Source organism: Ochotona princeps, chromosome 23 (genome assembly GCF_030435755.1).
Source record: "Ochotona princeps isolate mOchPri1 chromosome 23, mOchPri1.hap1, whole genome shotgun sequence".
Taxonomy (NCBI): domain Eukaryota; kingdom Metazoa; phylum Chordata; class Mammalia; order Lagomorpha; family Ochotonidae; genus Ochotona; species Ochotona princeps.
Window position 1 is genome coordinate 20,713,286 of NC_080854.1, and position 72,089 is coordinate 20,785,374.

Genomic DNA, 72,089 nt, shown 5'->3' on the forward strand with positions numbered 1-72,089 from the left:
AGTCTCAAAGGTCACAGAACCGAAGACTCTTGGGGTTGTCCGGGCTGTTCCCAAAGGCTCTGCCTCCACTCCCTTCGGAAATCTACTTCCAGCATCCTTAGCAGGTGGCACCACAGCTGTTTAAACTCCACCTGTGACAGGAGAGTGCCTAGCACCTGCAGCCCAGAATTGTTGGACCGCTCGCTGAGAAGCAAAGTGGTTTCTCACAGCAGACCTCAATCAGCAGTTTGCTACTGTAAACACCTCTCGTGTTGGTCTGCTCTTTTCCACTTAGAAATCACTCTCCCGCATGAAGACATTGGAAATGATCATCATTCATATGATGGCTGGCGTCCCAGATCCTCTAAGTGTGCATCCTAGGCTCTCAGGGAGGTGAAAGGGCCAGATAAATAGTCTCAGCATTCTATGCTTTCCCTTTCTTTCACCAGCTGATAAGATAGTATGCAATCCAAACCTTGTTTTTATGAGTGTGCCTTTTGAGAAATCTGTACAAATTGGCTGTTGCAGATTGTACCACCTTCTTGCGTGTTTTCGACTGTGCCCACCCCACCACCTCATTGCTGGCCCTGCATCTCCCTAACATTTTTGGATTTGAGAAACAGACTTGGTTTCTTCAGCGTTTCCTCTCATTTTTTTTCTTGACGGGCTTTCTTTTATGACACTGTGTGACTTCTCAGGGCCTCCAAACACTGACTGGTCAGGCCATGGAGGTAAGACCTTAGTTCTTAACATCTGCTCCTTATACATCAAGGGCTCCTGTTACGCCACATTTATTCTCTCCCTTTGCAACCCAAACTGTGTTCCCCAAGGTTCCCTCTTTCCAGTTTGACAACCAGCTGAAGACAAATGTCACGACTGCCTTTCATTCTCTTCCTGCCTTCTAGAAGAAGGAAATGAAAGAGGGCAAGGAGACTGAATGTTTCATTTTTTTACAAAAATTCTGTTCAGAATCTCAGGAGTTCTGAACTCAATTAATAAGGTCTCCAGCAGAAGAGTGACCTCCTCACTTTGCTCAATATCATGGAAGAGGAGTCCGACCTTTGTTCCAGCGAATAGATTTGGAAACTGTTGTAAGAAAGCAAAGCTGATCTTAACCAATTACAGAATGTTTACTAAGACCCTAAATAACAGCGAGGAAAAGATAGCAGAAAAGATCCCTCTCTCCATTTAATTAATGTTTTTAACTTAAAATTTATTTTTATTTTATTTGCAAGGCAAGGGGTGGGGGACAGAAAGAGAGACAGACAGGCAGGATGTGCCTTTGTTGGTTCAGTCTCCAAATGCTACCCCAATATCAGAGCTGGACCAGGCCAACACCATAAACTAGGACCTTCATCTGGGTCTCCCACATGGGTGCAGGGGCCCTAACACTGCTTCCCCACGTGCATTAGCAGGGCGCTGGACTAGAGACAGAGCAACCAGAACTAGAACTGGTGGCCATACGTGATGCCTGTCTTGCAAGTGGTAACTACCTGCTATACCACAACACTGGCCCCTAAAATGTTTTTGAAGGTTTCTTTGACAGGTAGATTTACACACACACACACACACACACAGAGAGAGAGAGAGAGAGAGAGAGAATCTAGCTACTGATTTATTTCCCAAGTGGTTACAATGACTGGGGCTGGGGCTGGGCCTTGCCAAAGCCAGGAGCCAGGACCTTCATCTGGGTCTCTCATGTGGGTGGCAGGGAGCTGAATACTCGCTGGAATTGGAAGTGGGGCCAGGACTCAAACTCAGGCACTCTGATGTGGGCTGAGAGCATCCCAAACATTGTCTTCTTCACTGTGCCAAAAGCTTGTCCTATAATATATTTTTGAACAATTATATGTTTACTTGAAATTTGACATACTGGGTAGATAGTGAAAATTCATCCTTTTCTCTCTCAGAAACAACCACTATTACCAGTTTATTGGTTACTCTGGAGATACTCTGGAGATATAACTCTATGCATATCAAGCAAATTAATATGCATATGCATATTTATGCAAGGGGTATCTTTTATATACATTTTAACCTAAAGATCCTCCCAGATCAGTAGAAACAGCCCTGATTCCTCATACTAACTGCTGAATAATCTGTTGCAGCATATGCAATTTATTCTGTTGTTTCCAATTTTATTATAAACAACACTGCACAGGGAATAAGTGAGTGTTCAACCATTTGCACATGCTATAATAGACTGTTGGATTCATTCCTGCACTAGCTCTTGCTCAAAGGGTCAATATCCTTTCTTTTTTTTTGATCATCTGGGTCAATTTTCTTCCAAGGAGACTGTACTAATTTAGATCCAAAAAGAAGTATCTGCGAATGACCTTTTCTTACAGACTCTCACCAACATGTTAAAAGAACCACACATGACATACCTATTTCTGAAATGTTTTCATCAGTATATCATACATAGAGATAAATACACAAATAAATATATAGCTGGAGGAATTAAAGTGAATGCATTTGTATACCACCCAGATCAAGAAATTAAACATTACTACCACCACCTTCAATGCCCTTCTTATTTCTTCTATAAAAGTGTTTATGTTTTAGAAGAGAGAAAAAAAGAATCTGAACTTCTTATTCATGTTTCACTAAACTATACAATTTAAAAGAAGGCATATGAAAAATGTGAACCCTTCCCCCTCCTCAATGTGTAATAAGCATAAATTGAGGTTGCAGCCCATTATATGTAAGGTTCTGTGCTAAGGACAGAAAATGTAGAGGAAATACAACAGCGTTTTCTGCACTCAGAATTAGCTTCATTGAGAGGGGACAGTTTCCTGGCCTACTGTTCTATGAAACAGAACAAAGGAGGCCCTTTAGTAGAGTGCAAGCAGGGGCCAGAGTTGTGGCATAGAGTTCAGCAGCTACCTGCAACTCTGGGATTCCATATAGGATGCAGTTTGAGTCCCACCTGCGCCAGTTCAAATTCAGTTCCTTGCTAATGTGCCTAGAAGGGGGGAAAAGGGAAGATGGCTCAAGTTCTTGTGCCCCTGCCAGCAAGCTGGGAGACCCAGAAGCTTCTACCTCCTGGCCTCCTCAGGACCATTTGGGGAGTGAACCACAAAATGGAAGATTCGATCTCTCTCTCTCTCTCTCTCTCTCTCTCTCTCTCTGTCTCTCTCTCTCTCTCTCCCCCTCCCTCACTCCCTCTCTTCTCCAGTAAATTCTGCTTTTCAGATATATTAAATGAATTCTTTTAAAATTGCAAGCAATGTGCTATTGTGTACAAAGACCCTGTCTTGCAAGTGATCACATACATGATACATATGTGATAGTGTAAACACACAGCCATTTACAAAGGACTGACTTGGGTCTCCCAAATGTGTCTGCAAATAGGGTCTTGAAGAGATAATTAAGGTTGAATGAGATTTTAAGGCTAGTATCCTAATCCTATAGAACCATGGATTATAAGAAGGGGAAAAGACAGTTTCTCTCTCCCCTTCCCTTTTCTCTTCCATTCCCCCCCCTCTCTCTCTCTTTCTCCCTCTCTCTTTCTCTCTCTCTCTCTCTCTCTCTCTCTCTCTCTCTCTCACTCACACACACACACACACAAACACACACGCACATCTGAGGGCATAGTTACAAGATGAACATCTGCAAGGCAAGAAAGGGTCTTCCCCAGAACTATGCTGGCACCCTCATCTTGAACTTTCAGCATCCAGAAAAGTGAGAAAATAAATATCAGTAGTTTAAACCACCCACTCTGTGTATTTGTTTTGGCAGCCTGAGTGATGTGTACAGTATGCTTACATAGTAGAATTTACCAGGAATAATACTGAGTTACCAAGACAAACCATCTGGTTTTCCCAACTCTTCCCTCATTTCCTCAGTATATATTTCTGAGAGCTAGGATCACAAATGACTTGGGCAGGGCTGGTGACATGACTTAACTGGCTAATCCTCCACATACAAGTGCCAGCATCCCATATGATGGCTCCATTTCTGATCCATCTCCCCACTTATTGACAGGGAAAGCAGCAGAGGATGGCCCAGAGCCTTGGGACTCGGTAACCATGTAAGGAGCCCCTGGCTTTCTGTAGACTCAGTTCAGTCATTGTGGCTGTTTGGTGAATGAACTAGTGAGTGGAAGATCTTTCTGCTCTCCTTCTACCCTTCCAATAAAAGTAAATAAATCTCTTTTTTAGAAAAAGAAATGGCTTGGGCAATTATAATTAAGTTGGGAAATCAGATGTATCTTTGTTATTTTAACAAACTTTTAAGTGAAATGCTATGTTAATATTATGATTAACTAATGTGGAGCACAACTACAAATGCTGCTGTGAGCATTCCTGTGTGTCTCCTTGATAGACACATGTATGCATTTCTGTTTGTGTACCTATCAGCAGAATTACTGGATTATATGCAAGATACACACACACACACACACATATTTTATATATATGTATTATGTGTGTGTGTTCAGATTTGGAAGGTATTGTCAAGGAATTTAACAAAGTGACTGTACCCATTCATACTCTACCAAAGACTATGAGTTCCAGTAGTTTAAAAATCTCACTAGCACTTGATATTATTTGTTCTTTTCTTTTTAGCCATTGTGGTGAATGTGAATTGTAGCACATTGTAGCTTTAATTTCTGTTTCCTTGTTTTTTGGCTATTGACTCTCCTGTTTTGTCGAGTGTCTATTCTGATCTTTTGCCAAAATTGTCTACCTATTTCTTATTGATTTGTAGGTGTTATTCCTATATTCTTTTTTTTTATTCATTGATTACATTGTATTATGTGATACAGTTTCGTTGGAACTGGGAATCACCCACCCCTCCCCCCGCCCTCCCCCCATGTGGGTTATTCCTATATTCTTGATACAAGCCAGAGAACTTTGTTATTGTGGCTGTGATTGATGCTGTCATATCTTTTAGTTCTCTTAATGCTATTAATGAACTGAATTCCAAGCCTTTGTGTCGAGTGTAGAACAATTGATCCTTTTTAAATTGATGGTTCACCTTTTTTCATGTTCTCTTTAGGAAATCTTTACTTATGCCAAGGTCATGAAGACATTATTCCATTAATGCTTTCTTTTAAAAGCTTCATTGCTTAGTGTCCACGAATTTTTATGTATGCTGCGAGACTGTGATCACTTTACAGTGAGCCTTCACTACTGGACACACCCTTCTGACTTTCAAGGATAAAACTGGATCTACATTTCTTACTAGGGATTAGCTGAGTAAAGAGCCACCATATACTATGTATTTTGGAGGCTACAATAAGTCCATTTGAACCCAAAATTACATTTATTGCTATTTCATTCTTGAAACGTCTACCATTTGAAATATTCCTACCAATTAAAAGCACTATTTTTGTATGGTGTGTAGACCTTCCATTAACAAAGCTGAATAAGGATGTTTTAAGAACTTTTATCCAAGTGGTCCCTCTTAAAATGAGCATATTTTTGCTGACAAGGAAGGAAGATCTAAATACTGTCTGTTCACACAATAGTTTATGAGGTAACTTAGGATAGCAACCCCAGAGTCTATAGGGCATAGAATACATAAAGTCAGAGGTGACTTGAAAGCAGAAATGGGCGGTAGCCGGTGTGGGATATGGATTGTTTGTAGCAGCAAAATCCTGGAAGCAATAAATGTATCCTCCATGGAGGAGAGACTGATAAAACACATTATGTAAAACAATGGAGCACTATGTTGCTATTTAAAAACTAATGGCATTGCAGCATCATGTGCTAACATGACCAAGTGGCCAAAACAAGATTGGAGCAGGGTACAGATGTTAACAGAGGGTGAAAAGGGTGCAGAGGAGCCTGGGCTGATGGGGAGGAAGTCAGCATTGTGATAGGTTTCACATTCACAATGTAAAAGAATGTGGGATAGTCTGGGTGGCATGCTTACAGAAATGAATGATAGGGGACTACGGAGCCAAGAAATGAGATACAGACCCTGGACATCTTAAGAGAAGGAGAAAATGAAGTGCCTGCGACAATCATGCCCAATGGGGAGTCAGGCAGGAAAAGCAGACCTCTGTTAGTTGTACAACCCTGAATGTCCAGGAATGAACAAGGATCTAGTTCTTCCGGAAGATACTGAGTGCCCCTGTCATACGCGTGTACTGAAGAGGTTGGGAATCGCCCAGGGGCACGTGAGCTCCGGTTATCTGCAAACCACACACGACACAACACAACACACAGTGGCCGCATGCAAGTGCAGACCACACTGAAAGACATCAATTTAGAAAGCCAGTGTGTAATTTCAAAGAACAGGGCTTCTTTGGGAAATGACAAAGCAGCAAGAAATCTCAGTGGATGAGAGGTCAGGAGACCTGCACTCTAGTGCCGGCCCCGTTACTAATTATCTCGGGGACTTGGGTGATTCCCTTAACCGCACTAGATTTTTTTTTCTCTTTTGGAAAGGGAGGATGTTAGATTAAATGATGTCTTATTTCATCCTATGGCTCCTGATGTCAGCCTTCATGAAAGCTGCTTTACTTGTCCTAGAACAGACAGATGTCATTTGTTTAGGATCAAAGGAAGGTCTGTAAAAGGATGAGATTGGAAAAACTTTGACATTGGAAAGCAATCATATCTTGTCAAATAAAAGAAAAGTAAAATATAATATTTAACACACATAGGTTAAACAAGGATAGCTGAGCAAACACAATTTCTTGGTCCTGAGAAGGCTGTAGCATGCCAACTCAGAGTTTCAAAACTTGCCATATCCAGCCCATCCAAACAGCAGAAACAAGAAAGTAACAGAGGGCCTGGCGTCACGGCCTAATGACAAAATTCTCACCTTGTATGCGTCGGGATCCCATAAGGGTGCCGGTTCATGTGCTGGCTGCTCCCACCGAGCCCCCTGCTTGTGGCCTGGGATGGCAGTGGAGGATGGCCCAAAGCCTTGGGACTCTATACCCACATGGGAGACCTAGAGAAAGCTTCTGGCTCCTGGCTTTGGATCGCTTAGCTCTGGCTATTGTGGCCATTTGGGGAGTGCATCCACAGAGAGAAGACCTTTCTCTCTCTTCTTCTCTCTGTAAAATCTGCCTTGCCGATACAAAATAAACATTTCTTGTTTAAAAAGAGAAGGTCTGAGAAGGGAGGGGGGAGAGAGGTATCAGGTGGTGTGTGTAGGTAGAAGGGCAATTGTGGCTTCCTCAGAGGTGCTGCAAATAACTAGATTTTATGGACCAAAGGGAAAGCTTGTGACAAAAAGCAACAGTTGCTCCTGGGAACAACGGCTCCATTCATATTTTCCTTCAGTTTTAATGGCTTTTAATTTGTCCAGCATGCTTGATCTTCATGCTCATGGTTCCTGTTGTGCCTGTGTGTTTACTACTTGCTAAACGTTCCTGGGTGAGTCACTTTGCCTCTCTGACATCCATTTCCTGGGCTGAACTGGTGGAACGTGAGATCTTTCCCAGCTGGAACATTCTTGTGTCCATGTTTGGACATGGCAGTCCACATCCTGCTCAATTGATTCCAGACCCCTACCATTTATTCCAGGAAAACGCTATGAAGGCTTTGGTGTCAGAGCTAAAGGAGTACACCAAAGCAGTCACTGAGCCCCATGAATAAAACTCAGAAACTGGGGTCATTGGGTTGCATGTAGTGGGCAGTCCTGAAAGTAATTGCTGATGAGTAGAGAGGGGTGGCTTCAATCACCCAGTGGGTCCATGCTCTTATAGTTCTTTGTTTAATTAAAAATATACTTATGCACAGACATATACACACATAATTTAAACTATACACTTTTACTATTATGAAATCAGATTATGACAACACAATGACATTATTGATAATGTGTAAGAATGAACATGTGCACCTGTATGCTCTCATCCACACAGGCGTATCTGTGCACACTTGGGCACTCCCAAACAGCAGAGAACTGTATGAAAGGAAATCATGACAAAGAAATGACCATGAAGTGAAGAAAAGTGGTTAGTAGTGAAGAAAGCAATGAATCAGAAGCTAGATAGAACCTATTTCACATGCATAGCTTTTTACATAATTTTTACTTTCAATGAACTTCTTGAAGATCCCTTCATAGGCATGGATTTCAATTTTTTTTGCACAAATATAATTATCTCTCTTCATCGTATATTTTCAGAAACTATTGAAGCCCCATGTATATTCTCATGAATCCACAGAATTAGCTCACATACATGGTAGCCTGGTTTCAAATTTTAAGTATTTTAGCATTGTAACGTAAGTAGATAAAGAAAATTACCAGCCCAATATAATGTCTTTTCAAACATATGGCCTTCTTTAAGAAATCTGAGTTGATAAAAAAAAAAAAAAAAAAGATGGAGGCAGGGAATGACTGGGACTTATTTACAAGTTACATATTTATTCAAAGATTTATTTATTTATTTATTGGTAATTCAGTGTCACACAGAGAGAGGGACACACACACACACACACACGTTCTATGTTCTGGTTTATTCTCCAGATAGGCACAAATGCCAGGGCTAGTCCAGCCAAAGCCAGGACCCAGAGGCTTTTCCCAGCTCTCCCACATGGGTGGCAAAGTCCCAAACACTTGGGACACCTCTTGTGCTTCTCCCAGACCATTAGCAGGGAGTTGGATCAGAGTGACTGGGACACGGACAAGCATCCATATCGGATGCCAGTGTTGTGACAGCTGTATCTGATACACCACAATGCTGGTCCCCACAGCTTTTACAGCTAGCAGTCACTATGGAGGATTTTCTCAAGTATTCTATTGTAAAAGTAGAAAAGAGGTTCAAGCTTAAGGCTTACCTTTAATTTCAACTAATATGTAATCAAATGTAAATATTACTGAAATGAAAATGTAAACCTGAGAACAGTGGAATATAGGTACCAACATTGAGATGCAATAAGAATATGAATGTCATGTTGACAAAAGTGAACAATTATACTTAGGGAAGATCACCCCTTCTTACACTGCACTACACGTGTCTCTTCCACATTTTCTTGGGAAGCCAAAGTGAAGGGGAGCAGAAGTGCCCTGCAGCACCCCGTGATCCCTGCAGCATTATCCGCAACAGCCACGGGCTAGGGAGATTCAGAGATCCACTGGCAGATGTGTGGATGAGAAGAAAGGTGGTACTACATACAGTAGAATATTGTCCAGCCTCCTGTTTGGTGAAACATGCCAGCCCACAAAAGATAAGTATCATGCCTTCTCCAATATGTGGTAGTTAATACAGAATACAAAAAAACAAAAAAAAAAATAAGTGCAGCAGGGGCTGACACGGTGGCAAAGCAGGTGAATGCTCCTCCAATCACACCAGCATCCCACATGGGATCCAATCGGTGTTCTAGCTGTTCCACTGGCCCAGGAAGGATGGCCCAAGACCTTAAGTCACTGCACCCGCCTGTGAGACCCCAAAGCTCTCGGTTCCCAGCTTTGGAATTGCCCAGCTCTGACAGTTGTGGCTCTTGGGGAATGAACCAGAGGATGGAAGGTCTCTCACCATTCCACATACGTGAAGCATCTGAATTAATCCAATTCCCTCTTTCTTTGTAATTCTGATTTTCCAGTAAAACAAATAAATCTAAAAATAAAATGTATAGGAATGAAACAGACATCTTGTGATTTGATTTGGTTGCTGTTTTTAGCCATTGTTCATACTCCTGTGCAAGTTTGCTCTTTCTGCTTTTTCCTTGCTGAATATTATGATTAGTGGTGCAGCCTGTGATTACAGGATGGGCTGATACTATGTTTTTGTAAAAATCAAAAATGGAAAGTACGGAATAAGAGGAATTACAGGAAGTAAAGAAGCAGAATAAGAAGTACGGTTATCTTCTTACAACTTTAACAATGAAGTACCTGAAGTCTGTTCTCTCTCTCTCTCTTTCTCTCTCTCTCTCTCTCTCTCTCTCCATATATATATATGTGTGTGTATGTATATGTATGTATATATATATATATATATATACACACTTTTAAAGATTTGCTTATTATTTTTATTGGAAAGTCAGATATACAGAGAGGAAAAGAGACAGAGAGGAAGATCTGTCATCCACTGATTCACTTTCAAAGTGGCTGCAATGGGCCAGTGCTGAGCCGATCTGAAGCCAGGAGCCAGGAGCTCTTCCGGGTCTCCCATGCAGGCGCAGAGTCCCAAGGCTTTGGGCCATCCTCCACTGCCTTCCCAGGCCACAAGCAGGGAGCTGGATGGGAAGCAGGGCTGCCGGGATGAGAACCTGCATCTATATGGGATCATGGCACATGCAAGCTGAGGACCCTAGCCACTAGGCTACCGTGCTAGACCCAGTTCTCTTTATATTAATAAAGAGTTTGTTTGTTTAAGCAGAAAATCTGGTAACATGCAGCATGGGTGAGCTTTGAGGAAGTTATGCTCAGTGAAATAAGCCAGCCTCAGAAGGACAAATAACACACAATTCCACACATGTGAAACATCTGAATTAGTCCAATTCACAGCCACAGGGAGCACAATGATGTTGGCAGAGACTGGGGCAAAGAGAAACATGGAGCTGCTGATCATTGGGTACACAATCTAGTTACACAAGACGCACTAGTTCTAGAGACATGTGGTCAGATTGCACGTATAAATAACAGAACCATATTACTCACTGGCAAATTGGTTGACAGGTTAGATTTCAAGTTAGATGCTGTTTCCATAATAAGAAATTACATTTCTAAAAACATGAAGGAAAAAAATTCTACAACTCTGCCTACTTCTCTAGGAACCTGAAGCACAATCCCTTCTGACAATACTGACTTAAAGAATAAGTGTTACTAGTGAGCTGTCTCCCAAGATGACTGCTTGAACATTTAAAGACCTCAGATCATATTTCATATTATTAAAGCAACTAGAAACCTATCTTCTATGCCAGCTTCATCATTACACATTCCAAAATCTTTTTACACATTTTAAAGAGAAGGATAGCGAGGAATTGAAGGGGAGGAGGTGACAGGATTATCATTAAGTGTCTAAATTAATTAGACTCGTTTCTTTTGAAAAACTACTTAGGTTTGTACAGCAAATATATATATATAAAAGCATAGTTTGTAAGCTGTGGATTCTCTATATTTTAATATGTGAATGACTCATTGGAATCTAACATGCTAGAATATTCAAATTTATTTAATATTCATGGTTTCTTTTCTGTTATTATCAATGTCACATTAATATGATAATGTGACTTATTTGATTTTCTTTTTAAAAGAACATTATCTTTGTAAACTTTAATAATATATTTAGTCTTTTCAGAATTACTGTTAACATGGTTTATATATTCATAAACAATTAATCTAATGCAACACTATCTAAATAAAACTATAAATAACACTAACTAAATAAAACTATGAAAAGCTATTAAAAATGACTTTTCTCTAAATCTTGCAAAAAAAAGAAGTAGCTCACAGAGCTCATTGTATTAAATAGCAATGGCACAAGCAAAAGGGATTGTGACCGAAGAGGGTTACTCAGTTGAGGAAAACAATCAGCAGCTTAGGAAGCCAGCAAGATTAGGACATTGTTAAAATTTCTCTTGGGTGTATTAGGTCAAGGACTTGATTGGAGAACCCATGTTAGGCTGACAGAACTCCAATCCCAACATTCATTAAGGTTCTTACCTCTCCACATTTTCTCACTCCACAGGACCATGCCTGAAGAATCAGCAGGAAGGGCTAGAAACCTGTAGTGACATGGCCAAAGGAGAACATCAGGCTCCTGGATTGGCCTACATCCTTGCTGCCTTAGCTAGCTTAGTTGACCAAGAACTGGCCACCAGCAGGTATTACCTCTGACCCTTAGCATCCTACACGTTCATTCATCATCCTATTCCCAAATCATGGTTTCTCCATTCCAGAATACTCCTGTGTGGAATGGCCAAGTCTACCAGTAAATAATATGATAGAATTCACAGTAAATTATTTATGCTGATAAAAAAAATCCCACTTTCAAGCAAAGTGTAAATGAGAGATAACAGTTTTGCCGTTCTGAGGGCATATTTTCATTTTCACAGGAAATCAAAGCAAGAAGAGAAGTAGATAAAATAAGATGCAAATGGATGGCTCTCACTCGGTAGTTCAAAGCTTGGCTGCACAGCAGAATCACTAGCAGAACTTTGCAAAATCCTGATGCCTGGGCTCCTCTGACAGAGATCCCGATTTAATCAGCCACGGGAGCAATTGCAGCATTAGAATTTTATCAGCTCCTCAGGTAAATTTAATGTGCAATCAAAATTAGTGAACATCTTTCTAGCATGATAGAGAATTCTCTGAATCTGAGAGGCGATGCCCGATGGGCACTGGCGGGTTGGGGAACGAGGGCGTGGCAGCTCTGGTTTCTGTATGTCAGGATGAGCTGCTTTGCACAAGAATTTCTTACATCTTCATGTGCTGCCTCCGCTCTTGGGTCTTGTGAAATGAAGACTTGCATTCAGTAGGTCTTGGTGGAACCCAACATTTTGCATTTCTGACACGTTCCCAGCTGTCTCCCATGTTATTGCTCTGAAAGCCTGAACAACTCCTTCTGACCTGAGAATCTATGGTTCCTTTCACTGACAGCAGCCTTGTTTGGGAACATGTTTTTCCCAGATATTGAGAGCAAGATCTTGAAGTCAGGCGCCTTGAACTTACAAAGTGATGATTTCTTGGCCCTGACATTAGCACATTGGCCCTGACATTGCTGCAGAACATGTAAATCCCTGTATACAGCTGGAGGAATCAGGCTGGTCCTGACCTACAGGAAGCAAATGATCGTACAAAACACTTCTGAGCTCTGAGAGGTTCAGCATAAGGAACCAAGAAGCCTGTTCAAATGCCTCAGTAGACTTGGGATTAGCTTGCAGTTACAGTCAAAAGAGTAAAGTATAAAAATGTAGGGAAGAGGGCCTGGCATGGTAGCCTAGTGACAAAAGTATCACCTTTGACTGGGCGGCGTGGTCTAGCAGCTAAAGTCCTCGCCTTGAACGTGCCAGGATCCCATATGGGCACCGGTTCTAATCCCGACAGCTCCACTTCCCATCCAGCTCCCTGCTTGTGGCCTGGGAAAGCAGTGGAGGACAGCCCAAAGCTTTGGGACCCTGCACCCGCATGGGAGACCCGGAAGAGCTCCTGGTTCCTGGCTTCGGATTGGCTCAGCACTGGCCGTTGCACTCACTTGGGGAGTGAGTCATCGGATGGAAGATCTTCCTCTCTGTCTCTCCTCCTCTCTGTAGATCTGGCTTTCCAATAAAAAAATAAATAAATCTTTATTTTAAAAAATATCACCTTGCAACACTGGGATCCCAATATGGATGCTGGCTTGTGTCCCAACTGCTCCAGCTCCCTTCTTGTGGCCTGGAAAAGCAGTCAAGGATGACTTGAGACTAAAGCCTTGATACCCTGCACTCATGTGGGAGACCTGGAGGAAGCTCCAGGCTCCTGGCTTCAGATCGACTCAGCTCTAGCCATTGTGACCATTTGGGGAGTGAACCAGTGGGTAGAAGATCTGTCTCTCTGTCTCTCCTTCTCCCTTTCCAATAAAGATAAATAAATCTTTAAAAAATGTAGGGAAGAGAAACTGTGATACTAAAATATCTCAAATTAATTCAAACAGCTTAGACAAAACCTTTAAAGATAAATAAGTGTAAAAGAAAATCATATTAGTTTAGGTTAATAAATGTGTTAGGTTGAGATAATCTATTTTAAACCATTATTTTTAAAAATGCTTTAAAACACAATATCATATATAATTGTATATATAACACAATATTAGAATGCAAAATGTTATGTTCATTTTTATAAAATGTTCTGTCCAGGGGAAGTGCCATCTTTTGGGCTGTTAGTTATCTGTGCTGAGAGCCTTGTTTGGAACCATTATGAAATGAAGATGAAATTATGTGAGAGTTCATAGGTGATGCATATTCTTAAAAGACAGGGATGCAAAAGGGTTTCTTTTCTTGCACCAAAATAAACTTTTAATTCATTTTCTACAAATTTTTTTTTGTGCACCCTGGGGGAGAAAAGAAAGATTTGAGATTTGTGCCCATGGTGGCGTTGGTTACAATGCCTCTGGGGATGCTCCATCGCATATCAGAGTGCCTGAGTCGGAGTCCCAGTCCTGTCCTCAGCCCCAGTCTCCCACCAATGCACTCCTGGGACACAACAGATGATGGCTCAAGGGCTTGGGTCCCTGCTGGATGGAGTTCTGAGCTCTTGCTTGGTCTGGCCCATCCCTGGCTGTTGCAGGCATTTAAGATGCAAGCCATGCTTGAGAGATCCCTGTGTTTGCCTCTCAAATGAATAAAAACTAATAAAAATGTAAGAAGAAAACGTAGCCTCACAAAATTTTACAAGTCAGATGTTTTTAAAAGTACCAAAGCCTTAAGTTGAAATAAACTCTACTGTTTGGGTATGCTAAGATTCTGAAGAGTGGTTAGAGCTGTGTGTTCTCAAAATACCCCCAGAGTCCTTGAGTGGGGTTCTTGAGTCTTTCCCTGGGAATCAATATGGTTAAAAGTACTCAAAATAACACTAAGGTATCATTTGCCTTTGGGCTACATGTCGTGCTAAATAGGCAGTCAATAACTAGAGATTTTCAGAAGCTTCATGTCATGTTGCCCCAGAGAAGGTTGAATGAAGAAAGAGATACAAAAATGCTGCTATTTTCTGTTACAATGAATAAACAAATAAACAAAAATAAGAAAGCTTTGACCCCCTCATCTGGAGTCTTGCTTCTTAGTGTGTGACTCATAGACCAGTAAGTATTTCTAAGAAAACTGGGCCAAGAAGGAATCTTCGTTAAGTTCTATTTGGAGACCTGAAATTTAAATTGAAAAATACCACTGAGATCTCAGGAAAGCAGGTAGATATGTTTTAATAAACAGCAAAACCAGAGTCCCAAGCTCTGTTCAGTCCTAAAAAAAAGTTGCCAAAGAGGGTTGCCTGGGCCTATGCCTGCTACTCTTTATGGGGAGTTGTGAATTCCACATGAAAAAACACCTCAGCAAAAGCCTACCCTTGCACACCTTGGAGCCACACCATCCCGCATCCTTCAGAAAATCTAGAAGGGATGAATGTCAGTCCACACAGGAAACTAACAGGCAAACTAACAGATTTGGATAATTAAAGAAAAAAATCCATATTAAAGCAATACTGCAGAGACAGAGAAAAGATGAGTAGTTACCAGGGCCTAGTAGCGGGGGGAAGGAGATGATTCTGAGGGGGTGTAGATTTTTTTGGGTGTGACAGAACTGTTCTATATCTTCAAATATTTCTTCCAATTGTGTGCATATGTATGTGTGCATATATATTTGTCAAAATTTACAGAATTGTATACTATGGGCAAATTGTGCTTCATGAAACCCAACTTCAAGAAATTTCATGGGATGAGTAGCTAGCCTAGCAGTTAAGACGCCTAGATGTTTTGCTGGAGCATCTGTTCAGAGCCCCAACTTCTTCCTAATTCAGTCCCTGGAAGGCAGCCATAATGGCTCAAGTAACTGGGTCATTGCCTCCTACATGGAAGACTTGGATTGGGTTCCCAGCTTGGAGCTTCTGCCCTGGCCTGGCTGTTGTTGTGGGCATCTTAGGAATGAATCAATGGATCAGAGTATTGTCCTTCCCTCTCTTTCATGAGTTAATAAGTACATTTTATAGACTATATATTTTCTAAATTTCTTCCCACTCAACTATATTTCTTTAACATTCTTTTAACAATAAAAAGTATTCTCTGAGTCCTTACTATTTGTCAGACTCAGTACTAAATGTTTACCCATGATATGGTACCATTTCACTTTGCATTTCTGTAGGTCAAAACATGGTTTAATATCATTCATGACTTTAACTTTAGTCTAATATTTACCACTATCTTTTAAAGTAGATACTATTGTTACCTTCATTTTGAGAATACAGGACAAGTCTCAGGGTGATAAAATGTGATTTTCCTTGGGACACACACACAAAAATGAAGGTAGTGTCAAGAGATAGCACGATTAATACGGGTGGGGGCGAATGGATGCAACTCGTAGATTAGCAAAGGAGCAAGAAGACCCAAGACAAGACTCAGGTACTATTATTCTGGTTTATAATCATCAAATATTGTTCTAAGCACCTAATAAAATTATTCTGATGCATGGTTAGTAATTGAAGATGAGAGATAACAGATATTGAACAAATATTGTGAGAGCTATAAATGAAGATTGTGTGTTATTTCTGTTAGTGAGACATTTCATAATTGAAAACCAGTGTAGTGCGACTCTATGCTCTAAAAGTTTTAACTTTTACAATCTATCTCCTTTGCACTTTACTCCCTTCCTCCTAATATCGGAGTCAACTTCAGATGTCTTACGTGACTGTTGGTATTTATCACGGGTTTCCAATGCGATGATAACAAACATGCTCTCAGGGAGAAAGGGCTTGAAAACTCAAGTGTCCATGTAACTAATGAGCACCCTAACTTACCTTCAGGGCCCCCTTGTCTCTATCCCCCTTCCCTGAGTCATTGATAATTTGCCAGCCTCAGATGAATTCATGGTCTCACAGCTAGAGAAGGGGTATTGTAGGGTTAATTCCAGCTGCCAGAGAAGCTCAATAAGCCCCCAAGAAGCTTTTGAAAAATCCAAAAACCCTTAAAAAGATCCTTAAAAGTAGTTTTTCATGTTTGGCCCAACAAAGTAATAATGCTTCTTTAAGTTAGCGGGAGAGCGAGCCGATCAATACACGGTTAAGGCAAGGACAGCACTGAGATAGGATTACATGGCGAAGCAGCTGTGAGACCGCTCACCTGTTCATTGTCAACAAGAAAAACTGAGAGAAGTAGCCTTTTAAAATTTATTTTAACCTAAACAGCTTTAGGCAATACAGTTCTTTCATCCTGGGCTGATAATTTCACCTAAAGGCCATACAAACCAGAAACACAATTATTTTTCATAACGTGACTTTCTCCCCACCCCCAGTCTGGGCCAGGATTTCTGGGGCAAACACATAGATTTACCCAGTAGAGATTCCTTCCAATGATTGCCCTTCTACTACTGATAAAAGCGCTTGTTTGAGAGGCAGGCAGAGTGGGTCAACTAGCTAAGCTGCCACCTGTGAGGTTGGCACCTCATGTAGGAGCACCAGTTCAAGTCCTGGTTGCTCTGTTTCTCATCCAGCTCCCTACCAATGTGTCTGGAAAAGCAGCTGAAGATGGCGCAAATGGTTAGGGCCCCGCGTCCCAGATAGAGCTCTGGATTCCTGGCTTTGGCCTGGTCCCAGCCCCAGCTCATTACCTGGCCTAGCTCCGGCCCATTGCAGCCATTTGAGGATGAATCAGTTTATGGCAGATCTCTGCCTCTCCCTCTCTCTCTGTCAGCTTTTTGTCTTGTTTTGCTTTTAAAGAGTTTAACCAGATTAGCCTAGAGAGTAATTTGGCTGCATTTACTTACTAACCTGAGCTCTAAAATACTTTCCAGATAGAAGTCAGTGGTCTATGAGAGATTCTTAAGGCTGGATGGCTACCGTGTGTCACTAAGAATTTCACACATATTAAAACTGAGATTCTGGCCCAGTGTGGTAGCCTAGTGGCGAAAGTCCTCACTTAGCATGTGCCGGGATTCCATGTAGGCACCGGTTCGTATTTCGACTGCTTCACTTTCTTCCAGCTCCCTGATTATTGCCTGGGAAAGCAGTCGAGGATGACCCAAAGCCTTGGCACCTTGCACCCGCTTGGGAGACCTGGAAGCAGCTCTTGGCTTCTGGCTTTGGATTGGCTCAGCTACGGCTGTTGTGGCAACTTTGGGGAGAACAGAACATCTTTCCATCTCTCCTCTGTAAATCTGCCTTTTCAATAAAAATAAATAAATCTTAAGAAAAAAAAAAACCCTTGAGATACAAAAATCCTAAATTGTCAACTGGAAACACCATCTAGAAGATTCTTAGATGCTCAGAAATGAGAAGCTATTTCTCCCAGCATTTGTAACATTTCCCAGTAGACTCACATTTAAATTCATTTTAAATTGTTTTTTTTTCTACTCTTGAGCTAATGCCTCAAAGTTGTTCAGAATTTAGAAAGTCTCCAACAAACTACTCAATTGCTACTATAACCCCGTTAGGACTTGTGATCCAGTTCGCTGACAGACAGTGACTCCAGGTTCTGAAGTGATCGAACTCTTCCTCCTGGAGCGCTTCTCCCTGAGTACAACATCTCACTCTTTGCCATTGAAGCTCTTCCACCTCCAGCTCTGGATCTGCAGATGCAAGAACAGTTGCCAGCCTCAACTCCGGGCTTAAATGCAGCTGAATAATACCATGGGTTGGAGAACAGATTTTAGGGGGCGGGGTGGAGGTTGAAGGTCAAAGTCACTGAGAAAATTGGTTGAGAAAACACTGAAAAGAGAGCACACAGTTCTGATAGCTCTCGGCTAGTCCATAATGAATGAATCTCGCATGCGGTAAGAGACACAGCTCAGCATTGTCAGGGTGAGGTGGAGTGAACTTGGTGACCCAATAATGAGCTCCTTCCTCTTCTAGCATGGACAATTCTAGTACCAGCCCCAGTGTACAGTAGAGTGCTACAATAAGAAACGTTGAAGCCACATGCTCTAACAAAGACTTCTTTGACTCCATGGGCTCTCATTTTATGTAGTTGAAGAAACAGACTCATGTTTAAGCATTTTCCTTCATTTCTTTTATTCCACTGTCTGGGAAAGTTTTATCCACTCCTAAGTTAGCCAATCCTACAACTCAGTCAAGGCTCAAGGATCAAAAATGTGAAGAAAGGAGGTAATGTTACTTTGAAAAATGCCAGTAAGGCTCTAAGAATGCTGTTTTCTTTTTCGGGAGAGGAAATATTTCTATTGATTGAAGTGGAATTCTGCTAAGTTTGCTTAGCCATATTCATCAATGAGTTGTTGTTATGGGAGATGACCAGAGTGAAGAAGAGACCGGGAAACGAAAAGCTTCAAGTTCAAGTCTCACTATCTTCCTTAACAGTTCTGCAACTCTGGAAATTGGGTGTACTTTCGAGGCATAGTGCTCGAAATCCTGTGAATTGGAATCATAATTTTAAACCATCTTGCCCTTTCTTAACTGTGGCTTTGGGATCCAGTTGGATAACATATTTCTCAAGCTCTAACTTGAATAAAGCTATTGAAATGAGAGTATCTGAAAGACTAATCTAATTAATTAGATAAAATGGATTTTGAGAGGCAATAAAAGGAAGTATTACAGTGCTTGACATTCGCTTTTAAAATTTCAAAACTGACAAAACAGTCTATAAATCTCTGTTGGTTTTAATAAGCATTCTGGGGCTATCACTGCCCCAGTAAAACACAGGCGTTTCTGGGGTGTCATCCAATATTTAACTAGAAACCTGTGTTCCAGGGAAGACTACGATAAACACTAGTGATCTCTAAATGTGGGCCATGTCAGAGGTTTTTCTAACTAGCATAATGTATGTTAAAAGTGGATTTTCACTGATGAAAGTAATCTTACTTAAGAAATATGGATTGGCTGTTGCAGGAGTCAGTAAAGGATCAGATAGTATTTTTGGTTTCATGTGACATAGGCCCCCTGCCACCATCTCTCAGCTCTGTCACATACTGTCAGAACAGACAATATGTGAATGAATCACATTATTGCGTTTCAATAAAATTTTATTTACAAAAGCATATACAGGCTTTCTTTGGCTTATGCATATGCATAAGAGCTCACCAGTCCCCGGTCTATGACAGCACAGAAACGCTCCCTGTCCTAGAATGAGAATGTGAGACTATGGACTCCATTCCTGAAAATGGTTCCCAATGTTGGATTCCAAAGTAATACTAAGTCCACTGCTGGCTTGAAGAATTCTGCTTAGTTGATGGCAGCCACCAGGTTAGATGGACCTGACTCATCTAGCTCAAACCTGACTGCATATGACATCAGAGAATGATTGCACCATCCAAAGGGCAAAGACCTGCAGCCATGGAGGTGCATGCTTGCACGCCTACTTGTCAATAAATGTGTGATGGCATGGGTTCTCTGAATCTTGTCATCGTGGATTAAAGAATAATGGTCCTCCCCTACTTCTGATTATTGATGTGCACTCGAGATTAGTAAAAAGAACCTGGGAACTCTGTGGCTCCAAATGGCTAGGTCGGCTCACAGAGAAGTAGATAATAGGCAGGATTGATAACAAATGGGTTCTAGAGAGGGAGCAAAGCCAAGCAAGAAGCACTACTTCATGACATCATCCCCAGCAGGCTCCCCTGTCCCACTGACCCTGTGCTTTGGAGTCAAAGATGACATTCTCTCTGCATGTTTCTGTGGCTGGAAGACCACCCCCAGACCAACAGCCTTTTCAACTCCCTGGAAGACAGTTCTTTGATTCAGGGCAGCAATTGCACTTACAAAGCCCGTTATTGTTGGCAACTTCACTGCTTTGAATCATGGTGTGTGCTTACAGAGATCTCCTGTTTGCCAGCTGCTGGACACCAGGCAGAACTGCCACGAAGCCTTTTACAAGGCCTGGAAGGATTAAGGGAAACAAGGTACGAAAAGCCTGGGTATTAGTAAACACTCTACAAAGGGAGGTGTTTATTATAATCTCCCAAGTGTATCATGGCCTGTACTCCACAGGAATTCAAGGTTTTTCCCCCAAACCTCTACTCTTTTCTTTGTGCTTTTATTCATAAAAATCCGGCAATTTTAGGGTAGTAAATGGCACTCAAGGCCATCTTACCAAAATTTCTTCATTTAATTTTAAAAGTCTGATATCTGATTAGCGCAAAACTGAAGAATTCTCTTGTCTACATATTTCCTTATTGAAAAATAAATTACATGAGCAATCTGATTGCCCACAACAAACTAGAATGCTTTCCTCTATTCCAACCAAAATATGGGTCAAAAAATTAAATATTATAGAATATAGGTAACATTGCCCACAGTAACAATCAGTGTAATAAAAATATTTCAAATAAAAATACTATTTTCTTCTTCTCCACTAGGGCTTTGGGAAGCTCATTTTCATTAAAAAATAATTTCTGAAAGTGCTTTTAAAAGTTGCATTCATTTGTCAGTTTATTCAATCAACTCTTTTTCATAAAATACCTATATTGTTAAGTTTTCCTTATGATGATTAGGACTATTATTATAAACATAAAAGAACAATTTCCAAAATTATGTCTCCAGCCTTAACTGGCCCCTCTCTTTGTATTTCCATTTTCTTCTCTATACTCATTAGACATCTATTCAGAGTCAACGACAATTCTAATTATAAGGGATATAGTAGTGAACACAGCGGCATACAGCAGTGAACACACTCTAGTAATGGTAGAGGCACAATTCAGACCTGGTCCCTTGTTCTTTCTCTGTCTTACTCTGTTTGCACAATAGGTTAGCCCATGCTTCCCTAATCTGTGCATCTCCTGGCATCTTCAGCATGGCTGGCCTTCATGCTAAACGCCTTTAACCCAACCCTCCCAGACCCTTTTACTCATCCCCCAATCCTTGACATGGAGCCCAGACACTGCTGCATCTTAACATTCTGTTTGTCTTCAATATCTCTAAGTCTACACCGTGGAATCTGCTTGGCCCTCCAGCTGAGATCAAAGAGGCCAGGCCACCGACAGTCTGCTACATCACTGAAATTCTTTAAGGGAATTACTCCCTGGTGGAGGAATCCAACATTGGTCATTGTGAAGATGTCATATGATTGCTATCCTTTATGGTAGCTATCAGATTAAAAATGTTCAGATCTCTTGCTCCTTACTATTTGGTTAGTTGATATCCATTCATAATAGTGCAAAATGACACTATTTGGCAAAGAGATTCATGGAAACACTATAATAACTTGAAATTGGAGACAGTCTAGATATTCATCAGTAAGTTAAACAGAGAGTGGTGCATCCATAACACAAAGGGAGGAAGTTCTTTATGTGTTAACATGGGAAGGTTTCAGAGTACCGTTACGTTAGGAAGGGTCCAAAGAGAATTTATAAAATAGTATCATATGTGTATGAAAAAATGAATATGTGCATGATTATTTATACCTCTACCTATAACTTATGCAAAGATACGTAAGAGATTGGTGACGGTAGCTTTATCCAGAGAAGGAAACAGTTTCTAGAAGCCAAGAGACAAAGTGGGACTTGCTTTTTCACAGGATACTCTTTTCATGTTGTTTGGATATCATGTGCTACAACATCTATTTTTGGACAATATATTTAATTATCTTTTTAAAATTAAAGTTTACTATGCTCTTAAGATATTTGGGGCACACAAGAACAAAGCCAATTTTAAGTTCCTTTAACCTGAATTGTTGGAAGCCTAGAGTGATAATATACAGTACCAAGTCTGCTCACAAGACTATGTAAAAGGCTAAAAGTAGCACCACTACTGACAGGATACTCTTAAAAAGAACTGAAAGGACGGGGATTTGGCCTGATGGTTTGGATGCTAACTGGACTGCCTGAATCCCATGTTGGAGTACCTGGCTTCTACATCTGGCTCCAGCACCAGCTCCAGCACCCTGCCCGTGCAGATCTGGAGAGGCATGGGTGATGACTCAACAGTTGGGCACTGGCTGCCTTTGTTGTAAAGCTGGGTTAGCTTCCCAGCTTCAGCTTTGGCCATGCCTGTCTTGTCATCTGAGGTATGTGGGGAGTTCCATTGAATGGGATTTTTCTTTCTCTGCCTCTAAAATAATAAAGAACTGAATATGTTACAGATGTAATTCGGGTTTGAATTTCTATGATCATTAGCCTAATTAGACTTACAAACCCATTGCTATCCAATAATGAACAAGTGAATACTTACGCCATCATTAGGAGCCCATTAAAATAGGACTATGAGGAAAAATATCCTGTTAAACAAATCAGGAAAGGAAAAGGAAAGAAAAAGCAATTTTCAGCTAAGCTTATAATAAGAAGCACATGCTTAGCCATTGGTAATCACACTCTTCAAACTCATTTAATTACCAAACTTGATGACCACATTGGAATGCTTTTCTAGTTTTAAAACAAATTTAAAAATAAATGCTTTTTTTAAAGGTTTCATGACTTCTGAAATGAAAGAAATGTGAATTTTGAAAGGAAAATGAAGGTGAGCTGTTCAGTTCTGTCTGGAAGAACCATCTACAGGCCATGGAGTACGTAGGCAGGCACTGTTCTTTGCCAGCTTCATGAACAATTAAACATCTTGTCCTGGACCCATACCGGCTTGCTACCCTGCACAGCGCCTTCACAAGCTGAACTTTGGTGAGCCTGTGGCAACACTTGCTCTAAGGGTGTTGGGAGTAAAGCACTCTCCTTCTGCTGAAACTGAAGGGAGCTGTCACCAAGAATGATGGGGTGGAAGCCCAGTAAAGATAGAACTGGGGTCTCAGAAAGTCAGCGTGACCACGTGTGTTAACTTCCCACCTACTTACCTTCCTGTTGGACTGTGACAGTGACAGGCTGACTGCTGAAGTAAATCATTGCAAACCTGGCTTTCTCATTCCCCACTTCATGCGGATTAGTGGTGAAGGGGGAGAGGGAGGAAAGAAGGGAAGAAGTGGTTACTCAGGGCCCTAGGATCCTTCTCTAGTGTGACCCCATCCAAGGAAGGGACTCAGACTTTGCAGTTCCACAGACCCACGTGCAGTCTGGTTAAGCCTTAGAACCACTCGAGCTGGCGTGGATTGGCTCATGCCTTGCTGGGTGGGACACAAAGATTAGTCACTCCTCACCATGGTGTTGAGGATTTTCCTGCACCCCCCCGCAAAAAAAAAAATGTTCTGCACCTTAAATGTTGACAAATATCTTGTTAGAGTTACAAGCCAGTCTAGATTATCCCAAAATCTGCCAAGATCAACAAAATTATACTTCAACACAACAAATGGCTAAATACTAAAATGAAATAGACACAGGACAGCTGAATGGTACCCTATAGCCTTTTCAAGGTATATAGCAGCCGGTCCGGTCCTGTATATAAACTAAAATTGAGATGTCAATGAGCTAATCATAGGTTGTGGTTAGGACTTTTTTTTTTTTTTTTTTTAACATACTGGTTACTCAAAACCATGTCAATTCCATAATATTGCAAATTGCTGTTGATGTTATATTGGGACTCTTAATTGACTGTGATATTATACCAGCTCTGACTTCAGACCAGAAATGGTCTCCCCAAGAAACTGTTCAACCCATCTGGACAATAAGTAGCTGGACTCCATGCTTAATATATGTTTGCAAGGAAAGAATCTTGATTGAATTTGAACTGTAATGCTGCATCAAGGTGGAGGAATCCATCAGGGGGGAGGGGAGGGGGAGGGGTGGGGGGATTCCCAGAGCCTATGAAACTGTCACATAATGCTAAATATTAATAAAAATATATTAAAAAAAAGAACCACTGGTTTATGTGAATAAATGGAATCACGTGGCATTGCAAAACCAAGAACACTGGAATACAGCTACCTGAGTATGTAAGAAACTGCTATGGGGGCTTCCTTATTAGAACAAGACCCTGAGATGACACTAACAACTTCCATGCTGTCCCAGAGGCAGGCCCACACGTCTATGATCTCAGCAACAACTCCAATGCCTCTTATTCCTATAGTTAACAAAATCACAGGGACTGTGAATTCTTGTGTTTATTACTTTTTCGTTTGGCATTGTTCACAATTGAAATTGAAGAACATGGTTCATCTCAGTTCACTAGAAAGCATGCAGTTACCGCTTTTCCCAGTCAAGTCTCTAGATCACCTGATTTTTACTTATAGACTCCTCTGGTACCTGGGGACCTCAGAATAAAGCTCCCTGTTCCCATAGTTTCCTGGCTGTTCTGCTTCCAGCCAGCAACAGCGAAGAGTGGGAGACCTAAGGACTGCAAAAGCGCTTTTTCTGGGCCAAGTCTGGTGATGGCATCAGAGGTGACAATATATATTGCTTCTCAAATTTCGTTGGCTACAACTCAGGTTCATGGCCATACCTATCTACACGGGAAGCCAGGAAATTCAGCCTCCTGTGTGAGCAAGTAGAACAGAGAAATGATTTAGTGAAGAACTATCTAGTCTCTTTCCCAGAAGCCTTCATGACTGAAGAGAGGAGAAATAAGTCCTGCAACGGTGCTCATTAGACAACCCAAAAGGAAACACTCTTCTGTGAATAGCAGACCTACTCCTGGGATGCCCTGAGTCTTCAGAGCAATGAGTTCTAGGAAGCAGCTTGGTTGTCCCTGTCCCCATCAGGCTGCTGGGGTTTTCCTTTGATTCTCTGGTCCTACCTAGGCCACTGGCAGAAGCCAAAGGTTCCAAAGACACAGCAGGGGATGGATCATAGGGAGACTGGGCCAGGGATGTTGAACTATTCTGAAGTCTGAACCTGAAGCTTCCCCTTCACATCCTCATGAGGAGAGAAAACATGTTCATTCTGAGTGTTTAGTCCTTCCCTAGAGTGTTGGGCCCTTCCCTGTGGGAGTTCTATGCATGATCCCCATCTGGGACATAGTTGCGACACACTGCAGGATCGAGCTCTTAGACCCTGATTTCTGCTCAGGATTAGGATTTCAGTCCCCATCTAACCCTGCATCAAAACAATGGTATCTTGTCACATAGCAAAGGTATTTATTCCATTTCAAACAGCCAGAGTATGTGTCCTGCCTAATTCTCAGCTCCCAGTGGTCCACCCTGTACTCATGCAGGCCTGAAGACAAAAGTCTTCTAGCAAATCTAAGCAGACAATGGTTTGGCCAGGTTTAAGGCAGTGAGAGAAGCTAGCAAGGAATGGTGAGCTGGGTTTATAGGAAATCAATCTTCAGCCTTGAGCCACATACCAATGATTCAAGAAAACCACTCCTAGCTTCAATCCCAGCCGAGAGCCACGTTCAAACCTCCAGGGTGATCAGGAAGGTGACAGAGTGGCCTCTGGAAAACCAAATCATGCCCTTCCCAAACTAAGCAGAAAGACTGGTTTGGAAACATATGTGATGGCTGCTGAGCCCATGTATTTCCAGAAAGCATTTAATTCTCCTGCCACGCTCTTCGAAAGCAGTGTTGGCATCTGCCCTGCATTAATGAGCCCCCTAGCATGTAGCTGCCGTTGGAGAATGAAAGAAATCACAACCCCTACATCACACGCATTGATTGATGGGATTATTTATTCTGTTGCTGTAATGTCCAGAACAATACAATCATGGGTGCTTTCTTTAAAAAAAACAAAAAACAAAAAAAAAAAAAACCTTTTTTTTTAACTTATGGGAGTTCAAGGAGCAACTTGAGTGGAATTCAAAGTGCAAAACAAACTCCAGTAAAACATAAATAGATTTCACAAAATATTTATACTATTGCTTGTTTCTAAACCTTTAGGTTAAAAATCATTCCACGGATACTTTTCCAGAAATTCCAGTGGAAGCATTTTCTGAATTCTACTTACGGGTGTATGTGATGTTTGCTGACAGGTAACCCCCAATTTCCCTTCCTTTAGAAAGCATGGCAGATTCTAATTTGATCATGTCTGAAGCATGCTAAACCAGCATGCACACGGGATACTGCAGCAAGTGCGAATCACACTACCTTGGAGCTGGTAGAACTTAGGGTTTAAGAAGTCAGGGTCAGATACTGGTGTCTGTATTGGGGGACTAGTGAGGGTGACAGGTGATGTGGCCCAGTAGGGATCCAATCCAACAGCAGGAAGCAATTCTACAGACTCAGCCGAACCATGCAGGCACTGACTGCTCAGCTTTTGATTTATCCCCAAATCCTATGCTGTGTTCCTTTCCCCTGTCACTAGGACTTTCCCCCAAGAAGGTAATATTGTAATCTGCCATCTTATCTTGTTCTATAAGCTTTGGTGGGGAAGTTATTAGAAACTATATGGGGACAAGGGAGAGAACTTGTTAACTATTTATTGTGATGCTTTTAATTAAAATTAGCCCCATTATAATGAGAAACCCTATGTTTCCCATAAGTACAAAACAACTCTCCAGCCCTCAAAATCCTTCCTCCTCATTTTGTTTTCCCACTTCCTTTCAAAGCAGAGTTGAGCTAAAGCCCACTGAATGTAATGCTTGAATTCTGAAATATATTTTCTGAATACATCCTCACAAGAAGGTCAGAATTCCCTTATTTACTAATAAGGAAATGGAGCATCGCAGAGGCTAAGGAATTTTCCCAAGGCCACACAGCTAATAAACAGTCTTGTGATCCAAATATTGGTTTGGAGACTCAGATTCCTGAACATTGTGTTTGTTAGAACTAGCATTTCTAAAGCAGGATATTCTTTTTTTTTTTTTTTTTTACTGATGCAAAAGTAATAATTTAATGGCCAAGAACAACATTTTGAATGAATGGTCCAAGTAATTTGCAAAACCACAGGCATGATGGTTCTATTCATTAATCATTATATTTTTAAAAGTAATACACTGGAATAAAACACACCAAATGCTTCATAAGATGTGTACTAAACATTTTAAAATACATTTGCAAACCTTTATATCTGATTACACATGTACTGAATGAGTACAGTTAATTTTCTGAGCAGAAATGTAAAGAAACCTTAACATTTTTGCCCTAATAATATTTGAAAGTTTGGCCAATATACACAAAATGTTACTCTGCCTATTTTACTTTGCAGTATCAAATACTAATGCTAATCTGTACACACATTTTGTACAAAAACTAACCACCCCTAGTTTTAGATCTTGGTAATTCCTAGGGTTAAAAAGTTATCTTGGCATACAAATGAAGTTCACCATTTTATTAGGGAAATTCTACAATTGGTGTCAGGATTGTTTTTCATTAAATAATATTTTCAACCAGGGTTCGGGCCTTGGGATTCGGGGGCAAGTGCCGCTCCTCACAGTGTGGCGGCTGTGGGGGGTGCCCCTGCCGGGTCGGACCCAATGCTGGGGGCTCACGCCAAAGACACTGCCGCAAGGCAGTGAACGAGTCCTCGGCCTCCCCCAGGGCCAGGGAGCTCTGGGGTATTGGTTGTCTGAATCGCTGCTTAGGTAGCTAGTTGAGTCAAGGACACTAAGTCACACTGTCTAAGGCAGAGGCCAGGACAAGTGAGGGACTGAGATAAGCTGAGTCACAGCAACCACTGGCAGGCGCATGATCTACGGCTAGGAACAGGCCCAGTTGGGGAGGCATGGGGACACCTTAATTGGGTTGAGGTTCCCACCAAGGGGTGCGTGTGCTGGAATGGGGGCTGCATTCTATCTAGAAAGCAGTTGTAGTCACCCGAGGCACTAGTGTGGGCTGGGACTGGATGCACCAGGCGAGTTCAGATCCTAACACCATCTGGTGTCATGGAGAACCAGAGGGTAGATGTGGGACTGATTAGGCTGGGTCTCAATCCCCTCTTGAGCCATGCGTGAGCTGTATGTGGGTATGGACGAGCCATGGCCGGGCTGAAACATCCAACAACAAGAACCAGAATGGGGCGAAAGCCAGCCAGGAAAAGCCACTGTTCCTGCTAGGACAGGAGGTGAACTGGGTAGAGTTGGCTCAAAGACCCCCTGGCATGCGCAAAATCTGGCATTGGGAGGGGTTCTGATGGAGGAGCCTGGGCAACTCCTCTGGCAGGACACAGTCCCTGCAGGTTAGTGCAAGAAGCATGATAGGAAACAGCCCAGAATAGGCCATGGAAAGTTTCCCACTGGCACACATTCAGCATGGGTCAGGAGCAGACCAGGCTGAATCAGTTCATGTCACCCACTGGCAAATCTAATCACCAGAACAGAGTGTGGGATGAGCCGGGTTTGGTCGCGACAAAACAAGTACACATTATGGAATGCCAGGGCGTGGTTGCCTGTACTGGATATGAATGCAGCATCCAACCAGCACACGTGAGATCCAGGAAGGGAGGGGCAGAACCGACAGGGGGATTAAGGGGCTGGTCCCCTCGCCAGACAGCTACTCCCACCGGAGAGCGTGGGCTGGGATAGAGACAGACCAGACTAAGCAAGGCTACATCACCTGTGCGCTGTATGTGGATTAGACCAGGGAAAAGCCAGGCTGGGCTGATTATTCCTGCTGGTGCAAGCATAAATTAGAGTGGGTGAGGGATGTATGGGCATAGCCGCAGAAGCTGGCACTGGGGACTAATTCTGTCAAGTCAAATCACAGGACCACCTAAAGAGTGCATAAACCGGGACAGAGAGACCTGGGAGGAAAAAGTGGGTTCCCCCTTCTTGGGTCACTATTCCCGTGGGAGGACATGAAAACTAGGGCGGGAGCTGGGATGGCTAGATAGAGAGGCACTCAACAACACCCGTGAGGGCTGGATGGTTGAGTTGGTTAGATAGAACTAAGGTTTAATACCCATTGACAAGTACAAGAGCCAAATGGGATGGGGGACAGACTGGTCTTCTGCTACACGTACTGGCAAACCAGGGTAGGGGGCAGGCCTGGTGGGGGTTATTGTGGGTCGCCCCAACTAGGCTGCAGCTCCCACTGGTTGATGTAAGGGCCGAGTATATGCTGGGCAGAACCAGACTGGACTGCAACACCCATTGGTTCCAGTGCAACTCGGGACCGACAATAGAACCAACCCAGCAATTGAAACCACCAGCTGATCGGGGTGATGGACTGTGCCGGGCCCTGTGCTTGCTAGAACATACAAGAAACTAGTCTGGGAATACCTCAAAGTTTCTTTGGAGATCTCCCCAATCGAACTGCTGGACTCAGAACTCTAATCAAGAAAAGACAGAAGACAGAGCAGATCAATCATTCATCTCAGCTATATGTTGGCAGCGAAATATGGGGCAAACGGAGACTTTATAATGGACCATATCAATCAGTGGACGACCTCATCGAGCGAAACTGGCAGCAATTCGTAACTGGAGAACTATTAACACCACTCGAGCACATATCTCAGAGCATGCCCCACCTCCGGGACTCGGGGTGGGCGGGAAACTGGGTGGGGCTTCTCCCTCAATATCCCCCTTTACCTCAGATACATGATGGAAACAATATGGACATAATAGTATTACCCACTTCCCTATCCCCCTGAACCTTTTTTTTTCTTTTTCTTTCTTTAACTGTAATTAATATGTAAAGATTGTCAACAACAATACAATAAAATAGATTAAAAAAAATGTTTTCAACCTGAATAACTGCTTTAAAATTTTGGTTTATTTCTGACCTTTCAGTAGCTGACAAAATTAAACGCATCTTTTTTCATTCATTTTACAAACATCTGGAGCATAGTCTTATATTGCATTTGTTCTTTGTAATAATACTATTCAGCCTAAATCTTTAGTGTTCATTTCTGGCTGATGGTGAGTTACAAACTTTATGCTGAATGAGAACTTTCTACCTTACTGATAGTTTGACCTATAAACCATTTCCAATCTATAACATTCCACATCAATGGAGAGCATGGGAAAAAATCAGAGGTTAACACAGACAGTAAGTGTTTCAAGTAGACAGGGCACCATTGATATTCAAATAACATAGTAGTTTCAACTTCACCAACCCTGCTGTTCTGGGTCTTGGCAAGTCTGAAGGGCCATAATATTATTTCTGACCTTCCACTATTAGCACGCTCCACAGGTACCCACTTCATAAAATCATAGGCTTAAAAAAACTATGCAAGTGAAATGAGAATAAACAGGATAATACTGATTACCCAACACTATGTTAGGCTCAGAGCAGGTATTCAGTATGATAGCTGTACTACTGTCATTGTTTTCAATGATGTTAGAATTTTCCTTCTTTCTTTTCCCTTCTATGAAATAGCCAAATTATGGTTCTTTACTTTGCTTCTCATACAATACACATAGATGCTTTATCTGAAACTGCACACTTCACTGAACACAAATGCAATGAATAACAATGATAATCAAAGCAACTTTCACACCAAGTACATTCCAACTTGTATTATAAATACAGCCATTGTGTTTTCCAACCAGAGTTGCCTCTAAATATGTACCTGGGTTGTGGGAGGCGTGAGCCCAGAGCCAGCCAGAGTCCAGCAACCAGGCTAAATAATGCATTCTCTTTCCTCTCTCTCCCTTCTTTGTCTTTTTTTTTTTTTTCCGCATTCCCCCTCCTACCCTGCTGCCTTAAGGTGGTCACAGAATGTCAAGATTAAGCATCTTGAAAGACAAAGCAGAAGGCATCTGTGAACAGTGGCCGGATTTTACATGATGGTTTGGCTGATGGTTTTTCTCTCAATCCTGTCATGGCTTCATTATTGTTGTCTCCATTGGGATTTGCAGTTGGGAAGCCATTGCCCCCAAAGCTTCTCCCAGCCTGCACTTCCTCCCCTGAGGACTGGTGCTAGCACAGTCTTTTCTTTTCCCAGGACTCATTATAAAAGCAGATAATTCTGCTAAGGATGAACCACAGCCCTTAGAGTTTGGCAAGGGGGAGTTTATAGACTACTTTATCTCTTGACTTGAGTTGCCAAAGGACTTTCCAGGCATCAAATACACAGGAGAGGAGGTGGAAGAAATGCGAGGGTTGAGTACTTCTAGAGGGAAGCACTGTTAACCTTGCCATTTCATACAGGGCTTGTCTTAGCTCTGAGTTCATGAATTATGCTATGCAAACACCTCCAGGCAAATGCTATATTGAATGTCTGATGCTCCAAACTGAGTTATACAAACAGGTTTTCCAAACGGGCCTTAGGAATAAACAAGTTGAGAAGGAGATTCAAGCCAAATGGCCTGCTCTGCCCACATCAAACCTAGCAACAGGCTGCCTCTGCACATGGATCTTCCGTTTCTCCTCTGGCCACAGAGCTTTCCCTGTGAGCGCCCAGCCCTGCCCTGGGCCAGAGCTCTCCTGGTTTACATTCCCCAGGGCCTGTGGCCCGACAATTTCCTTTTTCTTGCTTTCTTCCTTCTGTTCCCTCACTGTCTGCAGCACACAGACACATTATCCCTTCCTGATTCTTCTGCATCCAGGGTCTTTCTCATCCTGCTTGGGTGATTCTTAGGGCTCAGATCATGCTACTTGAACATATGACCCCCTGGACATGAAGCAAAGGGAAAACAAGGACACTTTCTTTCTCCCTCCGTGCATGAGACCGTGTTCCATAAAGAAACTCTTGGATCTACCTTCCTGATAACAGGTCACAAAACCTTCCTGTGGGGTAGGAGCTGCTGTGCTGTTAGGCTGCCTCTCGAGATGCCGCCATGCTGTAGCAGAGTGCGCAGGAATGGAAGGGATGCAGCTTGGCTCTTCCTTAAGCAGCAGTGGGCCTTCCGCTTCAGAACCACCTGCAGTCTCGACCTCAAGTGCATGTTCCCAGGTTCCAAACTTTCAGGATTGGAATCTTTGGAAGCAGAGTCCAAATATTCACGTTGTAGCAGGCGCTCAGTGTATCTTTATGCACTTCAGCATTTGAAAACTACCAAGAGAGACAATAAAACTAACTCCAGTTGATCCAATGGGTCTGGAGCAGAAACAGGAAACCAGAAGAATGGTCCCAAGTCCTGGGTGTCATCAGAACAACGCTCATTAATCAAAGCAGAAAGATACTATAAAAATTAATTTTTTTTAAAAGTATGTTCCCCTCAAAATGAGAGCATAATTGGAGAGTGACTGAGTCTCAAAGACTGCAGTTTTTACCCTTGAAACACAATGCAGCACTCTATTACAAACGAGTGTCACTGTCGATTTCAAGAAGCCAATCTTATCAAATGAAAGCTTAGAGTTTCACTTGAGAATGTCCCTCCCTCCACTCACTGCCTCACAGGACTCCAGGGGTGAAGGGATGCAGGTCTTTCTGTGGCATTCAGCAGACTTGCACCTGCCAGAACCAGGAGGCATACATTTCTACAGGAGCCTGAAGACGAAAGGCCAGAACACTGCACTGGAGCACTTGATCTGATCCCATTCTGCTTTGCCTCAAAATCCATCCTTTGTTTCCACTAATATCTTCTCTGCCTCATCTCTGAAATTCTTCACCATCAATGCCTTATTGTTACAAACTCTCTCCCTTAGCTTCAGGCCATTGGCTACCAGACAGCTCCATATTTCCCGGCTCCCCCATCGGGGATTCCTTTCTTTGCCCTGACCACCAAAGAATGAACTTCCTGATGATGTGTAAGCATTTCACCCATGTGAGTGAGGCTACATGGTGAGGAAGACTCTCTCACTTGTCTCATAGGCACCCCAAAATGTAACAGTAGTTTTCAGAGAGCTTCGCTGGGGGCAGCTTGCAATCTGCACGGCAACAGTCATCTATCTGCAAAACTGCTAGATATAGTTTCTCTCCCAGGAGGTCATGATGCTAGGAGCTGCGTTGTTACATCACATTTCATTCCTATTCCAAGAATCCTTTTTTTTTTTTTTTAAGAAGCAGCTCTTTAACTTTGTTCTGAAGACAGAGTTGCTGCTTTTGGTTTGTGTGTCCATGCCTTCCTCTCCGCTCCATGCGCCCCCCTATTGGTAGATGGAATGAACTTTGGCGGGCTATTAAACAACTTCTAACACAGCTGCACTTTGTCCGCTCCCCGTCTACGCTCCCAGCTCTCTGAGAGGCAGCATTGTGCTGGAGAGTGCTATTAGCTTGGAGAACTGTTTTGGCTGTGGTGACCAGAACAGTTAAATATGATGCTTTATGGAGTTAAAGCTCCAAGAAAAAGGGAGACATCATTAATGCACAACAAAGGGTAAAAAGGAAAAGTTGGCCTCACGAGGAAGCCTGCGTCATCAAACAAGCCAGGGTCAACTGAAATCTTCATTTCAACTTCATCAAGTTGGAATTTTAGCTTTGAAATGGAATCCAATTGGTAAAGATTTCAGTTTCTGAAGACGTAGGCATGAGAAAAGGGGAGATTTGGTTGGAAATGGCCATGAATACGAATCAGAGGTGCACTAGCAGTTCTCCTTAAAATCCAGAATCTTAAGCTTTCTACAATATATGAATTTATCTAACAAAATGCTGTCATTCTTTCCAATGCTCTTAATACAACTGACAACAATTGGAAGGACACCTACATCTATTAAGGTTTGTGTCAAGGTGGTACTCACTTTCTGAAGCCCATCTTAGTGAGAAAAGTTCTATCAGCTCAAATATTTGATGGAACTAGGAAAAGGTTGTATAGGCTATTGAAGCAAATACTTGACTGGGAGCCAAGAATCCAGAGCTCCAGGCTTGGCCCTTGTACCACCTGAATGGTCTTCATCAAGCCTTCTAGCTCATCTAAGCATGGATTATATCACCTTTAAGTAAACTGCAAGAATTTAAGTCAGTTCTCTTAGATCCATGTTTGGAAGGTACAATCATTTTACACGTAATCACTCTTTTTGTACTTCTGACTCATACAAGAAATGAAATGTGTTTTCCTACATCAGGAGTACAGCAAAGAATCCCTTAGCAGTGTGTCCACAATGTGCTGCGCGTTTCATTTTTCTTTCTGTTGAAAGCATGTCCCTCCTGCCCGAGTATTTACCACTGAGTTATCACTGGATGCATGGCCCCTTCATTTGGATGACATCTTTCGTATACTCCAGGTATTTAGGCAATTGGCCAAGCTCTGTCAGTAACACAGTTACAGAATCCTAGATACGAGAACAAGGAAGATGGGGACCACAGCAGGAAGAAAAGATATGGTCTGTGCCCTTTTTCACATGTATGCTGGTAAAAAGAAATTTTACCCAGCTCCTCCTCACAGACTCAAAGTCCCACCTGTCCAAGTCTTCAGCAGTGGCAGTTTGAGTTCAATCAATGAGGGTGAAAACTGGTTAATTTGAAAGTCCACAGTTTCAAATGGATATAGTGGATATTACAGAGATTTTAGGCTTTGGAAACTGGGTAGCATTAAGACTTCAAACTCTTAAATCACAAAGCCTTCAAATAATGCTGGTAGGTCAGTGAAATGAATTTTTGTAATACAGATCACACATCAAGTCAGAGCTATACTAGCCATCGAGACTGTACTTTCAAGACTGGGTTGGCTATGCCCAGGATAGATGTTGAGAGAACATACCAAAGTCTTGAACACACACAGGCACACGCTGTGATAGTCTGCATGTCAGAAATACCTTTCCCCGCAGACACACATGTGCAGAGATGACGGGGACCTCTGTGGTGGCTGGTGTTCACTTGTTCTTAGAATCATGTAAATAATTTAAGTTAGAATTACAAAGCTGCATACTCAGTGTCATCTCTGTAACTCAATAGAATGGATGGCATATTCATGGTGTTATTTCTTTTTACATCAGATTTGAGCTAATCTCACGAAAAAGAAATACTATTGCATTCTTCTGTTATTATAGACTGAATGTTTGCGTGGCCATTTCTCTGCTTGCTTTCTTCCCAGAATTCATGGGTCAGAATAATAACCTCCAAGTTGATGCATCGGGACGTGGCACTCTGGAGAGGTATTTAGGCTCACCAGGATGCTGTCATGAGTGAGATGAGTGCCCTTATAAGAAGAGTCGGGAGGAAGCTTCTGTCTTCTCTCTGCTGTTCAGCCCATGAGGATACAGGGAGATCATCATGTGTAAGCCAAGAAGTGAGCCTTCGCCAAGATACCAATGATGCCAGCAGCCTGACCCTGCAACTCCCAGTAACAGTAAGAAACCCATTTCTGTTGTCTAAGCTTCTCATTCTACAGCAAGTTGTTAAAACAGACTGAACTAAGACTGTGGTTGTGAAAGCAATATGTTCAAAGTAAAAGAAAATAAAATGAAAGAGCATCATTTAGCACACGAAGCACTACCATTCTGCTGAACTCCTGTAAAGTGTTACCCAGATGTCCTATTTCTTGGGGCACCTTGAAATACATTTTACTGACTCCTGTGACTTTTCTAAGGAGGATACCCTTCTCCTTTGGTTCTGCCAATTGGGGGGAGATGGTTTGACACTTTAAAAACAATCTTTAGTTATTTATTTCTTACATATTGAAAGATGGAAAGACACGGGAATCCCCCATCTACTGATTGACTCTTTAAATGTTCACAATAGCCAGGCTGAGCCAGGTCAAAGCCAGGATCCCAGAATTCTATCCAAGGCTCTCATGTGAGTAGCAGGGACAGGAGTACTTGGGCCATCACCTACTGCTTCTCAGGGTACACATTAGCAGCAAGCTGAAGGTTTGGAGAACCGACTCCTGTTCAGTTCGTAACAGTGGTCCCAGTGCTGGCGTTAGTGCCCTCAGGTCTGGAGCCCAGGGAGATGTTGAACAGTTCTTCTTCTAGCTGCCTATTTATCTAACATCGGGGAGAAGTGGGATGGGAAACGCCTCGGGGCAGGAAGAAGTGGCTTGTTAGCCTTGGGCGCCATCTGCTGGTGAAATCCAGAAAAGGATATTTCCTTGTTTAAAAGCTAGAAATAATCAAATGTAGCGCTCCTGCTAAAGATGATTCAATTTACAATATCTCCATATCTAGCAGTGATTCAAATGCAGTGCACATTCTATAGAAACAGTGCTTCATGCTTTAACTTGGCTATTTTCCTGGGCATTGGCAGGAGCCGTGGCTCCCAGTCAGCCGCAGCATCATGAGGGAGGACCACTGAGACCCAACAAGTGCAGCTAAGGTGTGAGGCTGAGGGGAAGGGGTATCGCATTCAGTTTACACTTGGTGATATTTTCAGCTAACCATTGGGCTTGGTGGATCATTATGCCATCACAAGTCAAGAAACAGCTATAGGATTCTAACTTACATGTGTCAGGTGGTCTAAGAACAGTAAGCCTCGAATATCATTTCTAAGATGAAGAGTTGAAGTGTATTGCATACCGATCCTCCCGTTACCTAGCTGTGTATCCAAGATCTTTCCTTCACTCAACATCCCTCGCTTCAGGAAGCATCTTACGTCTACTCCTGTTTGCTATGTAACCATGGTGTGTTACTGCAGACCAAGCCTGTGACTCTATACAAAGGTGATAATTAACCTGCCTCCTGAAACTGTAGTGGAGGCTCAGCCCACTGCAGGTGCTGGCTCCAGGGGCTGGTAAGAGCTTCAGAATAAAAAGCAAAAAGAGGAAGCAGCAATTAGGAATGGCCACGGTATAGAGATAACAACGAGAAACCTGACACCATCTTTAAAGGTTTGTTTATTTTTTATTGGAAAGGCAGATGTACAGAGAGGAGAGACAGAGAGAAGGATCTTCTGCCCAGTGGTGGCTGCAATGGCTGGAGCTAAGCCAGTCGGTAGTCCCAAGAGCCAGGAGCTTCTTCCAGGTCTCCCACATCAGTACAGGATCCCAAGGTTTTGGGCTATCCTCTACTGCTTTCTCAGGATACAAGGGAGCTGAATGGGAAGTGGATCAACCAGGATACAAACTGGCACCCATATAGGATCCCGGCATATGTAAGGCAAGGATTTAGTCACTAGGCTATTGCACCGGGCCCCAACACTACCTTTAAATAATTTTTTTTTCATTTCTACCTGAAATGCAGAGATAGAGAGATAAAGATCTTCAATCCATTGACTCATTCCCTAACTGCTTTTAATGAGACTGCGTCAGGCTCAAGTTAAGAGTCCAGAACCAAAGCCACGAGGGTTTCCCATGAGTGTGGCAGGGATCCAGGCAGGAGCATCCTCTGCTGTGAGCGCAGGAGCAGAACTGGCATCAGAAGTGGGATGAGGACTCGTCACTCCCATCAGGGGGTATCGAAGTCCTGGCAGCGTCTTCCCTGCCACCCCAGTCTCCTGGCCCCTTATAATATCTTATCTCTTCCAACTTAGAAACAAGGGGAACAGGGTCTAGGAGTCACGTCATTTATCCAAGCTAGCAAATCCCCGTCTGCTTTAGACGCCTGGCATAGGTCTTGTAACGCCACATTGTTAACCCCTTCAGTTACAGAGTTGCCTTCCCCATAGGCCTCTGATAAACTGAAAGAGGAAATGTGTGGGTCAGCTTTCACCAAGGGTAAATGACCCCAAACTCTCAGTGGCATACAGAGTGCACAGAGGAACCTCTTGCTGTGTTCACTTGACCTTCACAGGCTGTCTGAGCTGTGGGTGCTCCTGTCGGCTCAAGGGGCGCAGTGAGGGAGCAAAAGCCAGTGTGCAGAGCCGGAAGGGCAAAAGAGGAATTTGTATTTGGATTGTTTCTATGTTGCCTATGAGGTTCTGAGCTAAGTTTCTTTCCAGTGGTAGCGAGGTGAGGAAGAAATACAGGAAGGATGGCAAAAGGTGCAATTGGAGAGTGAATTGATTCGGAGTATCCAGCCGTCTGTGGAGGATGTTTTTTCTTTTTTTCCCTGTTAAGTCCCAGGGGATCTTGGCCAACTCCACTGTGAGATCCCTTGAGGAACATCTGTGCTTTCTCCACTTTTGACTCTGGCCTTGGCCACACGACTGGCTTTGCCCCCAGGGGATTTTTTAGATTTTTTTAGAAGGAGCTGGCCCTGTGGGACTCTGGTCCTCTGGGTGAGAACGCACCCCGAGAATCTCACTGTTGAGGGACAGGGAGGGACTCAGGTAACAGCACGGTCCCCAAAGAACGGCCCAGGGCCTCCTGCCACCGGGAGCCACCATGAGCCACCATGGTCAGGCTGCACCTGCACCAGCCACAACAACTCATGCCAGTCCGGTAAAGGATTGCTTCTAATCCAGGATTTGGGTGACAAGAACTAACTGTTCAGAAGAATCCTTTTAAACTAATTATGTTTGCCTTCTTTCCCCTTAACTTTTGCCTGAAATAAGGCAGCACAAAATTGGCAAATAACTGAGGTAGCCAGCCAATAGCTTCTGCGTATCAAAGTGTCGCCATTGGCACACCACTGTTTCCAACCAAAAATGTAAAAGCTTTATGTGAAAATATCTGCATGCGTATTTGAATTCACTTGACAGAAGTGTTGATAGAAGGGAGAATTCTTTTTTTCTCAGCGTTTTGGGTTTTTAACATTCATTGTCCTTCTTGTTGGAGCTACGAGAAGGGGTTGAGACAGAAGAGAATCAAAAGGGAGAGCATTGAGGAAGGGAAGAAGAGAAGGGATGGGAAGTGGCAGGTGGGAGTGGCCAGGGCAACAGGGCCACAGGAAGGGCGCCAGGGAGATACAGGCAGAAAAGGACATTGGTGCAGATTTCTCCTTGGAAAATCCAGGGAAATGGAAATCCGGTAGGAGTTAGCAGAGTCTCTCCACTAGAGGGCACTCACAGATCTCGTTCGCAATTTCTCCCCTTCCCTCCGTCCCTGCTTTCCCTCTATCTAGCATGCATCTGCTTTGATATTTTAAAAATGTGAGCTACAGCTAATTAGTGTTATGAATTACACTCCGCATTGACACAGCTGATGTCAAATATCCCATCTCATATTGCAATACATCTCAGACTGTTCTGATTCCTGCCCCCTTGAAACACAGTGTTGTAATGGGGCAGGTCATAACCCAGAGGATGTGGGCTCCACTCTCTGCTTTCCCCTGGCATCAACAGTGACACTGGGCAGACTGCTGGGATGAGAGGTGATGGGAAAAGTGGACAGAGAGAACAGGCAAGAGGAAGGAAGTCAGGAGAGAGAAAGCCCAGAGGCAACTGCTGCCGGTTCTGCAGGTCATGTTTGGGAGTTCAACCTGGCCTTGGAGAGAGAGAGAGAGAGAGAGAGAGAGAGAGAGAGAGAGAGAGAGAGAGAGAGAGAGAGAGAGGGAGAGAGAGAGAGAGAGAGAGAGAGAGAGAGAGAGACAGCTGGTTGAATGACACAACCATCTTCTCCATGTGCTTTTTGTCGAGGTATCTCCTAGTTCTTCAGGTGTAATGATATCCCCAGATCCCTCACAGAGAGCGTGGCGAGGTTAGGGAGACATCTCTGCTCTTGGGGATAACCCATGAGGGCCTTCAGAAGTATATTCTTCCAAGTTGCACGCATGGGAGATGCCACGCTCACTTAGCTCCGGATGTGCTTTCTTGAATGGAGGCAAAAGCAGAGACGTGCGGACCAAAGCTGGGAGTGGCGCATAAAGAAACCCTGCGCACAGCCCAAGGGAGCCACCCGCAAGGTCATGCACCACCTGCCTGCAGGCCTGTTACTTATCATGTGCCCCATTTCGAAAGCTCCTGGAGTCCTCCATGGAATAGGCTCTTGGAGTTCTCTTCTTGTGTAGATGGACTCAGTTAAATGCTTTTAGCTCAGTTTCAGCTCCCACCTGTTATTGAGGTAGGAGGATTGTTAAGCTGGAATCTTCTATCTGCCTGCTCTAGGCATGCTGGCTGTGGAATAGGGATCCCACTTCCTGGCCCCTTGCCTTTGCCAGAGTTGTTTTATTTCTCTGTTTCTGTTTCCCGACCCTTCAAAAGAGGCCAACAGCAATGCCACAGGGCAGCTGCAACAATTAAGCACAAACGAAATGTGTGGAAGACTTTCCAGCATAGAGCACGCTCAGGAGATATTAGCCCTCCGTATTAGCTCTTTTTACAATCAAAATGAATCTCATGATAACAACAGTAGTACCAATGAACCCTCCCCCCATCATCATCATCATCAGGTGTTCAAATACTTGGCCCATACCAGCAAGGCAAAACAGGATCATGGTTAGGCATAGTTATGGCTCTGAACTGAAAAATATCTGGTTAGAAATAAGATCAGAAAAGCAGAACCCATGTGCTAAGCTCCTCAAAAATATATAATTTAAAAACCAAATGGAAATGGAAAAGTGACTTCTGTGGGTGGAATTTAGGCATTGGCTGACGTGAAAGACAAGAGAAGGGGGTGGAGAAGGCCATTTCTGCCTCTTTCAATCAAGTACTATTCTAGTAACACCTCACAGAGCTGGCCGCAGAACAATGCAATTTTGATTCAAACTTAAGGTGAGCTTACAGGGCCATATTTTCAGGTGCTTGGGGAACAATACAGGTTGGTGATGTTTAAACTGTTGCACATACGTCTCCTAGCCTAGAAGTTGTTGGGATGGGTATGTGTGGGTGGGTGGGGGAAGCAGTTACATCTGCTGCTATAACATCAGCCCCTGGGACAAGCAGTACCTATAAAACCATCAAAGAATAATCGACTGGAGAAAAGTAGCAACTCGATCCTTGCCTAGGTTAGATTCAATTGATGTGGCAGTGTTTCAGTTTTTAAGTCACAAAACTTCGCTCAGGGTCTTAAAAGAACAAGACAGTGCAATTCCAAAAAGACATGAAAAAGTAGCTGCCCCGTCATTGGGAGGTTCCATGGTGTGTTTCTAAGTCAGCACTAGTGTAATAAATGTACATGCAATGAACTGTGAAATTGAAAGCATGATTGTCCATGTCCTCAAAGCCAAAGGAAGAGGTCAGTTCCCTCTTCACTGCATACAAAAAGCAATCACAGATAATGTGCTATTTTGTACCTTTGTAAAAAAAAATCAAAGTTTGAGTATCTACTGGTATTGTCAGTAATGGGAAAAGATTTGAAGAGTTATGCTCCTTGGCTGGCCAGAACCCCAATTTCAAGCAAAGATAAGGAAGCTCTTGACTTTTGAATTAGAAAGCCTGGGTTTAAGAGCCCAAACTCTACCATTTAACACTGTGTAAAGCAAGGACGCTCTTTCCTGCTTTACATAAAAAATGTGAGGCTTAAATAAGTGCTCGATCAAGTTGTAAGGCATCATTTTAGTTGAAAAGAATGAGTTTCAGGCAGGAAATAGGGTGTAAAAATATTTTCATTTCAGTTTGGAAGACCACTGGATAGAATGTGATCTTGCCACATTATTTTTATTTAATGTGGACTTGCCCACATTATTTTTAAACACTCACAGAAACCAGCACTGTGGCAGAGGGAGTCAATTCTCTGCCTGCAGCACTGGCATCCCCTCTGAATACCCATTTGTGTCCTGGCTGTTCACTTCTGATTCCAGCTCCCTGCTGGTGGTCTGGGAAAGCGATAATGGCTGGCCCAAGTTCCTGGGACTCTGCACCTATGTGGCAGACCCAGAAGAAGCTGATGGCTTCAAATTGGCCAAGCTTCAGATTTTTATGGCCATTTGGGGAGTGAACCAGCAGATGGAAGACCTCTCTCTTTGTTTCTCCTTCTCTCTCTGCAAATTCTCTTTCAAACAAAAATAATATTTATAGGGCCCAGCGCAGTGGCCTAGTGGCTAAAGTCCTCATCTTGAATGTTCCGGGAACCCATATGGGTGCTGGTTCTAATCCCGGCAGCCCCACTTCCCATCCAGCTCCCTGCTGTGGCTTGGGAAAGCAGTCAAGGATGACTCAAAGCCTCAGGTTCCTGCACCAGTGTGGGAGACCTGGAAGAGCTCCTGGCTCTGGTCTTGCAGTCATTTGGGGAGTGAATCAATGGATGGAAGATCTTCCTCTTTGTCTCTCCTCCTCTCTGTGTATCTGACTTTGCAATAAAAGTAAATAAATCTTAAAAAATAATATTTATAAAAATAAATAAAACCATAAATAAATAAATAAAACTGCAGAAACAAAACCATTACAACCACTACAGCATAGTGAAAAATACAGTGTCAAAAATTAGAAACAGTATAAGATGACCATTTGGAACATTAATTCAAATCAATAACAGTTGCTTAGAATATTAGCTGAGTCCATGCTCCTAAGCAGTTGCTATAGGAAATGCATCAGGATTAAGATTAATATTCAGTGATTGCTTTTGTCATGCTTGAGTGGCAGCTCAGTGGAATAAAATAAGTGTATTTTATGGAAGATGAAACTCCAAATGCAAAATGATGTCAAGTGTTATTAAATAATTACAAATCGCTGGAAGATTACCTTAGATTGGGGAAGACAACTTCATAGAGGAAAGAGCATCGGGGATGGAATTTAAAGAATGGGTCATGCATCACTCAGGCTCCAATTAAGCAAAGTAGAACAAAGCCAACTGGTTCTGACACACAGCATTTAATTCAAGGAGCTGTTACCAAAACACGCAACGGCCGTGAAAAGCAAAAATAAGGGGGTCAGGCCAATAAGTAGCTGAAGGAGGATGTTTTCCACGCCTGCAGGAGCAGAGAGAAAGGGGTGGTACCACCCAGGGCCAGGAACTCAAACTGTGGCACTGTGCCACCCAATAACCCAGAGAGCACGAGAGGAGTTGCTTTCTGGGATGGTCAGGGAACAGCAAAGGATGGGCTCCACAACACCGGGATACTGCCCATGGGAAGTACCACCACACGACGGGAAGTACCATTAGCAGGACTGGTCTGCAGAACCTCTCCCCAAGATCAGATGACATTTCTTCTTTTACAAAAGTCAAGAAGACAAATGCTGAGTGCAATCCTTCCCTTTGCCTTCCCAGCATTTTTCCACTTCCACTACTGCTCTGTTCTCCTTAGCACACCCCACATCTCCTATATCTAACATTTATTGGATGAAACATCTTTCATGGATATGAAAGTCTTTTTCTTTTAAATGACTTCATCCATTTCCACATCTAGGATCTCTGAAGCATGCTCATTTCTATTATCTAGTTAGCTCTGTAGAAAGTACACCTTGATCCCAGTTACAACAGTAAAATCACTGTTAGATGATTGTGATAGAAAACAACTGTTAAATATGGACACAATAATAAGAAGACAAAAATGGGTACCCGAGGGTATTGGGGAGACAGAGTCAGGCTGGGGGTGGGCTGGCGGCACCTGAGAAGAAGGGAGTGGATGAAGTACGCTCCCTCTTCTGTGTTTGTGCACCAGATGTGAGGTAGCTGAAGATACAGAGGTTCCAAGCAGGAACCCTGTGGTCTTTTCTGGCAAGCTGGTGTTGGGAAAAGAGAAACCATCGAAGAGCATGAGGGAATCCTGGAAGGGGAAGAAGCAGAGGTGGAATCTCCAGTGATATTTACTTCCACTGTACAACAGCAGATCTGTTTTCCAGACAGCTGTCTCAGTCTCTCTGGCCACTTCCAACTATAGCTTCTCTTTCACCTGTTGATCCAATGGATGGGGAACAAACACTGTCCAGGTGGCGTGTTCTGTTTCCAATCCAACGTAGCAGGTGTGAGTTTTCCCTGGGACTTTCCTTGCTTAGAAAACCTCCCAAACCACAGACTGAAGCTGCAGGGATGGGAGGCTTGCTCAGTGGGTAGCTTCTACCCCTCCCATATACTCCTCTGTTCTCTGATTATGTTGTGGGACATTTGGCACAGTGTAGTTCCTGGTCATTGGTTTTGAGCATTTGCTCAACTGAAGGACAACACGTGCACTCACACTTTACTGGCCAAAGCAAATCACACAAGGGGCACACACACAACCATCTGGGCAAGAAGGATGTTAACAAAAGGTAGAGAGGAATCCAGTCCACCATAAATAGAAAGTCTCTTGAGCACCTGTCACTACTTTTCCCCCTGGGCAGTGAATTCCTGTTAGTCAAAAACACTGTAGTGTGGGCGATCTTGCGTCATTAGGTCCTTCATGGCCATCGTGACAGAAGCCAGATGGCTCAGAAACTGTCAGAGAAGCAAAGGAGAATGCCAACAAGAACTAACTGTGCTGAAGAGACCTCGCTGGCTCCTTCGGCACAGACAGCTGGATGCGTAGGTAGACCATCCCTCCCCTCTGGATGCACCTGCTTCACCTCCATCTCTGCTATATGGCTATGAGTGTCAGGAGCCCAGGGAGCTGAGGTAGCTGGAGCAGGATCCAGGATGGTAGGAGACCCCTCTGATGAGCACAACACGAGAGTCCAGAATCCTCACAGCATAACGCGGTCCAGGAAGTTCCAAACCCATGGCTACCCATCTGCCAATTTTTCACATTTCAATTCTCAAACTCTCTAAACAACTGACTCATTTTGGAGAGTTGGCTTAGTATGTGCTCATGAATTGTCTAATCCTCAAAATTCAAGCCACCCCTCCTTCTAAGTAAAAGAGATGTCTGGATTATAAACAGCTTTTAGTTTTGCTCCCCAAAATATTTTCTGTCTCTATTGTCCTCAGGACAACAGCAAGTGAGAATCTAAAGCTTCAAAAATCCACACACATTACCAGAGCCTGCACAACATGTGCACACGATCTACCCCGGCGGTTCCTTTTCCAGAGTTACTCTGAGCCTGGATAACTCCCATGACACTATAGAGATGTGAGCAGAGGGTAGCATAGGAGTTCAGCAAGCTAATAACGGGGATACCTAATTCTCCAACTTATTAGTGACTCCAGATTGTTCTTGGCCCTACTTCCATACTTACTGCTTGTAGTTGGCAGAACACCATGCGTGCTGGGCACACCTGACTTGGGGGTAAGTTGGATCAAAGTATAACTGATTCATGGTGGGTAGTCAGGCTACCTGGTGTTTTATGATAAGAGTTCATATATTTAGTTGGGCACAAGGGGGAGAAACGGGTATTTTCATGTTCATTAATTCCTTATTACCTTTGTTTTTCCTTTAATAATCTGTACATTCTGGCCCCATCGAAGCAAAGCCAAATGCCGCTCTGGTGTAACGGTCTTCCTATGGGAAGTGACGTTTAGGCTTGGATGTCCTGATGGGAATTGGTGGGTGAGAGAACAGTGCTGGAGCTAATGTTTCTCCTCTTCCACCGGGTGAACTACGGAAATCTTAGTCAATCTTAGCCTTGACTGGCATTTTTAGTTCTATGAACCAAATAGGACCTGAATGAATGGCTTATTGGCCCATGGGACTTCAGAATCAATTAGTTTCTACCAAGGATCTTTGCCACCTACAGTTTCCATTAACAAGTCAACTTTGCTACCCATCCCACTAAACAAAGCTCTCTGCCTCTGCTCGGTAGGGGTGTCCCTGCTGTCCTCTCGCTCACTAACCCAACTGGCTCTTTCAACACCCCCACCCTGGAAAACAGAGATCCCATTTCAACTCTAGAACCTTCTATGAACACACACAAGACCATTTTAAGCAATCATGGAACAAGGTTTTGGTGAGGATTTGTCCCAGACCTCTCTGGAAACTGAGAGACTGATGTTGGTCAGATGTATTAAATCTATCAGCAGTCCATCTCTCAAGGTCTTCTGACTTCTTTTTCTAATTGATGCTGAGAAGTGTGTCTCATCTAATGTCATTTACTATCTTCGGTGTACAAGCAGTAGGTGCAGCTGTATTGATAACACCAGGAACCCTGAGAACACTTCCATAGGTGATTCTCTACCTTTTTGCTTGTAAAATTAGAAAATGGCTATAATTTGGGGTTTTGATAGCCTTTTTTATGTAGATTTGTGTTTGGGTGAAACTTAAGGGCACAATTAGGACTGGAGGGTGAGGAGGCTTCCCCATCTCTTACTGGATTTCTTTTATTTTTTATAAGATTTTAAAATTTTTATTGAAAAGTCAGATTTTCAGAGAGGAGGAAGAGGAGGAAAAGGAGGAGAGAGAGAGAGAGAGAGAGAGAGAGAGGAAGGGAGAGAGAGAGAGAAATCTTCCATTTGGTGATCCACTTTCCAAGTGGCTACAATGACTGGAGCTGAGCTGATCTGAAGCCAGGAGCCAGGAGCTTCTCCTGGGTCTTCCACACAGGTACAGGATCCTAGAGCTTTGGGCTGTCCTTGACTGTTTTCCCAGGCCACAAGCAGGGAGCTGGGTGGGAAGCGGTAAAGCCAGGACACAAATCGGTGCCCACATGAGATCCTAGCGCATGCACGGCAAGGACTCTAGCCGCTAAGCTACTGCACTGGGCCCCTACGTACTGGCTTTCTTAACCTGCTCCCCACCTCTGAAACAGTCTCTTCGGAAAGGTCTCTTTGATTCTTTCATCTGCTCCTGTCTCACTCCCTCAGTGTGCAGTCTTTGGTTGGGGTTTTGACTGGCTGAGCCTGGATCATTTGTCGGGGGTCCTAGTACCTTTGGAATAAAGACAAGGAGTCTGTGCCCCTGCTTTCTGTGAAATGGGTCCTCCATTTTAGCAAGACCCACACTCATGGGATTTCTCTAAAACAGGAAAAAACACTAGTAACTTTAAAAGAATAAACAGCACTATTGCCTAGGACTGGCGAGCAGCTCTGCTCACACACAAAGGCGAGTGAAGGAAGTGGCGACAGAGGGCTTGAACACCAACCCATGCGTTCTACTTGTGCAGCTCACAAGATGGGAGGCTTCTGAGCAGAGATATTGCATAATCTGTGTGCTTTAGTATGATCTCCTGGCTAGAAGAGTAAAATAAATACCAGAGCAGGAGAGTTTCACATTCTCTTGGATGAGGAGCTTCATAGTGGCAAGTCCTCACTCCTCTCTTCCTGGTGAGACACAGCGGAGTGGCCGCGTGCTCAGTACCTGTGATGGAGACTGAGAACCCAGCCCTCGTGAGAAACGATGAGGCTCGGGCGGGAGGAAAGGGCCTGACCTGAACACTCAGCAGCCGTTTTACCCTAGGCAGTCTCACTGAACTCAGCCTCAGCTTTAGCAGGCACATTCTATCTGTTTCCATTTTACACATGGAATTTGGATAAATTGAGTAGAAAGTCCATATTCATGTATATAATAAATAGTGGAGGTGGGATTTGAACCTGTGGCTGATGCCGACATTCACGTTCGTTCACTCCATCATACTGTCCAGCTTAAGCACAAGTGAAGGGAAGCAGGGGGCAGACATAAAGGACATTGGTCAGGGCCTGTGTCAAAGTGGGTAGGACAGAAGCTTAACCCAAGGTTTGGGTCTGGATTCACAGGGAGAATCCAATGACATGAACAGCAATGCAGACATCGAGGAGAGGCACTTTTGGGGACAGATGCTTGCCCAGGTCAGCTGTAGGGGGGGAGGGTCCTGAGGGACAAGTAGGAGGAGGCAGCCACCAAGCAGCTGGAAGCGCAAGTGTGAACCCCAGGCAGCCATAACAGCGGGGTAGTGAGTGGGTCACATCTAGTCAACAAACTGAAGTAAGCTCATGACGCAGCCCAGCCATGACCTGCAGGAGAGCTCAGTGTGTACAGACCTGAAGGCAGCTCTTGAAATCAGGTGTGCCCCTGCCACGTGTTCATCTCATGATTTCTGCATTTATATAAGTGCTGTGTGTTGATAAGGGGGGGGGGCACCAGAGTTCTAACTCAGGAAGGATTTGCTGTTCGTCTGACTTCTGTCCTCTATCCGCAATGACCTGCTCAAAAGGCACTGGAACGCTCAAGTCAGAAGCTGAAGACGCAGATGGCTCTTTATCTGGGAGCTGGAAATTCCATGTCCAGAGGCCCCAGGCTCTCTGGTCACCCGCCCGCTGCGGCAGGTACAGCAACAGCTCTCGGTGTTGGATTGCTGCGGACGGATTCTCTCCCTCCCGAGAAGGAAGCTGCGTGGGCGCGGGGTGGGAGGTGGGGCAGGGTGTGCGTCTTGTCTGAGTTTTCAAAGACATCCAGTGGTCTCCGAGTGGCCACTACACTCGGCCCCAGGGGCCTTGACTGGGTCCCGGAAAGGCTACTTCTCAGGCCAGCTGCATTCCAGCCATGAACTCAGAGCCGGTCACCTTCATCTTTCTACATCAAACCGAAAGACATGACACAACAGTTCTTGAAAACATATGATAATTCAAAACGGCTGAACTTTAAGAATCCGTTTGCACGCAATATTTATAACGGAAGAATACGCCTGATTAATTTAGGAAAGCGGGCCACACTAATTAAATTATAATTGACTGAAAATATACTTTTGCATCTGTTTAGGATAAGATTTAACGGGCATCTAGTGCTGCTGAACAATTTCCATGACAATAAACACAGAGACTTGTGATGTGATAGTTGCATAACTGTGGTTTTCTTCTGCTGCTTCTAGGAGGTGCGTGGCTGCCTGTGTGGTTTTCAATTCCTTTCCTTTTTTCCCCTCTAGGGGGGAAGAAACAAATGTAAAACACACCAAAGCAGAGGGACAGAAATAGTCAATGTTCCATTGTTGCCCATAAGCTGTGCATTTATTTGCCAGTTATCTGGCAAGCAGGCGGGTTTGGCTTCACAAGGCCCGAGTAGCAATGTTCGCTAATGACCAGCAGAGGGCAGGCACAGCTTCCTAATAGACCATGAATGTGACCCGGCCATCCACACAAAAACCACAGCAGCAGGACCTTCTGAGATGTAACTTCAAGCGTTTCTCCCAACCACAGTATAAATAATTGCCTTGATGGACGCAGACTTGCATGCGTCCTGCAGTCAGATGGCCTGTGTTAAATCCTGGCTCTGTCACTTACTACCCGTGCAATCCTGGACAATTTCTGTAACCTCTCTGGGCTTGTGGGGTCCACATTTCTAAAATGGGGATATTAATAATACCTTCTTCATATGCTTGTTGTAAACATTTTCCAAGTTAACATATGGGAAGAGCTCAGAATGGAGCCTAGCACATTCACCTGTGGTATTATTACTACTACAATCACACTAAAAATTCTTGTTCTTTCTTTTTGTGGCTTCCAAGCGCAGTGTCCCCATAGGAAGGAAAGAAAAGGTCTTGGCCAGTCTCAAGATATACCAGGAATCTGCATGATGAAGAAGGACCCTTCAGAGACACCTGCGTTCCGGCAAAACAGGACAATGGGGTGAGAGAGGCAAAAGTCGCCCGAAGCCTTATTGTGTCTTCCCTAAAGACAGTGAGCTCAGGCCATGGGCAGGTCAGCAGGCACTGGGCACAAGAAGGGCCTAAGGCAAGGTGAGAGCAAGACTCTGTTCCCTGCTGTGCTCAAGCGTGGCTCAGTTAACTCCAGCCTGGTGGGGGCGGGGATCCTCCTGAACCCTGACACTTAGCACCTCTTCTCAAAGGCCCTTTCACAACCAGTGTGGCAGAGGCACAGTAAGCAGAGGCACTCACTCAGAAGTAAGTGGTGCTGTGTGGAGGATGAGGCTTGGGGTCCACAGCTGGAAAAGGGGGATGCTCTCAGGGAAGCTTCAGGACCCTCTGAGAGTGACCCTGCGCAAACTCTAGAAGCTTCCGGGTAGGGTGCACTTTTCTTCCCTTGTGCGGTAGCAGCTGCCAGGTATGGCGGTGGGATTACAGGTGTGTAGTCCCAATGCCTGACCACGATGTCTCTTTGATGTCTCTTTCTGAAACCTTGGAGGATGAGCCTTCCCTGCCCACTTGGCATCAACAGAGCCATGCAACTTTCCCCAGCCGACGAAATATCCACAGATATAAAACTTGAAGAGCCAATGGAACCGGGAGAGACCAGTTGTTACTGCAGTGTAACACAGCTGGTGCCAAGTGGGACGTCGGCTCTCCCTGCCCAGCCTCTGCCGGATCCAGCCTGTTTCATATCACACCACCTCATTCCATCAAGCTGGGTTCCTTTTCCATGTTGGGAGTGGCTCCTTCAGGACTGACATATCCAGGGTGCCAGAGCAAAGTGACAGATCTGGGGACCTAGTGCAAGTACTAGATTCCAAACCCTATGCTGGCCCCTGCCACTTGTCACCCTCCCTAGCATTGTGCCTGGCCCACAGCCAGTGCACTCTGGTGAAAAGCTAATGCTGGCCAGCCTGGTCACCACCAGTAGGAATGCTGTTATCCTTGCTGCTCTGTGCATGGTTTCACTAAGAGCAAAGCTCACTAGGACAAGAGAGCGTGGACATTAGACAAGAGAGCGAACCTCCCCGTACCCTCCAAGCTCGCTTCCTGCAACTAATAAGCTCACAGGTTTGGTGGGATGTTGTAAACCAGTTTTCAGGCTTGGCCATCTCCATGGCTCTTGTCCTGCTAATACTGCCCTCGCGGCATCAGACCCCTGCCGCCATCACTTTGCCTCTGAGATCTCCCTCGCCACAGGTGTGTCTGCCTCATTGACTCTGGGCTCCAGACAACCCACACCCCCTGTCCTGGGCTTCAGCATCCCCCCTGTCTCTCCCAGGCTTTCCCAGCCCAGGGGACTTGAAAGCAGCTCGCAGCCTGTGAGGGGAGTTCTCGCAGAGCCTGTCCACTCTGCGTGGCTCCTCCATCACATCCTGTCATTGGCAGCCGTGGCTCGCCAGGCTGAGCCGGCCTTCTGCAATCCAGCCATCTTTCCCTGCCGCCTTTGAAGGGATCAAAAGAGCCCTGTGTATTTTTTTTCTAATCTCTTTAATCCTCTTAACTATGCCTGTGAGGATGCAGGTATCACCACTGCCATTTTTCAGATGAAGCGAAGGCCCAGACAGGGTTGGTGACAGACCCAAGGTCATCCCCACGGGCGGCCGGCGGCAAAGCTAGACAGTCCTGAGACGGCCTGGTTCCCAGCCCTCAGCGTCCCTTCGACCCTGCCGTCGAGCTGAATTCCCCCTGTCGTTTTAATTGAATATCATGTTCTTCTCCACTTCCTGCCCGAAACAGGGCAACAGCTGCCACGGACGCGCCCGAGCCGCCTGGCGGTGCTTCAGTGGTGGGGTATAAAGTGCGCAAAGCCCTTCAGGATCAAAGGGCCCATCGGGCAGGCAGAGATCCGTGAAGGTAGACAGGGATGCCCTGCCTCTCACATGACACCGTGCTGAGGACCAGGCTAAGAGGGAAAACAGCTTGGGAGGGTGAGTATGCGAGCTGGGAGGAGGGGTACGTGAAGGAAAAAAGATCAGGGATGTCACTGGATGCAACTATGACACAAAGAGAAAAAACACAATCCAGTGTGAAGGGGCAGTAATTTGGCATGATTGGGTTGTCCTGGGTTCAAGTTTTTTTTTCTTTCTCAAGGACAGTGCTATAGGATTTCCGGAGGGATTAATAGTGAGAAGGCCTGAAAGTCGCTTTTCTCGGTTCCATCTGCCGCAGAGTAGCTGCAGACCGACATCGAGGACGGGGTTTTGGGGCCAGCTGCCCCTTTCTGGGGTGTCTGGGCGGGGGACAGTAGCCCAGCAGGACTGTGCTGGGTGAGCACACAGTGAAAGGGGACCCACTGCCATCGGCCCTCCCTTGGGGGGGGGAAGGGCTTTTCCTGTGGCGAAGAAACAGAGAAGGGCTGTGAGGGGGCAGCTTTGTGTCTGTAGCCGCCAGTCCTGCCCAGGGCAGCCTGTGGCCTTTGGTGGGGCCAGCATCACCCCCAAGGTTTTACCGAGGCCTGTCTGCAGGTGGAGTGAGGCTTGGCGCCACACTTCAGCAGGCCGTGGGCCCAGGAGCAGAGGGGGCATCTTGCCCTTGGAAATCTGAGTGCTTTGGTCCAGGTCAGGAGGAAATTGAAAAACTTCCCAAGCAAGACGTTGACTTCCCGAAGAGATAAAATGAAGCCCAGGGTCATAAATCTGAGCCAACACTAGGACCCAGAGGTCAGGCTGGAGGCCGAGGGGATCTACATGTGCTAGAAAAACAAATGTAAGGTGTCTGGGTGTCTGTGTGTGTGTGTGTGGGGGTGGCCCTGGGCCGCCAAGGAGCACAGCTCCCCATGAAGGCTCAGGGCTCCTTGCCCACTGGGCCCCTGACAGGCAGATGTTCCCCAGAGGCCCAGGGGTTCAGGTCACTAACACCCAGGTAGCCAGGTAGCAGGTTCCTGAGCAGGGTCCAAGCTCACACCCCCTGTGGTAGCTATGTGAGCCTGGCTGGGCCTGGCAGAGGAGAGCTACTTTCCTGAAATCAGCAGATGCTCGGGGAGGCCACGTGAAGGGCTGGCAGCCTGCCATTTCTACCTCGAGAACCTGAGTGTGAGCAGGAGGCCCCCTTGGGCCAGGTGCCCTGCTCCAGTGTCCAGAGGGGACCATCTGCCCTCCTGTGCCTTGTGTCGGGCCACCGGGTGCCTGAGGAGGCAGGCGTCTGCCAGCTCTCTGTGGTCAGCAGGTCAGGAGTTGCAAGTATGAAGGATGACACAGGACGTCTAAACTGTGAAGCTGGGGCTGTGGGTACGTCTCATTTTTCAGGAAATGACCCCACTATGGGTAGCCCAGGCTCCTTTTCATTTCAAAGTCTCAGTCACCCCAAAGTTGTTGAGATTCTGCAGGAAAGTGTCTTTTGGCTCAGGGATGGGCTTTATACTTTTCTCACTGAACCCGCAAGATCTGAGTGGGAAGTGATTTCCAAGGACAAGATGTGTGCTCACTGGGGCATTTAACGCTTTCTGTTTCCCTTTTAATCTCTATCCATTGCACAGGAAGGAAGCGGAGCATCCTTCTGTGAAGGCAGGGAGGGGGCGGGATTGGAGAGCAGACATGTTCAATCAGATGAACTTGAAACTTGCTGCCTTCTGAGATGGCACTGACATGTTGACTGAGACCTTTGACCTCTGAGGGTCTCAAATTTGTCTCTCTATAATAGTGTTGTCATTTTACCCAGTAAGAAAATCATGAATTCTACCTGCAGCGGAAGGCCCCTGAGCCTTGTGTCTGAAAGAGAGCAGAAGCTGAGGAGAACATTAGTGTGGAATCAGCTTGGTACAATCACAGACTCTGTGCACGCGCGCAGATGGGCAGGCATCCCTAACTGTAGGCTAACGGTGAAAGCACAGCCCTTGTGGTACGGCAGAGAACCGACGATCTTCTAGAGCAATCGTTCTTAAAGGCCACCTCGGGTTTTGGAAATGGAATGATGAACAGTAGAAACCAGGACAAGAAGAGGTGCTGAGGCCAAGAAAGACAGGCACATTGCCATGGGTTTAGCAACTGCAGATTCTAGTCTCAGCATGGCTCCAAGCCAATCTTCCCATTTCTCTGTTCCATGGGTTCATCACAGTTTCTGAATTTGTTGTTAAACTAACCAACAAAGGAATAACTACCCCACAGCACGCACAGCACATCCCCGCACACACAGATGTTCACGCACGCAGCGTGGAAGTGGCATTGCTAACTCTGCTCAGCACACAGCTGTTGCACCCCAGAGCCTGGAACACTGTCACAAACATGAAGGAAACACTATGCCCTGGAGCCTTCTGTACCCCAACCATGCAGTCATCCTTCTCCCTCCTGACTGGGGGTTTAACTACTTCAGAAACTCCCTCGCAAAGTCCGTGGAAGTGCTAACTATGAAAAAAATATTTATGCATGTATTTCAATTCTACATAAACTTTTTGAAAGTTTCCTTTCAATATGTCCTCAGTGAAGTCAAATATTTGTATTTATGGGACTGGCCTATTCTACTTGACACAACGTCCTCAGATTGTGCTGTGGTGCCTGCCAGTATTTTTAAAAATTAATCAGTTTATCTATTTTATGATACTGTTCCATAGGCTCTGGAATTTCCCCTCCTCCTCTCGCCAGATACCCGCCCACCGCCTCCAACTTTTCCTATATTTACTTTTTAAAGGTTAAATAATATTCCATTGACCGGATATACAACATTTTCTTTCTGTGTTCAATCTCTGATGGTATTTAGGTCTTTACTGTTGTGACAATGCTGCCCAATGAGTACTGGTCTCTGAATAGCTTTTTGAAATCCCACTTTTGATTCTTTCGGATCTATTCCCAGAAATAGGATTTGCTGTATCACATGGTAGGTCCATTGTAATTTTTTCAAGGAATCTCCACTAGTTTCCACCATTCTGTATCATTTTGCAAACTCATTAACAGGATATAAAGGTTTCCGTTTCTCCACGTCCCTGTCAATATTTCTTAGTTTTCTTGACAGTGGCCACATTCATTGTAGGTTTGGTTTGCTTTTTCTGACAGTGTTGCTGAGTGTCTTTTCATATGTTTGCCAGCTATTTCTATACCTTTTTCAGATAAATAAATATTTAAGTCTTGGCAGATTTCATTGAATATTTTTTTTGTTGTTATTGTTATTTAGTTGTATTGGAATTTTTACATATCCTGGATATTAACCTGTTATCTAATACATGATTTGGAAGTATTTTCTCCCATTCAGTAGATTATCTTTTCAATTCTGTTGATTGTTTCCTTTGCTATGCAGTTTTGTTTTGTTTTGTTTTATTTGCTTTTATGTAGTCCAATTTGTCTATTTTTGCTTTTGTCAACTCTGTTTTTGGTGTCACAGCTAAGGAGTACTGGCTATTCCAGTTTCATGAAGTTTTTCTCCTGGATTATCTCCTATTTTCCAATTTAAGGTCTTATACTCAGGTCTGTAATTGAGTTAACTTCTGCACATAATGTAAGATGAGCCTGCCTTCATTGTTTCACTTATGAATAGCCAGTTTTGCCAGCACCATCTGTTAAAGTGACCCTCCTTTCCCTTAGTGTGTAGGCATGGCATCCTTGTCAAAGATCATCTGACTATAAACATGAGAGTTTCTGAGCTCTCTTTTTGGCTTCTCTGGGCTCTTTATCTTTGTGCTATGTCACACTGTTTTGATTACCATAGCCTTGTGAGATGTTTTTAAAAAACAGAAAGTATAAGATCTTAAGGTTAGTTTTTTGATTATTTTGTATTCCTTGGGATTCCTTAGGACTTTAGGATTTTTTTTCTTGTTTCTACAAAAAGAATTTCACTGTATTTTTTATGGAGATCACACTAAATCTGTAGATTGTTTCAGTAAGTGTAGCCATTTTAACAATATTTAAGTATTTTAACTCGTGAAAATTTTAAGTGTGTGCCCTTTAAATTTTCTTTCAGCAATATGCTTTTTTAAAGATTAAAATTTTTATTGGAAAGACAGGTCAGATTTATGGAGAGAAGGAGAGACAGACAGAAAGATATTCTATCTGCTGGTTCACTCCCCAAGTGACTACAACAGCCACAGCTGAGCCAATCTGAATCCAGGATCCAGGAGCTTCTTCCAGGTCTCCTATGCAGGTGCAGGGTCTCAAGATTTTGGGCTGTCCTCTACTGCTTTATCATGCCACAAGCAGGGATCTGGAAGGAAAATGGAACATCTGGGATATGAACCAGAGCTCATATGGGATCGTGATGCTTGCAAGGCAAGGATTTAACCATTGAGCCATCACACTGGGCCCTGCAATATTTTCTGTTTCTGTGTGTGAATCTTTTGCCTTCTTGGCCAAGTTTATTCCTGAGTATTTTATTTTTTTTCAAATGATATTATAAATGAAATTGTTTTCTCAATTTGCTTTTTAAGTTGTTCATTGTTAGAGCACAACTAATTTTGGGGTGTCAGTGCTGTATCCTAAAATTGTTGAGTTTATTAGTTCAAATCATTTTTTCTATAGAACCTTCATGAAGATTTATATATATTATAACAATATATGTACATTATGTGCAAACAATAATTTTTATGTAATGATGTAACCATTAATTTTTTACTTCCTTTCCATTTTCAATGATTTTAATTTCCTATTCTTCCAAATCTTGAGCAATGCTGGTGTTCCTTCTTTAACTTCTTGGTAGAATTCTCCAATAAAAGCATCTAGTTCTGGGGTTCTCCATTAGCAGGTTTAGTATTACTTATTGAGTCTCACTTTTGATTACTTACTAATCATAATTTCAGATTTTCTGTTTCTTCATGATTCAGTCTTGGTAGGTTGTATATTTCTAGAAATTTATATGTTTTTTCTATATTGTTCAGTTTGTTGAGGTACAATTGTTCATGGAGATCTGTTTTAATTCTTTGTATTCCTCTCCCATCATTTGTAACCTTTCATCTTTCATTTCTGGTTTTATTAATTTTTCTTATGATTATAAGGAAGCTGTTGAACTAGAGGGATACTAAGTGCTGTTGAGTCTTAAAATTTTTGACCTCTCTAAAGAACACTGGAAAATGTGCTAGACAAAGTGATAGAAAGAAGACTACAATGAATATTAATCCAGCTCAGGAAATAAAATAGATGTAATAGATCAGGCTCTATGTAACCTTCTCCAAGTGTGTTTTACTTTTCAGAGGAACCTGTCATTCTGCATTTTGTGATGTTTACTCTCATACATTTCCTTAGGCTTTTTTATTTTATATGTGAATATTTGTGTATATATCATGATTACATACTCATACGTATGTCTCTCTCTCTCTCTCTCTCTCTCTCTCTATATATATATATATATATATATATATATATATATATATATATTATTTTGCCTGCTTTCAAATTTTGTTACTATTATCGCTTTGCATTTATCAGTCTACAAGGAACTTTTTTCCCTTTGAACATATTGTGAGATCCTTGATGAGGCACAGAACATTTGCTGATTTTCAACCCCTACAGTACCTGATTATGTAACAGTGCCAGTTTATTTGTGGATTGTTGATAGACATTAGGTTGTTTCCAAGACTTTTTTTTTTTAACAAATAACATTTCTCCAAATATCTATGTGCATATTGCCATGTGTACTTGTGTGACACTTACTCTAACAAAACCACCTTGAGCATAGGGAGTACACATCCTCTCCTTGACTAAGTAATGCCACTTTTCTCTCTAAAGTAATTGAATCAATGTATACCTCTATCAGCAGCAATTGGTTCAATATTCATTCTATCATTTGGTAGTAGCAGATATTTCAAGCTTGACTACGTTTCAGCATTGAGTGATAACTCACTAACAGTTCTCACTTTCATTTTCTTGGTAATCATCATAGCAGTTTGTTTTGTTAATTATTTAGCAGGTATCTGTATTCCCTCCTTTGTGACTTGCTTCTTCACATTTTTTAAAAATCATCTTTAACTTTTAACGGGCATGGACTGTTTACTCTATCCCAAGAAAGTCATGGATTTCCTGACCAGATCTCATTACTGTGAATTGCATTCTGTGGACTTCTGACATGGCTCCCAGTTGTGCCAGCAGGTTGCATGAGAGAACATCCCCCTTTTAACCCGTTCAATATGTTCATATTGTTTCATACCTGCCAGTGTGGGTGCAAAGCTGTGCATTCCAGAACCATATACTATTTGAGAATGTCAAGTTTCCATCTAAGAGTTGAAACTTGGGTGTCCCTACCATAGTTCTTGTTAAGCGGATGCTACCTCTCTCCAGGTGGCCACATGAATCATCCAACCTGGAGAGGTATAAGCATGCACTGGAGGGAGGTTGTGTGTTCAAATCTTTCCCATGAAGCTTCATGGTATTACAGTTCATGCTCAAATGAAGTGGGTTTCATATGTATTCCTGGTATTTCTCAAAGTGGAAAGATGTTGCTATGTATTTAGAGATGTGTCAAGGTGAAGGCAAATGAAATATGCTCAAGGTAGAATTTGAACGGCAACCTGGAGCAAAGTGTTTACTTAACAAGGGTTGGTAATGAAGAAGCAAGGAGCTCTTGTGTTTATTCTGTTGTAACTCTTGTTACTGAAAACTAAGTGTGTCCACAGGGATTTAAGTAAGTCAGGACACAAGTGGTAGTAGGCATGGGATAAATGGGTATTAACTGGCAAGTCTATTTAGACTTTATTTGTGTGAATTCATGCCATTGCCACTGTAGGTTGTTGCTCCAGCCACTGTCAGATTGGGTTGGTTTGCTTGCAAGGTGAAATGCTGGTTTCAACTGGTATGTTCAAAATGGATGCATTCCCTCTAAAGAAAACCAAATTCTCACTGCCAGCTCTCAAAGTGAAAAATAACAACTGTGGCATTGAAACGGAAATATGTCAAAGGCACAGAAGAAAGGCTCTCTTTCCCCCAGTTCCCAACCCTCCTCAAAAATATGTATGTTTACACAAACATGCATACATACACCAGCTCAGAAAACATCTACCTGCATGCAGGCTTCATTTTTATGATTTTAGTGTACCCTATTTCTGGTTTTAGTAGCAAGAACAGTCAAAAGTAAGAGATAAGAAGAAACAAGGACAATTTTACCTATCAGGCTTGAAATTCACAACAGAATGAACAAAGATGCGGCAGTCTATGAAGCAACCAAAGCACCATGACTATGAGATAACCAGTGTGCAGTGGTGGAAGGTAAGCTCCTGTAGAGGATACTCCTGTGGTTCCCCATGAACTTCCCAAATGGAAACTGATAGAGCATCCACACCCGTATGGTTCAGCCAACATCTTAAATGTAGCCTATAAAAGAAATACAGAAAAAAATAGGACTTAGTGGGAAATGATGAGAAGACCACGGCAGGATTGGGCAAATAGATCTCTGAATTGTGTGAGCCTTGACTCAACCAATGCATTTGCAAATATTTATTTACTTTAATGCCTTTCATATTGAAGTGATGTTAATGCAATGAGAACAGACTCAATGTAGTTCATTGTTGAGGAGCTAATATACATTATCAGTGCCAATGTGATATGGGCAGTGTAATATTATCTTCCCCTCTGTCATAGTGTTTTCCCCTCGATTTCCTCTTCTACAAATTGGAAATAGTCTGCCTTGGAGGATTGTTGTCAGCATTAAGTGAAATAATATATTTAAAGCATGTAGAACGGTACCTGACATAGGATCAGTAAGCAACCAGTAAGAAAAATGGGGAAAAATTGTAAGCACAGAGAAACTAAACAATGAAGACATCAGTACAAGAGATGTCACAAGGCAGTACATTATTAATTGCCAAACAAATGCTTCTCACCCCTGAATGTCAAAACCGAGGGCACAGAGCTCAGAGAGAGCCAAAAGAGTTCAGTTTCTCACACTTGCCAAGCACCTGCCTTTTGCACGTGTCTGAGAAGCTGCAAACTGGGTCCCTCTAGAGATACCATGGATCATGATGGGCTCTGGGGAAAGACATGGAACTGCCCCTTAGCAACAGGCGTGGTACCATGCAGTGCCAGAGAGTGCAGCTGTGGCACCACACTGCCCAAGTTCAAAGCCTAGCACTGACATTTGTTACTGGCAGGTCTTTGTAAGCCTCAGTGTCTGCAAAGTAGGAACGATGACACAGTTTCATGGAGTGGCATGAGGCATCAGGTTGATGAGGACTGAAGCATGTAGTGCCTAAGTGCTCATGGTAGCGCACTTGGTACATACAAATTGAACTGTTCATCTAAATTGGTCACTAAACCAGCTGATTCCCCCAGACGTCCAAGGGAGGAAATTCTATGTTCATGCCCAATGTTTAGTCTTTCCTATTGTTCAAAACTCTGTTCATCTACGTTGAGAGTCCAGGATCAATTCACCGTACAGATGAGGATGCTGAGGCCTGGGAAATGAATGTGACTTACCTAGAGTCATTCAGATGGCTAACAGCAAGGCTGGGAATGGCTTCCAGGTCTCCTTACACTCAGATTCAGGTTCTTTTCATATAGACTGCACATAGGGCTCCCTCTGGAAGGCTACTCATCCATCATCATTCTAGTGGAGACCTTTCATGCCATGTATTCCTGAGCTCCTGGGCTCAGCATTCTCAGCCTTCATCTACCTGATGAAACATCCAACATACTTGGACTCTCCACAAATTGCAAAATAGAACAACAGGTGCCAACAGAGCGAGAGCATCGGCTTTGCGGTAGATGCACTGGGGAACACCACAGAGAATGAGAGCCAAATGGGATTTCCAACTGACTCCCCCATGTGAGACTGAGTCCCTTCTGCCCCAGGCATGTGGGGCATGAAGCAAAGGATTCCATGTGACAGATTATCCCAATGCTGAGAGCAAGAAGGCAAACGGTGCAGAGCAGAAGATGCCAAGCTATTCTTTCACAGTTTACCCATCAGAGAAGTCATTACACCTTCCCCAGCAGAGAGAGTGCAGACGTCAGCAGTGTATGCCACAAGCCCCACCCCTTTTTAGAAACCAAGAGTGGGACATGGCTTTCCTCTCTCTTGTCATCCCTTTCTGAGTACTACTGCTTTTGCTCTCTACTCTCTGACCCAACCCTCAGCTGGGGCCCGAGGCCTCCCTGAGATCTGCTCTGCCCACACAATTCCTCTTCAACAGTGTCCTTGTTCTCTGAGCCTCTTTGGGCCAAAGACCCTCTGTTGCAGTCCATCCAGGTGGCTCTACAAAAGACTCTGGATCAGGTGGCTGTGATGACAAAACTATATTTCTCAAAGTCCTAGATGCTGAGAAGCCCAATATCAAGACACCAGAGGTGATTGCCCACTTCCTCATGGATGGCATCTTCCTGCTGTTTCCTGATATGGCAGGAGGGGTAAATAGGTGCCTAGGACCTCTTTTCTAAGGACATTAATCCTATTCATGAGGGCTCTGCATCTACTATCTGGTCCCATCCCAAAGACTCCATCTCTTTCTCTCTTTTTAAAATATTTGTTTATTTTTATTGGAAAGTCAGATATATACAGAGAGGAGGAAAGACAGAAGAAGATCTTTCATCTGCTGATTCACTGCCCAAATGGCCACAATGGCTGGAACTGAACTGATCTGAAACCAGGAGCCAGGAGCCTCTTCCAGGTCTCCTACATGGGTGCAAGATCCTAAGGCTTCGAGCTGTCCTCGACTGCTTTCCCAGGCCACAAGCAGGGATCTGGATGGGAAGAGGGAGCTGCCGGGATTAGAGCCAGTGCCATGTGGGGGTCCTGGTGCATGTAAGGTGAGACTTTAGCCATCTCTTAAAAGAGTATCACACTAGGGATTAAGTTTCAGCCTATGTATATGGAGGGGAGGAGGGGGGCATAAATGGTCAGACCACAGATATCACCGTTTCATCATCTGAGACTGGGTTCATATATCACTTTTGACACAAATCTCTTCCTTCCTTTCCTCATCCCCACCTTCAACAATTAAGACGGTTTGACTGGCAGCTGCTTCTTGGTGTTCGCCACTTTAACATTGCAATCATTTAACCTCTTGAGGGCAGAAGCCACATCTTATACAATACTCAAAGTCATACACAAAACTCTGGATATAGTAGATCTTCAAAAATTGTGTTGAATAAAGGATGATAAATATTCTTCCCGGGTTAATACGTGATAGTAAGACAAGAGCCTGCCCTCGGCTCTTATCAGAGACCCTCATCCCTCCATTCACACTGTAAGTGCCAGCAGGTGTGTGCCCCTGTTTTAGGTATCACATACATAGGTAGCTTGGACTCTTTTCTTTCCAGAATCCTAAAGCCTATTTGGAAAGATAATATGTCTGTGCAAGAAACAATCAAGTGTGTACACAGGATTTATACAAATACTTCTCTGTGCCCTTAGAACATTTTTAAAATTATAATTTATAAGGAAAAGTTGCCTGTGTGTGCCACCTTGATGGCACTCCTAAGTGAGTCAGAGTGGACTCACCAGCCCTATGTGACAGATTAGTACATTGAGCTTGAAACCTGAGAAACTTATCCAATACACACAGCTGGTGAGTGACACAGCTAGAGCTTAAATCCAGGCACTTGGCTCCTAACCTAGTTTGTAATTTCATACAGGGGTGCAAAATGAAAATGATAAAATGGAGAATGTTGGGCTCTAGCAGGAAGAGAGAGTAGAGCTTGCACCTGCTAGTATCACCTTTGACTATGCCAATAGGTCTGGTGTGGCTATGCTGGCTTCCTGAATCTCACTATATCCATGCTTTATTCAAAATCTGGCAGTAGATGAAGTCCAGGTATTTCTGACAAATTATGGGGAAAGTTATAGGAAACGTTAGAGATGGAAAGAAGTATCAGGTAAGGTATACTAGCCAACTTGGTGGAAAGACACGCAGATGAAGGTCTACAATTTTCTTACCTTTACAGATTCCCACTAGACTCATGCTCAAACTTCAATTCTATATGGAAATTCTTCATGTCAGAAATGTCTCTTGGCAAATTGAATGGGCAAACTAAAGCAAGAATGGCCAACAAATGGGGTTGCAATGCAGTGTGATGAGATGTAAACCATTCAGATACATAACTAAACAAGTGATTGCAATTTCCCATTTCTCTTTAGATTTTACTGGAAGGATATGGATCACTTCATTGTTCTGCCTGTCTTGTTATAGCTGCAATCATGCCCCCCCAATACTTAAGTGTAGATCACTTGATGTGTATGTGTGAGTGAAAGTGGGTCCCAAGCTACATTTATGAACACTCTAAGCCGCCTAAGGAGGGTGTACCATAGAGGAAGAAATAGAAAAGATTCAGTTCATCTGAGAGTTGCTTAATTAGCATAAAGGACAGTTCACCATTTTTTCTCTGGTGCAGTAGGTGGTGTTGAGATAATTTTCTAGTGGTGACACATCCATCTTCACATGAAAGGGATATGAGACTCTTGGGAGTCCACCAGCCCACCTTCTTCAGAAGGACATGTTGAGCCTGGAGCTTCATTTATCCTCTGCACCCCACACGTGGTGAGGGGCATGGGTGCTGGTTCTGCTGGTCGGATGTTTGATGCATGTGCCTCAGGATAAACTTCATAAGCAACACACTTGTCAGATTGCCTAAAATATCCACCAAGAGTGGGATGAATTATGAAATTCATGGGATCCACTTCTCTGGTTGTTGGGAAACCTGCTGTTCAGTGTCAGGATGGAGTCGTACGATGTGAAACAGACAATGAAGTTTCCTTTCATTGTTCCGTCCACCACGTAATCAGATTATGAGGGAGAAGATCTGGAGTTCCATCTACCCCCAGTTGATAGGGACAATTGATGTTTCCATTGGATTAAGTCAACTGTGAGTGGCCAAAGCAGTTTCAAGTCCTTTGCAACAGTTCTTAGCAAGCCCTCTCCCTTCCTAAAAAAAAAAAAAAAAAAACCCTCTGGTGTTTTCACTTCCTTTCTTCTTCATTCCCTACTTCTAGCAAATGATTCGTAATCAAAGCAAACGGCCAATGAACAAACTGACAATCTTAAACCAACTGTGTTGACGTCAGCGCAGTGGGACAGAGATCCATCCTCAGCCATCTGAAAAGTTGGGTCTGGGAAGATTTAGAGTGCCAAGGAGTGTGAGGCAGGACTCAGGACCAGAAATCACAGGGAAGAAGATGATGACACCAACAAAGAGCTTCCTAGTGACAAAGGTATACCAGAGGGAGCAGCTTGCCTGGCAACAAAGGAAGAAGCGCTTTCCTTCCTATGCAGAGTTCACATTTTAAACGTCTGGGGGGGGCGGGGAAGTGAGAGGCTCAGAGAGACGGCATACCTGGGGTCAGAGGTAACACCAGGTTATCTGGACAGTTCACACACCTTGTGAGACAAAGATCCCTGAACAATGCAGGAAAACGGAGATAAAAGAATAATGATCAAATGTGAAACATGATTTGGCCCCTGTAATGATGCATTTGGCTCTGCCCCTTGCTGCTTAGCTTGAAAATGAGAAACTTTCCGCAACCTCTACTCTACAACCTCCACTGCGTCAGGCAGCTTCTCCTTCATTGAATATTGTCTTGTCTCCCAACTCGCGCGTTTCTTTCTTTCCATCTTTAAGTTAAGCTATTCACTGTCTTGAAAACTGCCTGCCCCTCTTTTCTTTTCCAAAAGAGAATGTAGAATTTTCCTCTGATTTCCTTCTCTCTGTGGGTCATAAGGAGATGCCGATCTTGAAGTCATTTCCCCTTGTCAGTGAGGGCATTCACAAGACAGAGAGTTAACGGACCAAGACAATTCAGATCAATCCCTAAACTGTCTTATGTTTGGGGAGCCTCTCTTTTGTACACCAACTTTATTTCACTATCATCACAAAAAAGGAAAAAAATTATCATCTAGGATCAGGGAAGTCACAAAGCTTGCCCAAGGACAAAAAACAAACAAACAAACAAACAAATAAAAACACTTAATAACAGATCAAATGCCTGAGGATCCAGATCAAGAGATGGTTTCAGTGTCCCAGCTGGTCTCAATGAAAACTGCATCTCATCTGCCTGTATCCTCGGCCCCCTCCTGCAAGCAGGCTCTGCAGGTTCCCTGGCACTCCCCAGGAGATGCTTGGAGGGATGTTCCCATAGTGCCATGCCTAAGAGCATTGCCAAGAATTAGAATCAGCAGTGAGCACTAAGCCCTGGCATAGGCTAGGAACTCAGTAAATGTTTATTCTTGAACTGTAATTTTAGTTCAGACTCTTTATGGGCTAGACGCACTATGGTTGGGTTGGCCAGGGAAACCAACGAGTGCTTCACTGTCCCTTTGTTCATTCTCCCTCTGATACTTCAGCCTTGAACGTCACATCCTTGACCACATCAAATTAATGTTTCTTCGGGCCTGAAACTCTGTTCCTCCATTTTCTCAGTCATCCAGGTCTTTCTCAGATAATGCCATCATGGGCCACCCTATTTCTAGTCTTGTCCCGGGAGTCTATTCTCCTCCAATTTTCTCTCTCTTTGATAGGATTTAGAATTACCCAGCATGGCAGATATTTTACTTGTTTCTTCATGGGTTGTCTTTTTCTGTAGGATATAAGTTCTTGAGGACAGAGTTTTTGTCTGCTTTGTTCTGTAAATTTCTCAGCACCCAGAATAAGCTCTATCTTATAGTATTGCTCAAAATATATTATGATGAACAAACAGATGCACTTACAGTTTCTGTGGCCATCCAGATTCAGGTTTCTATTGACTTCAAGATTGAAACAACTAATGTGCAAGCTGACTTTTGGAGCACAAAGTCAGTTCAAGAACAGGGGCTTTCTGGCCATGTTTTTAAGCATTGATGATGACATGATTTTTATTGTCATTTAACCTAATCTCACCTAAGGTCAAACTCTGGGCTATCCAAATGTTGAGACAAACTCAAGGAGAGACTCACTAAGCCCTCTTCCTCATTTTGAAACTTTGTTTGGACTACCTGGGGGCTTTGTTGAGTGGACAATGAGTGGAGGAGGAGTGGGTAGCTGTAGTTCTGGAACTGTAAAAAAGAAACAGGCACCCAGAGGGATAGAACCAGCCTATCACCTGTGGGTGGCTAGAATTTGAGTCTAGGACCGTGTTAAAAATGTGTCTACCATGACCCCCAGCAGTTAAAAACTGGGGGAGGGCGTCATCATAGGGCAGGAGCGTAAGGCACAGAGCCGTGCCAGAGCTGCGCTGTGTGCGCCAGCAGACGGTCCGGCACGGAGAACTAGCTCAGAGCTCTGCTGCTGTCACGGAAGGCTCTGTGGAAGAGGTGCTCCAGGAGCTGCCCTTGAAACAGGATGGGAACTGTTACCCCAGGAAGGAAGGGGATGAGAAGCCCAAGCTGAGCAGGGGAACTTGGTGCCACAGAACAGGGACAAACATGCTACTGCAAAAGTCTGTGCTGGCAAATCTAAAAATACCTGCCTTCTCTCTAATTTTTCTTTCCTTCTTGGTCTCTTGTCTTTCTCCACACCCTCCTTCCTACTTTCTTTCTGCTTTAATTATTCTTTCTATCAACCCTTGACCTCATTTTCTCATTCTGCCCTCTCCCCGACCCTGCCCAGCCCAGGGAATCTCTGACCAGCTGGTGGTGGGGTGGAGGGGTGGAGCAGGGCAGAGCTGGGGGGTGTGGAATCTTACAGGGCTCCCTGCTGTTCAGGTACAGGTTGGCAGCAGCTCCAAAGGCCCCCACACCCCCCCCAACTCCCTTCCTTCAAATGCCAATTAACAGGTGTCAGCTATGCTGGTCCCGACTCAGAGACCCATGTCTGCATAACAACCCAACTGTTTTGGCCCTCCAGCCCATGAGCATAAATATCATGGTGTTTGAGCCCTTGGGGCCTGTGGAGTTTACAAGTATGCTGTCAAGATCTCTTCATTGGGCTAGTGCTTGAAGTGCTGCCAAGAAGCGAGGGGACTCCTGTGCTTTTATGTGCTCCCAAGCGCAGGCCGCCCTGGCTCCGGGAGGAGTCCTCTGGGGACCAAGTGTCGGTGTGAATCTCAAACAGCAAGCTGACATTCCGGTTGGGAGTGTGACAGTGCATGCCTGCGTGATGATGCCAGGGTGGCAGGTGACACAGGTCCAGCGCTCAGGGGGGAGGGCAACTGGTGTGGCTTCCAGTTACGTGTCCTCAGAGTTCTCAAGGATGAAATCAGGGTCGGGGGGAACAGTTATAAAATGATGTTACAAAATCCGGATGTCCCGATCACATTGAGATCGCTGAGATGGGGCATTTGCAGCACAGATGATTCCCAGTGTTCCTCCCTGCATTCCACTTGGGCTAAGTGAGGATTAGAGACTGCAAATCAGAGACACAGACCATTGTTCACCAGCTAAAACAAACACGTATGTGCACATGCACACACACACACATACACACTCACAAAGTCAATCAGACACAGTAAAAAATACGGTGGGCATCCATGTGATATGCCTTAGACATCTCCAAGAGGAATCCCTCTGTCAGGTGCCCTCCCCTCCCCTCCCCCAAGTGCTGCTCAGCCACTGAAGATCCTAACCCTGGGTAAACATCTGAAAACAGCACGGCTGCCAGGGAGGAGCAAGAAGAGGCGAGGGTGGAATGGGGTGGGGTGGGGCATGGCGACAGGAAGAGCTCAAAAGATTCTCAAGTTGGGTGACTACCAAGGTTGGCTTGTCCCTGACTTCAGTTGGGCCCCAGCCTGGCGGGGCGATGGGGGTAGTGGGTATAAGGCTAGTTCCTACTGGTGGGGGCAGCATTTCCTCTGTCTACCACCCACCCCAGGTTCTGCTCAGAGCTCCCATCTGAAACATTTTGTTGGACATTTTGTAAGGTTGTTTCTGCTGCAGTGAAAGATGTAACAGCGTGGACACAGTTTGTCACAACTGCTTTGGGGTCTGTACAGCAAACTGGAAAAACCCTGATTAACAGTAGGGGTGGTGACTGTGACATGCCCCCGTAAGATCAGCCTGCCTATGTTTTCTTGTGTGATCATTGCTCTGGAAATTTCAATGAAAAGAGAGAAGCTCAGTTCTAATTTCCTTCTGTCTAATGTCACATAAATCTGAAATTTCAATCTCATGTATATGTGGGGGAGCTAAATGAGAGGCAGCAAAGAAGAAAAAAAAAAGACCAAATAGTTGGGTTTTAAACTTTTTGTTTCTTTTTGTGGCAACATCTAACCCCACTGCTCCCTAAAGCCCTTCAATATGCCATTCCTCATTTTCTTGGTCTTGTGCACATCCTAATTTAGTGAGAGGATGTCTTACACTATGTAAACATGTCTTTGGGTGTGCTTCATTTGCGCTGAATTTGATTGTATACACTTTGAGAGCAGGTGCAGGTGGTCTCCATGCCTCTGCTCTCCACCTGATTGAACTGTGTGTTCTGTCTGCACTTCCTGCTCTGTGGGCTGCTGGATGCTACGATTGGAGGGAAAATAGAGCTCACAGAGAAGGGAACTGTTCTGAATAATGCCCACCTGAGCCTTAAAAGGATCCCTAGGGAGACACGGCACTGTCCCTCAAATGTCAGCATTTGGACGAAGTTGCCTGCCTCTGAGTGAACGCCAGATCCTGCAGAAGTGAAATAGGAAGCTTTCAAAAGGATGAGATCAGTTCTCTCGAAAAGAAATCTGGTTGGATGAAGAGAGAAAACAAATAGTTTCTCCCAACACGAGAAAGTAATTTATTTCTCTGCTCCACGGTGGCCCCAGACCACTGAGCTATCACAACCGAAGGAAGAGTAGGCTTCAGAAGGTGGCTGGTGGGCTCATTTTTGTTGCACAGTGCTTGGCCCCAAGATGGCTAAAGGGAAGTGTTGGAGTCTTAAATCTTTGCCCCCTTTTTGGGGGAGGCTGCTCTGGGCAGACATTTCGCTGATCATAATCACTTTTATATGTAACTCTACCTTAATTCATTCGGTAGTATGAGCTACGGAAGAGCGGCACAGATTAGAGAGCTATGTCTGTAACTGACGAAATCTGCGCCTGGCGCGCATTTGTTGGGGGAAATTAAAAATAAAATGAAGCTCATCTGAAAAATGCGTGCACTGGAATTAGCCGTCTCCTGACTGATCACGCATGGAACTTGTCGGAGATGACCAAGACAGAAAAGTGAGACCTGGGCAGTGGCTTCCCAGGCCACATTGCCCGCCAGGCGGAATTTATAATGGATTGTCTTAGGAAACAGAGGAGGCTAGCCTGTGCTCAGGAGTCAAGAAAGACTACTTCAGTTTAAAAAAACAAGAAAAGCCCCCAAACATGTCTCAAAAATACATGACTCATTGTCGTTGACTCCATTAGATATTGAACGGCTTCACTGCGTTTGAACGAACTCATCTAATTCTCTGCTTTCAACATATGTTTGGCAGAAGCCAGTATCACCAAGCTAGGTAAATGGCACTCCTTCCTAGAGCTGATGTTGGGGGTTCATGTTTGCACCCCTAACTATAAGGTACATATCCAAATGCACTGCAGTTTTCACAGCTTCTACTTGGAGTTTCAAACACCAGGGCTTATATACACACATACATTCCCTCCCCACCATGACTTCTTTTTCTGTCTAGTACTGGCCTTAGTGTCCACTTAAATTTGATTTCCTCAAATGTGAATGCTCTGTACCAACAATTTTGGGAGTAGCAAAGGGGAGTAGCTTTTGTTGACTGTTCTTGGATCAAAGTGATCATGCCTTGCTTAAATTGTGTCATTTGCATTTAAAAAGACACTGGGGGGGTACTGTCATTTCTGATGATTGTGCTGATAAGGAGAGCTGACGGTTTTTCTGAGGTCAGTCATCCAGCAAGTGGCCTGGCTTGAACCCAGATCCCTGTGGCTTTGAGCCTTGTCCTGTATACCAGTAAACACCAAGTCAGGGCAGGAGTGGCGGTATCCAAATTTTACTACAGCAGCAGGCATTTTAATTCTTACTTCACTCCACCTCATCTCGAAACCCCCCAACTTCTTTTCCTGAAACAATTATGGAAAAGAAAATACACTTTATATTTTCTAAGGTGGTCACAATTAAACAATTTAGTTTTCATCCTCATCCTGGCTTCTCTGTCTTAGTATAAAATCTAGTGGGATGTTTTACCGTGACAACAAAGGCAGATAATGAAGGTCAGAGTGTCCTTGACAGGTTGGTAATTCAGTGCCTTGCATTGTTCTTTAAAACAGTCACCTTTTTAGTGCTTTGGGAGAAAGGCACAAGTCCTGAACCGCATTTGCACTTCGGCCACTCTCGGTGGACACAGCCTTTAGTTCCTCATCCAGGGAGCTACATTTCAACTGCTGTAGAAAGAAGGCCCTAGAGGGAGCTGCCTCTTCCAAAACTCTGGCACCATCCCACTGTCTCATGCCGCACTGATTAGATATTGAGACCTTCACATCTGTGATTCAGGGGGCACTTCAGGTTTATAAGAAAGGAACGACATGAAGCCTGGATGCAAAAAATAGTCACGGCATTCCGACATGAATTATGCCACCACTGTGTAGCCTGGAGATTTGTGTGTGTGCGCGCACACATGAAATAGTTCACTGGGGAAGAGTTTAATGCACTCTTCAACAGTGTGTGGTCTTTGCAGCAGAAAAAGTAGCAGACATTTCTGAAACGGCACATCCCAGAGAACTTCTACGCCTGATGCATTAATTTTGCCAGTGAGATGAAAGAGAATCCAATGTTTAAGAGATGCCTACTATGTGCCAGCCTCTGTGCTAGGCACAGTCTCAAGCCCTTTGAATCCTCATCACAACCCTCTGAAGTATTATGCTCTTTTTAGAAACGAGGAAATCGAAGCTAAGGGAGGTTAGGTTACTTGCCAAGCATTACATAACCCCTAGGGATCCTAAGATTCAAATCCACGTGCACTGGACTCGCAGAGTGAACTCTTTGTCCCCTGTTGAAATGTGACTGACCCTAAGAAAGGTGGCATGGATACACTATCAGGCTTTGTGTTTATTCTATCCTTTCTGAGAACAATGCTTAAACATCCAGATTCCACAAAGGGGTAGAAAGATCCTAAGAAGAGAGGAGAGTGGTGACGAAAACACAAACCAGTCACTTGTCAGTTTTGCGTGGCCCTAAATACTCCAAGCAGTCTTTATAGAGCAAGGAAGCAAAGAAAACAAAGATGTGAACAACACAGTCTTTCTTTAACACTGATTTTTGAGAAAATGGTAAAGGATGGAAATAGTGTTATATTCCAAGAGCAAAGAGAATAAGGGAGTCATTTTTTTATTTAACTTGGCCCAACTCAAAATGCAAGAACAGCTGACCTCATGGGTCTGGCCCTTCAGTGTCTAGGGGATGAGCAATTGTCAGAGTGAAATATTCCTGAAACTGACACACTCAGCCTCAATCTCTTAGCCCCTGCGATGTGGCAATGCAGGTAAGAACACAGCATTGCCACTGGCTGTCTCAATCCACAGGCATGTGACCTGTAGCATGCTAGCTATTTCTCATTTGTAAAATGAAAATCTTAATGCCCATCTCATACGATCGTCAAGAGATTTGAATTGAGTAATGTATGCGTAGCACACAGTAAGTGGTAACCGAAGCTACCCTTACAATCTGCAACCAAGACACTGGAAAATTTGATGAGAAAAATTTGGGGCCAAGTTGCCCTTAGTCATCATTAGAGCCTTCTGTAATTATACACTATAGAGTGAAAGATGATGTGAAGGAATTTCCAAAGTACTTCCTTTACCCAAAAAGTGTAATATCTGAATTTCTGTAGGAAAGTCTGCAAAATTCCTGCATTCAGGAGATAGCCTCAGCAACTAGCTCCCAAATCCTTCTGTCAGTGCCTTTCATGGGTTATGCATTATATGCTGCTGCTTCCAAAGTGTACCCCAAAGTTCACATGAAGGACACTTAATCCCTAGTGTAACAGTACTGGCAGGCAGAGTAGAAGTGGTGGTTTATGACTGAGGTCAGTACTGGGGGAATGAGCCCCAGTTGCAAGTTGGGCTTATTATACAAATAAGTTCACCCCCCCCTTCACTTCTGCCTCTACTGTGGGCTAATGTCACAAGAAAGCTCCCATCACATGTCAGTCAGCATATGTAATATGTCTTCCCTCCAGAGCTAGAAGAAATATCTGTTCTTGTCAACTCCCCAGTGTGTACCTTTCTGCTACAGCAGCACAAGACAGGCGAAGAGTGATGACTACCAATTCTGGTTGCCCATTGCAATTTTGGAGGGAGCTTTAAAGAGGGCAGATGCCCAGGTCACACCCTAGAATCTTAAATAAATAAATAAATAAATAAATAAATAAATAAATAAATAAATAAATAAATAAATAATTTCTAGGAGGAACCCATGCACTAAAAAGGAAAAAAAAGGTGACAAATGTTTCCATTGTGTCACCAGGGTTGAGGACTCCTATATTAATTCTTTGTTCCACTAGAATATAAGCACCAAGAGGCTGCTGCTCAGCTTCCAGAGGGCAACCCCCTGTGGAGGAGTCTGGGAAGGCAGCAGATAATGGCCCGAGTCTTTGGGCTCTGTCACCCTTATGGGAGACAAGGATGGAATTCCTGGCTCCTGGCTTTGGGCCTAGACCAGCACTGACTTTTTTGGCCATTTTGGGGAGTGAATCAGTGGATGGAAGGTGTGTGTGTGTATGTGACGCTCTTTCTGTCAGTCATATTTCAAATAATAAATTGACCATTTTTCTTTCTTTATTAAAAAGAATGTAAGAACCAGGAAGCCAAGGAATATAGCGTGGAATTCCCAAAGTTACTACTGCTCTTGGCACGTGTACACACACACACACACACACAGGCAATTAACCTGAACAATGGGTCATCGCTATTGTTTCGAGTAGAAAACAAACGCTTTGGTGACTCTAAATTAATCACTGCTGGAGATGAGGTGACGGACAAAGGGACAAATGTGCAGAAAGGGGGAAGTAAGCTCTGGGATACTTTCAGATTAACAATCAGACTTTTAGCAAATTCTGCTACTTTTTTTCTAAAGACATCTTTTACATGAAAGGACAGGTCTCTCAGGTGAAGGGAAAAAGGTTATATCAAGATTGAATAACAGAAAAAAAAAAGGCACATGTCTTT

General features: G+C 43.7%; 1 long non-coding RNA gene across 1 annotated transcript; it reads left to right on the forward strand.

Annotated features, from left to right (window-relative positions):
* Positions 1-18,466: 18,466 nt before the first annotated feature.
* Positions 18,467-35,368, forward strand: LOC131483091 (uncharacterized). Its single transcript, XR_009247506.1, has 4 exons — positions 18,467-18,666; positions 22,914-22,965; positions 26,204-26,295; positions 35,119-35,368. It is a non-coding gene; the product is annotated as an uncharacterized LOC131483091 (long non-coding RNA).
* The last annotated feature ends 36,721 nt before the right edge of the window (positions 35,369-72,089 follow it).